This window comes from Phoca vitulina, unplaced genomic scaffold, assembly GCF_004348235.1.
Source record: "Phoca vitulina isolate PV1807 unplaced genomic scaffold, GSC_HSeal_1.0 scaffold2, whole genome shotgun sequence".
In the NCBI taxonomy this organism is placed as follows: domain Eukaryota; kingdom Metazoa; phylum Chordata; class Mammalia; order Carnivora; family Phocidae; genus Phoca; species Phoca vitulina.
The window spans coordinates 3,076,486-3,148,574 of NW_022589705.1; the positions used below are offsets into that span (position 1 = coordinate 3,076,486).

The 72,089-nt window shown below is 40.5% G+C and overlaps 1 pseudogene; it reads right to left on the minus strand.

Moving 5' to 3' along the window:
- Window positions 1–39,070: 39,070 nt before the first annotated feature.
- On the minus strand, window positions 39,071–40,223 carry LOC116639320 (annotated as a pseudogene).
- Between the last annotated feature and the right edge of the window lie 31,866 nt (window positions 40,224–72,089).

The following is a 72,089-nucleotide window of genomic DNA, read 5'->3' on the forward strand; positions in this document are numbered from 1 at the left end:
GGGGAGAGACACATATTGTTTACTCTTTCAGACTGAAAATGGAGAAATTCTGATTCATTGGCCAGACAGACTTTGGAAAGAGAGGACCCGTTGTGGTGGTCAATGCTTCCTGGTGTTCTGTGGTTTAAATTCCTACAATTAGGATTCTCTTTAAACAACACACATACACACTCAAATACACACACAACCTAGTCATGTGTATTTCCACTGACTCCAAAGTCCAGAACCCTCAGAGAATAATTTTCACAAGGTGAGCATTGAGCTTTGAACCTTGCTTTTCTTCCAGGAAAAAAAAAAAAAAAGTTTTCCAGAGGCAGCTTGCTACAGTTGCTTCAAGAGAATAGCTAGCTTAGCCTATGAATGTTTTAATTCTTAAAAGTTTTGACAATGAAGGGACAAGTAAAAGGAAGAGACAGAGAGATAGGGTGATTTTACAAATATATTTTCATAGTGATCAAGATAAGAGATTGCATTGCTTTCATACAATTTAAACAAGTGCAAGTTTCATTTCTATGAAGTTTCATTTCTATTTTTCTTTTGTTTACTTTATCCACCAAACACTATAGGAGGTAAGAGATAATTAGGATACCAGAGATTCTTGTGGAACAGGAAAAAAGATTCCAATATGGAAACTGGAGTGGACTAAAGAGATTTTAAATTCTTTATAAATAATCAAGGAGGAAAGGGAGGATCATCCATCTTGAATGATTTAGACATTCATTTGATTCCATTTTTTTTTTCCACATGTACTCCTAGGCTTTTTTCTGTGATTCCAAGTCTCCTATTGCCTGTTTCCTTGTCTGTTTCTTTCCATGCAGCAAAGCATATACCAACCAGTCTTTGTTCTCATTTTCACGTCAAAACTGTTACTCTACAAAGCTGAATAATCTCATACTTCACATCTACCAAAGTATTCCTCCCTTTATTTATAATGCATAATTTTCTCCCTGAATTTTTCTTTTCTGCATTTTCTGTGAACTTGCCAAGAGAAGAAAAAAGAAGCATTGGCTTTCTCTAAGCTTATTATCCTATAAATTCACCTCAATTTTAAAAAGTGACCATAACTCATTTATTTTTCATTCTTTACATTCACAACCCCCTTGAAAGAAAAGACCTCTGTTAACAGGAAAAAGCCTTAAGCTACTCTAAATAATCAAGAAATGCTGCTGCTGCTGATGGTGAAATTTCTTAAATAGCTTATCAAAATCAGTAAAATCCAAAACCAACATCTCTTCTCTACTAACAGTGTTTAACATCGCTTCCCCAAATCAAAATGTTTACATTAAATGCCCTGTTTTCTGGAGTTAGAACACAAAATGTTTCAATTAATCAGATGTACTAGTTAAAAGAAATCACCTTATCCACCATATGGGCCACTGATTTTCAGGAACTTGCAATATAACAAAATATTCTTAAATACCAAAACTGTACTGAAAAATCTAATTTTTATTATTTCTTATGGCAAAGGTAATTTGGGAACTTGTGCTATCTCAAAGTTGTTGTTATGAATTTTAGTTACCATATCTCTGGCAAATAGATGGAGCACCATTTGTCAATCAGAAGAGAGTTCTAGACCTGTCTTGGCCAACTAGCAATATGACCAGTAAGCCACTCCCCTCTGGGTCTTCACTTCCTGAGATGATTAGACTAGATGATCCCATAGGTCCACTCTAGCTTTAATAGTCTATGCCTATATTATCACATACTAGGGTAGTGATTGTTTAATCTATTTCCAACTAAGGGTATGCCATTTTACCTAAGCTTTAATTTAATCCCAAAGATCATAACACGTGAATCTCTTAAAAAATAGATCATTAACAATGCTAGAAAAACACCTACTTACTTGAAAATCAAAAGGCTTTGAAAATTGCCCTAAATCAATGAATCCAACTTATTTTAACTTTGAAGAACGTATTGTCCAGAGAGATTAAGTGATTTGCCCAGACTTATCAGAGATGACATGAAAAATCTCTCCTACATCAAACCCATCAAATTCTCTGCCCCCCAAATACAGCAAGCAAGGACAATTAAATATAGAGCTAAGATAAAAAATTGAAAATCTGCAGGTGACCAGAAAGGATGATGGAATTTTTTTATTTTCTTAAATCTGAGATATGCTGTGGGGCTCAGAGGGAAATATACAGGGAAACACCCACAGTGGAGGAGAGTCCAGGAGTCTGGTCCAGGGAGGGGTAAGAAGCAAGGAAGTTTAGAATCCGCTTGGAACTGTAAGTAGAAAATACATGAGAACTCGGAAACCCAGCCTTGTATAGTATGTGGTTATGAGGTTCACAGACTCATAGGGCCACTTACCCAAAACTGAGAAATTACCTTGGTAACTGGAGTGAGTCCAGGGAAGTCACAGGACACTTATGGAATAATATATAGGAGTACTTCCACATCCCCATACACACAGAACTCCAACAGAAAGCATTTTGTGTTGAAGATGATGTTAAAGTACAATTACAGATCTCATGATTGATGAACTAGCATTAAGGAGAGACTGAAGACACTATAAGAAGGAAAATCCACATACCAAGGACTAGAGATAACCCAGCAACCTGAATGAAACTCTAAGTGTGTCTAAAATGTTTCCAGATATACAGGAATGAATATAACATAAAGTAGAAACAGGACATTTAAAAAAGAAAAGGTAGATCTGAGAAACAAGTAAGTAGAATTCTAGAAACAGAAAATATAGTCACTGATGTGAAAAGCCAAGTGTATGATTTAAATAACAACTAGATACAGCTGAAAGTAGAATTGGAGAATTAGAAATCAAATCTAATGGAATCACACAGAAAATCATCAAGGAAAGATTGATGGGATGGAAGATATAAAAGAGAAGTAAGAGACAAAAAAGAAAGAATTGAAATTTTATTTTGTTTATTTGTTTATTTATTTGTTATTACAGAAGGAAAAAAGAAAGAGAATAGAGAACTTTGGAAAAGATCATGTATATGATTTTCCAGAATTGAAGAAAGGTGTGATTCTGTAGATTGAAGAATCACACTGAGTTTTGAGCAGGATAAAGATAAATCCAAACCTAGAAATATTCTATAGGGACAATACAGATCATTAAAACCCTCAAAAACTATCAGAGGAAAACAACAGGTTACTTACAAAGGAATGCTCATCAACAACAGTAGATGCAAATTTAAAGTGGAATAAATTATCTTTAAAGAGCTAAGGGAGAGTAAGTCTACTGAGAATTCTATAAGCAACTAAAATATCCTTAAAGACTGCATTTACTACTCCAGATCCCTGCTAAAAGAATTTTAGAAAGATGTACTTTAGCAAGATGAAAATTTAATGTTGAAGGAGAGAAAGATTAGAAAAACTAGATCTGCAAGTAAGCAAAGAAATTAGTAAATCTAAGTATTTGTTGTTGTTGTTGTTTTAAAGAAAAGGTAATGACCAATGGGGATGGGGTTTAGATCAATTTGGAGATAAAATTCTAGGCAATAATAACATAGAAGAGTTAAGCTGTCCTAAAGTCCTTCTATTGTTTAGGAACACATGAAGATACTGGTTAACTTTAATTATGCATGTTAAAAATGTAAAGGCATGAATGTACCAGAATATATGTACCCATTCTACTGTTGCTAGACATTTAGGATGTGTCCAGTTTGGAGCTGTTATGAATAATATTGCTGTGAACATTCTTGCACATCTCTGTGGATGCACATATGATGCTATACGGTGGTGGAAATGAATAATATACAGCAATTCACAGCATAGATTATTCTCACAAGAAAGAATATATACATACTCTCTGATACCATTTTTTAAGAAGTGCTAAAATTAAGAAAACTAGTTTATTGTTTTGTTAAAAGTCACAATAGTGTTTACCTTTGAGGAGGAAGGGTTAGTGATTGGGAAGGGCCCCAGGGGGCTTCTGGGGTACCAGTAATATTCTAGTCATTGACCTGGATGATGGTTACCTGTCATTTGGCTATATTCATTTTATTATAATTCCTATAGCTGTATAATTATGTCATGTGCACTTTTCCGTATACATGTTACACTTCAATAAAAAATAGTTTATTTTTTAATGTAAGGTTATCACCAAAATGATATCAATTGTATAACTTCAAAACCCAGTAGAGGAAGAAAAGTAATTTTAAAAATGTGATTGAACAACACAAGCCAGAGAAGAAGAAATAAAAAGAATAAAAATAAAATAAAATAAAATAAAATAATATGGCAGAAATAGTTCAAGTAGACCATGAATCATAAGAAATATAAATGTATTACACAGCACTAACAGACAATAGTTATGAAATTGATTTTAAGAAATTAGCTAAATGCTGTTTGCAAGAGATATAGTTAAGATGCACAGAATAGTTCAGAATAAAGGATGTTGTGAGATGTATATTTGTTTTCTATTGCTTCTGTAAGAAATTACCACAAACTTAGTGATTTAAAGGAAAACAAGTGTATTATCTAACAGTTCTATGAGAAGTCCAGTGTGGGTTTTACAGAGCTAAAATCAAGGTGTAAACAGGGGCTGCATTCCTTTCTAGAGGCCCCTTGCCTTTTCTAGCTTCTAAGGGCTGCCCACATTTCTTGGGCCATTACCCTTCCTCCCAGTCTTCAAAGACAGCCATGCAGGGTTGAGTCCTTCTCATATCACATCATTCTGACCTTCCTGCTATCATTATATCTCCTTCTCTGACTTTCCCGACCTCCCTCTTCTACTCTTAAGCATCACTGTGATTACAGTACCCAGGATAATCTCCTTTTTTTAAGGTCATCTAATTAGCAACCTCAGTTCCATCTGCTACTTTAATTTCCTTTTGCCTAAAAAACATATTCACAGGTTCCAGGAATTAGGATGTGGACATTTTTGGGAGATCATTATTCTGCCTACCACAGATATATTTGGCAAGTAGTCACCAAAGAAAGCTGATGTAGTGATAGTAACATCTTGCATAATAGTCTTTAAGTAAAAATATATTAGTAGGGAAAAGGGAGAAACTACATACTGATGAAATCTACAAGAAGATATACAGTGAGATTGGTCCAATAAGAATTAAAGCCAGGATTTGGTCTCAAGTTTTAGTCTGCTGGCCTAAGGTTCCTACTAAAAACCTCTAAAGAATACAGACCAATAGAATCTTCTACTTGAAACTCACTATATGAGTGCTGGTACATTTCTTGCCCCAAATGAAAATAATAATTACGACCTAGACCACAGGGCCATTGTAAGAAATACCTCAGGATTGAGGCACACTGCAGCTATCATATAAATGTTAAATAAAAATAATATTTCCTGTATCCTTACTAGGGTTGGGCAAATCCAGATGTATATTGTACTTTTCACATATTTCAAAATATTTTCAAATGTTTTGGTTTGGGTTCAATAAAAACCTCAAGTACATTTTGCCAAGTGCTTTTTCCATTAATTATTCAATCCATTTGTATTTCAAGGGAAATTCAGTCCACATGTTTCTAATTCATTTAACACTAACTCATCAAAATATTGTTTCTCTCAGTGCTATTTTCTATCCAAAAGGCTTCTCAAGCCCTCTCCTCCTTTTTTTATTTCTTAGAAACAAAAAGATATAATTTGCCAAGAGCAAACCCTAGTCAAGTACGAAAACGTTTACTAAACACTGCAGCTAGAGCTCTTTGAGTTTGAAAGTCTTCTGTCAACGTAGCCTGGTCCACGTTACCTCTCTCATCTACTCTCTGGCTTCCTTGACTTCTTTTTCCCTTTGACCAGGTTCTTTGCTCACATTGACCCACTACAGATTTCAGGTTTGCTCTCACCAAAGTCCACAGGCCCGCAGACACTTTTATCCTCTTGCTGAATCCCTCCCCCTTAATAAATACCTTCCAAGGCTAGAGCCAGTAAAATAATGGATTCGTACCACCTTCCAAAATACCCTCATAGGATCTGTGGCCAGCCTTAAAAATAGGTACATCTAAAAAATCTGATCTTTTTAAGTGGGTAGTTTGTATGTGTGTGATATCTAATGTGTGATTAATGTTGTCTTAACTCAAGAGTGCCTAAAGGGTAAGGAACTTGATAGTATGTTCATTGTGAGTGCTCCAAAAACAGCAAGGGCTATGCTTAAGAGTGAGTTCCCACATCACTTATGGAGCCTTCTTGCCAAAAAAGTTTTAACCTGAATCTAATCATAAGGCGATTGTGGAACATTCTACAAGACAGTTTCTCTGGACTCTTCAAAAATGTCAAATAAAAGCTATCAGGGAACTTTTCTAGATTAAAGGAACTTAAAGAGATATGACGACTAAATACAATATGTTAATTGGATTCTGGAGTTTAGAAAAATACCTATAATGCCCATCTGAGACAGTTGGAGAAATTTGAATATGTTACATTTCTTGGGTATGAAAATGATTTGATTATATAGAAGTGTTTGCATTCATATATATACACACACACATTTGTACGTATATATGAGGAGAGAGTAAATATAGCAAAATGTTAACACTTGATAAATCTGCATACACCCACCCCCACACACATACACCCACACCCACAACTCTACATATACGCACCTACCCACACACAGGATATATGTAGGAGACTCCTCTCTGCAAATTTGTACAAATCCATCTCAAACCAGAAGTCAGTTTGCCCTTTTTTTTTTAGTATAAACACTTAGCTCTTTGAGGTTGACGGTTTCACCACAGTGCCAAGTTCAATATGCATAAATGTTCATTATCAGTAATATTATAAATGAGTGTTGTTGCTGTATGTACAAGTAGGCGTTGTGAGAGAGGGATTCTCAGTGGTTAATGGACTGATGGGCTATCAAAAGTCTAAGGACCACCTGAAAATATGTGTACATACATTTCTTCCTGGTAAAGTGTACATAATTTTCATCAGATGTATGAAGGAAACTTTAAGAGATTTTTAAAACTGCTTTAAGAAGTTTCTAATTGGGTATTTCCTTTATTAAGAGAAACCTCAGACAAACCTCTAATTTGTCATTGCTAATAATGCCTGTAGCACTTTATACCAAGAAATTCACAGTAGCTAGTAAAAGTCCTTCAGTAAAATTCAAGTCTTTTCACCAGCTACACACATTAGTTGTCAACATGTGTAGGGACTGCTCCTTGAGAAGCTCAACACATTGGTAAGATATTTAAATAATCACTTTACAAGCCAGAGAAAGGAAAGAAAGATAGTGGAGAGCTAGTTGCCAAGCAGTGGCTGGGCTGGTGCGTTTTAAAATTGCAGCATGCAGCCCCCCAGAGTATGAAAGGAGAACTGACGTGCCTTCTAATTAGCAGGGAATTAACCTCAGCAGTGTGACTTGTGTTCTGGAAGGGAATTTGGAACATCACTGGGTTATGGGACACAATTGTACACCAGGTGGTCCTAGTTAGGTGAGAGATTTTATGTAAAAATAATCCTTCTTTGGCTTTATTCAGCACAATAAAACCACTAAGACGTTTCCCCATATGAAGTATTTCTACAGGCACATTCAAAATGTTAATCCCTATTTTTATATGCATTTTCCATGACTCCTAAGAAGTTTACCAGGTTGGGAAATTTGCAAAAACTGGTCCCTTGACAAAGTCATGGGGTACTTTTTACCACAACAGGTTTGTTTTGTTTTCACATGAGCCCAAAGTACTTTCATAACATCCCTCACTATGGACGTCACAAATAGGATCAAATATCGTTATCCTAACCTTACAGATGAAGGCAAGGGTCTCACAGTGACTTTTAAAGGCTGTCAAATTCTGAGTTAGTATTGCACCTTTATTCTGGGGTGAGCAATCTAGAATTTTATCCATGCTGAACATGCTGTGTAATACAAAGTTCTATTAATGAAACCAGCAACGGGCACTTTGATTCTAGAAATTCAAAATAATATAGTACATCCTATATAGAGAGATATATACATGAATACATCTATAATACAATACTTGATATTTGGAGCAAACATCTGAGGCCCTGAGCATTTCTAAAGTGTCTGTAGGGTGTTCCCTGAAAGAGAAGAGCCCACGTTCAGGGGAGTTTTACTCTTACACAGCCTGGTGTAGTGGAAAGAATTCAGACCTGGATTTGAATTATGAAGTCAATGTTATTATTTATATGACCTTGAGAAAAGTTATCCAGTCCTTTAGAGCTTTATCTGTTTCCTCGTCATGTTTTTATGAGGACCGAGACATCTTTTGAGTGTTCTCATTTGATTAAATTACTTAATTAATCCTTTTTTTTTAAACATGCTTCATGGTAGAGTTCATCGACATATCCTGGCCATTTAAAATATAAATATATACACTCTTCCCTATTTCCAGTGCCAATCATTCTATATGAGTAGATGTGGGTATTTTAGGCACAGCAAAAAGAATGAAACTACGGCTTTTGTCCATATCTTATACCACATTAGTAAAAGTGTCAGGAAACAGTACATATGATTAATGCTGCTGAAATAGGCAGGAAATTATTCAGGTGGATTCAATCAACCCAGCCAAACATATAGGTAGCTTATTAAAATTTAGACAAAAGTCTACAGGCACTTAATACATAATGATGACTCTAGAGCTAAATTAAGAGTGCTCCCCACCCCCATGCAGCCCAGTGCCTACAACTGACTGCCTAAAAGCAGCCACGCTTCTTACAGCTAGAGTTCTTGACCTGCTTTTCAGTTTTTTTTTCCTCTCCGAAAGTCAGACACGTGACCTTTCTAAGCCCCTAACCCAGAGCCCTCGCGGAAACTCCGTGCCATTGAGTTTCCCTTGAGGCTGGCTCTTACCAAAGCAAAGACAATGTGAAATTGACATGCTGCGTATTCTAAACTACACCCTCAGACCTGTGAGCTCTGACGCATGGGCTGGGATTTTGAAGGAAAGGACGCACGCTATGGATTTAACGCAGCTTGAAGACGACAGTTTTCTAGACAAAGGACCGCACCTGGCTCACTGGGGTCCAGCTACACCTCAGGTATTTAAAGCTGTCGTTACGATAAGACAAGGTGAAATACTTCTCAGAGCTCACACATCCTGGTTACTATCACTGCAGCGGGAAGCATGGCCTCGTCCCTTCTTTCTCACTTTTTAGGATCACCTCACCTAGGTTTTCGTGAGGACAGACAGGTCTCCTCTGCGGGCCAAGGCCAGCCTGAAATTCCCTTAATTACCACAAAGGAGTTCACTGCTTTTGAAATCAGCTCAGAAAGAGAGCTTAATGTGGCAGTAAAAGCTTTGTCTCAAGTCCCAGTTCTACTATTTACCAGCCATAGGACCTGAATAATATTAAAATGACTCGTTTATCTAAAGCGCCTCCCAGGCAAAGACTAATAGATATATTGTGGCCTGTAAGTCTTTTGAGAACTCCAGACTAATGATTTCAACTAGAAAATTAAACACAAGAATAACAGTAACAATATTAATTGGCACATCTGTTGTAGGTTCTGTGTAACTGTGAGGGACAGACACAATCTGGTGGCATGGGAAACACAAGAGATTCTCTAGTCAGTTCTGGCGTTCAACAGCCAGGGGCTCTGGGGCAAGGTAGTAGAAGGCCCGAGGTCTCCACTTTTCTCATCTGTAAAATGAGGGTATCAGACGACATCAGCATTTCCCCCAGTGTGTTCCTTGAAGCGTTCTATACTGTTTGCTCCCCTCCCCCGACTCATTTCCACCTCCACAAAAATGAACGAGATCTGGTGAAATCCATTTGAAAGCAGTCTCCGTGGCACAAATTTATCTTGTGAACATCCAAGAGGAGTACTTATTGGTCAGCATTTTCAAAAACTCTTTTCCCTCAAAATTATTTTCTGAACAAAGAAGGAAGAAAGTATTCAACCAGCAGCATACCTATGTGTGCCCTAGGATGAGGCTTTTTAAACTGGGTTTATTGCAGCATTCTTTGGTCGCCAGATGTACTGAAAGCAGAAAATGGGCAGTTTTAGCTGACAGCATTAGTTATTTTCTCCTCAGTTAATAGCAAGTTCTATCCTCTAAGCTGCCATTTGGCTTCAGAGGTCTTCCTGAGTCATTCACCAATTGTCTCCGTTAAAAATAGGACCGTGTCATGTGGGAGAGATCACCACCAACAGCAAGCATGACCTTATTTAACATCACACGCTTGCCCCATAAGCTTCTTTCTCCTAGATGTCTTTGAAAAGCCCACCAAGATCTAGATCTGAGTCATTTTCAAGGAAGGCAGGGAAAGGGGCTTTTCAAAAGAAAACAACAACAAATTTCTCCCAATATAAGGCCTGTAGAAGAAGGTGGGGAGGAAAAACAGGGTTTTCAGGGGAATTTTTGTTGTTGTGAATTTGTTTTCTGTTTTGTCTCCTTGTGTTTTTAAACTCTGGAGGAGTTTGTATAACCAAAATGAAAGGCCATTCTTTCATAAAATAGTATGGTGGTCTCTGTGGGGTGGAGGAAGGGGGGTTACACTCTGCTGGCATACCTAGATTCTTGCCTAAATTTTACTCCTGGCTCATTGGTGACTGTGATCCAATCCCCTACTTTAGTGTGTGTTTGTGAATAGGTGCATGTTTTCATTTTTAAAAGTAGGGAAGTACCACAAACTCAACCTGCAAATGTTAGGAAAAAAGAAAGAACCACTCATAATACCACCCTCTGAACCCTAGAATTATTTTTACATACATCTCTTCAGTCTGTTATAAATATGTTTATAAGTTATGTAGTTGTAATTCTAATGTATAATTTTTTTTTTCATTTAACTTATTTCATTTATACTGTATTATAAGGTTTTCCCCATAAGGGTACCAAGCCTCACATTATTTTTTAATGGCTATCTAAAATTTCACCAATTTATTTACTCCCCTATTCCTCTATTGGAGGACTTGCAGTTGCTTCAAATTTATAAATGACGCTGCGGTAAACATCTTTGTGCAGTTGTCTTTTTTTAATAGTTTGAATAATTTACAAGATACATTCATGGGCATGAAAATCAGTGAGTCAGATGAAATGGACTATTTAGAGGTCTTATTAGAAAATACTAAATTTCTCTCTGAAATGGTTGGGTCATTGCCATCTCACCACAACGTGAAGAACCTTAGTTCTTCACACTTGGGAAATGTTTCTATGAACTCAAAAGGATCTTTGTTTGCATTTCTTTGATTACTAATAAAATCAGGTCCTAACCCTCTTACTGAAAACCATGCAGTTCTCCGATAATGTCTGCTTTGCCCTGAACAATATTTTAATGATTTGCAAGTTGGTAGACCCGATGCTCTGACCCCTCAGGTCAAAGGCAGGCCTCAAGTTACAGGGCAATCAATCAAGGAAAGCTCTGTGCGAGGCTTCCAGCCCTGCCCCCTGCCAGCACAGAAACAGAAATTGTTCTTCGCAAGGATTGCCCTGGGTTCCCAGCTAGGCATTCCACAGCCATTATTTTCCTGAAGTTTGGCGTCTCTCTCTGCACTGGTTATAACACTTTAGTTCTGTGTGCTGAATATTCATGAGACACCTATTTGGAGCTAGATAATGTGACAAGCCCTCATAGCCTCAAAAATGAATCAGATACAGGCTTGCTCAGCAAGTTTAAATCTAGCACCGTGGTTCACCAACCTGGCTGATCATAGGCTCATCTGGGGAACTTTCAAAAAAGAAGCTTCCTGGGTTCACCTCAGACCTGCCAAATCAGAAATTGCAGGCTTCTGTATTTCTCACAAGCTACCTGAGGTAAGCCAGGCTCAGGAACCAGTGGCCTAGAGTTTGCTTCTTGGTGGTGTTCTCTCAGGACGACAAGGGAATAAAGCAGGAATATAAACAGGCAGTTGTCTGTAGGCGGATAAGTGAAGGGAATAAGGGGGAAATCAGCTTCACCGAGAGGAAACGATTGATCGCCTCAGAATAAAGAGCAAATTGCACAAGCCTTTTAACAGTTACCTTCAAAAAAGCCTCTTTCCAACCAAAGGTGATACATCTTATTCTGCTGGGATTAGTAGAAGGAGCCCTGAGCATACCTTCTGCCTGGGTTATTGAAATTACCTGCCTTTAATTTCTTCCCTTCCCCTACAATCCAGTCTCCAGGTCATGAGAGTGCTCCCTAAAACACAGATGGTCTCCGCAGTGCCAACCAAATAAACCTCCACCTTCTTAACATGACAATCGACGTGCTTGGCTCTCCCCAGACTAACCACCTTTCTAGCTTACAATGACGAATCAGCTGGGTGAGTTTTCCTTTTCAAACTGTATACCCTACCTCCCAGCCCCTCAGTCTCAATCTGACTTCCTAAAGGTTCTCGGCACACATCTCGTTCCACTCCACGCCATTGAGAAAGCCATCTTTGCCACCTGGAGTTCCCTCACCCCACATCTAGTCCAGCTCCGCTCACACCTCTCTCCAAAGCCAAAAGCCTCTCTACCATCCCCCTCTAATTGTACCTACCATTGCTAGCCATCACTTATTAAGTACTCTCTGTGATGTGCACTCTGCCAAATGTTTTACACCTGCAGTTTCACAAACAACCGTGAGTTAGGTGTGCCCATTCTTCAGATAAGGCAAATAAAGCTCAGAGGGGTTAAATAGAGCATGTAAGTTTGCCTAGCTACCAAAGACAGAGCATGGCACCCAACCCAAATCTAACAACAAAGCCCAACCTATAATAATATATTCTCTTTACTACCTCAGTCCCCTAAGACCTTCCATTGTTTGTATATTACTTGAGAGTCATCACATTCTGCCTTGTGTTACAGCTGATTCTAAGTGAATTGGGTCTCATTTCCGGGGAGTAGTTTCTCCAGGGCAGCGATCCTAACAGGTAATTAGTGCTTAGCATTCCCTAGAATGCTTAAGTTTTGCATTTCAGTAAGTCCTTAGTGAATGTATAGAAAACCAAGATGAATATAGTTGTGTCTCACTGATGAATTTGTGCTATGAAATACACTCGTTATTATATGTCATGTTTCAATGACAGATATTGCAGATATATTTGCCCTTAAAATATAACAAAGCCAAAAGGCAAAGTCTGACACCAGAGTCAGCTTGCAAGCGCTTGTTAGTCTTATCCCTCAACACCAGCATTATAAAAAGTCCCACTGGATTAGTGCTCAAAATGTCATGCATTTAAAGCACTTCAATAATTTTTTAAAAGAGGCTTTGGCTATGATACCATATACATTATGATTAATAAATAGGAAAATAACTATATAAACAACATGTCAATATTATGTACTATAAAAACTGGAATGAAGTTTAACAAAATAAATTAGATTCTCTCTTCCAAATTAAGGACCCGTATCTCCTCTTCTGCAGATCCGATGTGCCTTTGAAGGTGCAAGATGATAGAATCCCAGGGCATCTGAGGGTTGTCTCATTCTCAACGTGGGCCCTTGCTCTGTTATCCTCCCAAGTACAATGCTTTGAAATGGTTTGAAATTTTGTGTAGTGGTTTCTGAACCTTAAATGTTAAATTGCTTTTGTAGGAAAATGATTAAGCAGGTCTGTTAAAACAAACAAACAAACAAACAGCTAAGTAAGGCAGTGAAAATGACATCAATACAAGGGTTTCTTTCAAAGAAAATACTGTTGGGGAGAAGAATGGGTTAACCCCGAGTCATTCTCCTCCCACCTCTTTTCTCAGCCTCCCAGATACCATACAGCTGTTGAAAAGTATCTGTCAACAAAACTATTACTGTCTTTCCTGGGATCAACACTCTGTCCTGGACCCTCAAGGTCAGCAGAGCCTCCTTCAGAGCAAGTAGAGGCAACAAGCAGAGAGCCCACGAGACCAGTGAAACTCCAAGGGACACTGACAGGTGGAGGAGAGCCTTCCCCAATTGCTGCAAATTCTAGAGGGAAAGATAAGGCCAAGGGTGGAGGCTGCCCAACAAGATAAAGACATATTTCTCTCCTCTGGAACAGCCTAAGCACTTCATCTTGCATTCTCCCTTCTTGCCTCACCTCGTGCTTCCATTCATAGTTAGGAAAAATAGTTATGATAAGGAGTAAACGACTAGGCTTAGTATAGTACAAATATCAGCTAGTGGTTAAAAAAAACAAAAACAGTTACTGTATGTCTGACATGATGTTAGGGCCTCTCTGTAAATCACCTTTATGAACAAAACAAAAAACAAAACACCTGTGAGATAGATTCTGTCATTTTACAGATGAGGAAACCAGTTAGAAGAGCTTAAGCAACTCGCTCAAAGTTGTTGAACTAACAGACGGTGGAGTCAGAATTTGAGTCAAATTCTAATTCCTAAGTCCGTACATTTAATCAGTATGCCTTCTGCCTTTCTTTAATTCTCTTCCACTGTAGGAAGAATGTCCTAGAGAGGCTCTGACATAGACAGCCCCATCTTCTTGGGTTTCCAACATGGCAGATTTCTATTACCAGAAAATTGCGGTTGGGGCGCCTGCGTGGCTCAGTTGGTTAAGCAAGCGCCTGTCTTGGGCTCAGGTCATGATCCCAGGGTCCTGGGATTCAGCCCCGCATCAGGCTCCCTCTCCCTCTCCCCACCCCCGCTCCCCTGCTCATGCTCTCTCTCTCTACCTCTATCTTAAAATCTTAAAAAAAGGAAAGAAAGTTGTGGTCAAGAGAGGGCTTTCAAAGTCATAGCATGACTTCTGGTGGGATTTAAATTATACAGTCTTTCTGGAAGGCAGTCTCTCAATATTCATCAAAATCCTGAAAAATGTGACACACTTTGACTTCACAATTTATCTAAATAAGATAAGTAAGGACATTGACAAAAATTTAAGTAGAGATATTCACTGATTCTGTTTAATAATGTCAAAAATTACCGGGAAACCCCCTTCTGTGAAAAATCAGGGTTTGTTTTAAATTATGAAATACACGGGAATCTTATAAATTCATTAAAAACAAAGTTATGGAAAAAATAGATTGACATGGAAATTCATTCATGATATAATGTGATTAAAATAGTTTTAATGTTACTAATATTACACTGTATGTTAACTAACTGGAATTTAAATATAAACTTGGAAAAAGTTTTAAAATATCATATAAATATTCTATTTAAATGTATATATGTATATTATACATTATATACTACGCTAACAACAAAAATGGGGAGGGGAGTAGAAGTTATAGCTATAGAATCATAAAATCTCGTGGTTGGGAGGGCTTTAGTTCACAAGCGCCAGTCCCAACATCCCTGAGAGATAATACCCAGCATCTTTCTAGGGCTTCTACTGTCATGGAGCTCATTAACACATCCTCTGCCCAGTTTCAATGAATTTTTGTACAGCACATGTAGTTTATAAAACTTCTGTCCACCCAGCACAGACCCACGTCAACTTGCTTTAGTAGAAAAAGGAGGGGGCAAATTTGATCCTTAGAAAAGATTCAGTGCTAAGAAGCCATTTTCTTCCATAACTTTCTCCAGAGGGGAAAAATGTTACATAAATCCAACTAAGTAAAGCTTATAAACTTATAATTTGAACTGCTCCCAATCACCAGCACTAACAGCCCCAACATCTATAACCAGCTTTGGAATCTGTAACTAATGCTGATAACTGCCTCCAAAAGGCTTTGTTTATATTAGTGGTACTTCTGGAAAATTCTACCAAGGAAAAGCAGGCTACCTGCGAGAAGAGGCAGGCAAAAATGAGAAACTTACTATAGTGTGTGGAAAACCAGGAACTGAACTAGTTCCTTGGGGTATGTTTGAATGTTCTTGAATTTTCTGACTTGTGATCTTGCCTTCCAATCTATGCATCACTGAGCTCTGTAGCAGAATGCTAGCCCAAGTCAAGAGGTTTTTCTGAAACTGGACATCCATGAGATGAGACAGTTGTTTAATTTGGAATAGTGAGTCTGCCATAGTGTGTGTGTGTGTGTGTGAGTGTGTGTGTGTGTGTGTGTGTGTAAAGGCCTGAGGATGGAAAGATACATCTGGGAGAAAAGAGATGGATGTGAGTGTTCAGAAAGAGTTGAAAGAATATATGTAAAAGATCAACAACCTGAAGTAACAGCTGAACGGCCAGAAGTTCAATCTTGCTGCAGAGAGAAGCTAGCCAGCTAAACAAAGATCAGATCAGGAAAATTCTTTTAGGCCAAGCTCAATGTCTGGATTTTATGCTCAAGCAAGGAGAATTACTTGGCCAAACCGTATAGCAGAGTGGTTAAGAGCCCTGATTTTAAAATCAGTTCCTGGATTTGAAAACTATCTGTCATTACTTGAGCCATGGGAAATTACCAATACTCAATTGCTTTTGACCTTCACAAATGGCAATTTCATGTGGTTCAACCTAATACAAAATAGAAGAATTGGCTCTTAGCTCTGAAGTATTCCATGGAAGCCTGCTGAGGTCCCATTCATTACACCAGGGAATAGGACAGAGCCCATTAGGAGTCTGGCCAAGGACGGTACGTGTTTGCTGACTCCCGTCAGAAGATGATACCTGCCTTAGCTGGCTGCACAGGACAGGCCATGCCCAGGGAAGGCACTGATCTTCAGCTTCCACTCGGTGTCCTCAAGCCCACCTCCCCTGTTGTGCCTGGTCTGCTTCTTCTTTTCCCGGTTTTGGTCAGAAAACGTCTAACTCCCAGGGCCTGCTGCTGATGTCGTCATCCCTCAGTTATCTGACCCAGCTAGAGGAATTTCTGGCAAACAAGGCCCAGTGCACATGCAGGCCTCTCTTTTCCTTTCTCTTGCTCATTCGCTCCCTTTCTTTGGCTCAAGAATCTGCCTCCTCTGGTAAGGCAGGGATGAGTTTCTGAATTGTGTTTATTTGTTGGCGCTTTGGTGTGAAAGCACTCCCCGTCAACTGCATATTAATCTTGTCAGCAGTCTGTATCTGTTTTCCTCTGCCTCCCTCCCCTGGCCTAATTTATGGCTTTCCTTCCCCTTGCTTCCCATTGTCACAGTGACCTGGGCGGGCTCTCTTGTGGGGACTCAGGCCTCAGGCTGGAGCGAGACCTGTCCTTCTAAAATGAGCTGAAAAGTGATGCAAAAATCCTGCAATTTGTGTGGCGAGGATAAATTTAGACCAGGCCTTCCCTCATGTATTGATGTCCCAACACATGCTACGTGCTATGCTCGGTGCTATCAGCAAATAAAAGAACCAGGGAGCTGGTCCCTGTCTTCTGGCGGGAAAGCACATGGCACAACAGGCAGACGATGTGCCCAGCATGTGTACTTTAGTTGCTGAGCCAGACTCAAATTCAGATGAAAAGGGTTTAAATCCCAGTTCAGACACTTTGCAATTTTGTGACTATTTGTCCATTTGTTATGAACATATTCATTATCCTCTAAACCCCATTTTTCTCACCTCCAAAATCAGTGAACTCGTATCTACTGCACAGAGGAGTTATGTGAATTAGGTAATAGAATGTACCTTAGCTCTTGTCATAACGTGTGGCCAATACTAAGCGTTCGACTTAGGAGTGCATCTTTATGTATTATTATTAAAAAGGAGAAGGTAGAGAGAGAAGGAGGAAGGAAGGAAATTCATGAAATGGTGCACTTGCATACTCGGAAAGAGTTCTTAATAACATTGTTTTTGAAGCTCTGCCAATTAACCTTGAGTCTTATGCTAATATTGGGTTTCTTTATAATTAGATCCATAGCAACAGGCTGTGTGTTTGAAATCTTGAGAAAACCTGAAGTTGGGCCACCTCATCCTGACACTGGCCCAGGAATTAGACTAAGTAGGCTCAAACATTTAGTGTGTCTAAATCTCAGGTGCTGTCTTTGAAGACTGTTTATCCTGAACTGGAATTTCTTGATAATGTTAAGTAGCTAAAATGAGCTGTCATAAGCTAAATCTGATTCCATGCCCGAATCTTTGCTGCTCCTATCACCAAGGTCAAGCCGGGACTATTTTTCTAGTCCTCTCCCATGACAGAGGTCATAGTCACAGCCCTGAATTAGACTCAGCCTAACATGCTCTGAGTGGTTTTACTGCAGCAAAAAAAGTAGCTTAATGTGTTACAGAATAAAATCTCACCATGCAGTCTCTCAGTGGGCCCTAAGCCCCTTCCAGAAAACTGGTGTTCCATTCCCCCCCAAGTAGCCTTCCAGCAGAGATTTATGATTCCTCTGTGGAATTTCTCTTTATTTCAGTGTTTATGTGAAATTCTTAGAGGCCATAGGAATTCTGGTATTCCTTCAATTCTGTTACTTCTTAATTTAAAAAGTTAAAAACAAACCCAGTAGATCCTTTGCTGCACTCATATATGAGTTGGACAGATGGAATGAGACCGACAGCTGAGCTTTGCATAGCATGCCTCCCTCTCAGGCCTTTTATGGACCGTCCCTCTTGCTTTTCACACTCTCCACTCCCACCTGGCTAATGTTACCTCATCCATCAAGTCTCAGCTTTGATATATTTTGGTTGGGGAAGACTTCACTGTACCCTTGAGCACCCCTGCTTTCCCGCATCAGAGCACCAATCACACTATGTCTTAGTTCCTGTTTGTCTCCTTCCCCCAGGGATAGCAGACACCATGCTTGTCATATTCATTATTTACTGCTGCTCCCTAGGATGGTGCCTGGCTTTCAATGTATATTTACTGGAAAAAGGAAGAGAGAGGAAGAAGGATGCAGTCTTACTGGATACACAGTGACCTGGCCTAGATAAAAACAAAGTCAACGACTTCTTCAGGGCCTGGTATGCTGATACCAAGTGCTGGCCTATGTGTCAGAGAGGCACATGAACCAAAGTGTCTGAGCATGGCCTCCACTAGACATGAAGTGAGGAATGTTTGAAGTTTGTTTGTTGTATCTTTAGCATTAATCTGAGGTTGCTCCTAACTTACATAGGAGCTTTTCTGTCATCCTGAGACTAGAAGTCTCATTTTAAATTCTAGCCAAAATTTTAGCCTCAAAAAATTATCATTATTTTTTCAATTAAATTTCCACTTGTGGTTAAGACTAACTTTTGACAAAGACAAGAACTAAGAGATAATATATTTGGATGTTGTTGGAGAGAGATATTTGAGAAATAAACCAGTGCCAGGAAATAGGTGCAATTAAGAAACACTCAAACTCACTCTCTCTCTCTCACATGTGTGCACATGCACGCACACACACACAGTGGCAAATGAGAAGTTGAAAGGTATCAATCACAGGCAGGACAGAGGAGGACATCTAGTTTCAAGCTTACTAATTTTATGCCTCTTGGCCAGTGATTGGATTGCACTGTGTCTCAATTCCATCATCTATAAAATTGGGATAATAATGCCTATCTGATAGGATTGTTGAGAAGATTAAAAATAATATCCATAAAGCACCTCACACGTAGTAGGCACTCAATAAAAGACAAGACGGTGATGATATCTCTGATACTCACAAGGGAGGAGCAGAGAGAACACCACGTGCCCTGGCAAAGCAAACCCCTTGCAGCCTAGAGGGAAATCCTGGGCTGGACACGAAGTCAATGAAAGCCCCAGATTCCTGGGACAGTATCGTGCAAGCACCATGGAGACATCTGATTACTTGACTTAGCATTGATTTACGGAACTTGTGGGCTGTCCAGAACCCCAGGGCTATCTCCAGTCCAGGCATACCTGGCTGAGAGCGTTGGTGAAGTTTCTCTGTACAGTGACATTTCAGAAAGCAAATCAGCTCTGCATGCTCCTTATTGAGTAGTAATTCAAACATTCCCAGTTCCAACCAGATACTTTGTTCTGCTCCATTTTGTCAACCTGTGTGTTTAAAACTGGTAGCTTCTCTTATCACACCTAGCCAAGGACACAGCAACAGATCCTCGACTCTAAGCATTGTTGGTCCACCCAAGTCCTTGAGCCATGAACACAGTCTCTGCCTGTTCTCCTGTCTGCTGAGGTCTCTAGAGTCTGTGCATAGGTACACCCTGTTTCTGAGATCTGCCCTCCCAATTTCTGATTCCCTCCAAAAGGGATGTGCCAGGCTCAGTTGCTTTTCATCTATCCTGCTGCGTATCTGTTTATATAAATATTCACAAAGCTGAAATCACAGTGCATGTATAAATTTGAGTCCTACTTTTTTTTTTATTTAATGTAGGAAGTATCTGGCATCTTTAACATTTTTTGGCATTTTTTTTATTTTTATGGCAGTATAATATTGCATCCCATGAAGGATCAAAATCTCCATGTTTCTCACTGCTGAATATCTAAGTTGCTTTCCTTTCTTTTTTTTTCTCTAATATATTTAACAAAATGATAACTTTAAGCCAGGAAAGGGTAAAAGAGGAAAGCACATGAGGACCTCCGTGTAGTCTTTGAGGGGCTTATCTCTGGCCAAAGCTTTGGCTTTCACTTGTTCCCAGCTTTCACAGACCATCCCCTAAAACAATGTGTTCCCTGGATGTCTGTTCATAGAAAACAGATATAAGGACTGGAAAGAAGACTGTCATTGTGCAGCATTCCTTTCTGCTTGGAGAGTCTGTTGAGAAAAGCAAAGGAAGCCTCTCTCATCTCAATTTTCCAAGTGAAAGCACTAAGACCTTTCACCAATGACTGCAATACTCACCCCAAATTCTAATCAGGTCAGGCTCTTTATATATGTTGAACATACCATTCCTATTCCTACCTCTCTGTACCTTAGCTTATGCTCTTCTTCTCTGTCTGGAATACCTCTCCCTCTACTCCCTACCTTTCCATTCTTTAGGTTCCAATTTGCTTTCTATGTAACTCCGTGAATATGTTTCTACCACTAGTCCTCACCAAAATCTTGACTCTTTGAACTCTTATTAAAAGCAGAAAATCCAAATTTTGTATTCAGTTGTCCTCTGTAATCTTCATATAGGATCGTCTTACCTCTCTAGCTGGGTCAAAGCACCTTAAGATAAAGAAGCTTACCTTAACATTTTTATAAACCCCACAGCTACTGTGGTATGATACAACTGGGAATTTGATACGTTGTGAAGACAAGATAACGGTGGGTCTGATGATGTGTGAGACCAAGGATCTGTTAATCCAGGGACATACAAATGGGAGACCATTTCTCCGGAAGTAAGGAGACCAGAAGGAAGAAGAGAGACAGGAGCTCTGTAAGGCTCTGCAAGTAGGGGAGACATGGGAGGGGTCAGTAAGTGAACAGACAGGAGCTGTTAGAGAGATTTGATAGGAGGTAGCAGGAAACTGAGGAAAATACACCAAGTATTTCCATGGCCATGGCCAATAGCCTCCTATCAGGATGTTAGACCCTGGACACCTGGAAGATAAGAGCAGCATATGGCCAGGCTAAGACTGAATTGAGAAACTGTCCAAGAAGTGCCCTGGCTTACTTGGGGGTAGTCACTCAACAGAAGCTTTTACACTAGATGTTAGGGACACCTTTTCCTTATTTAATGATAAAAGAGAAAATTGCTAAAGCAAGTTCTAGTACCCCCTTCATTCCCAGCCAGAATTTAACCCAAGTATGGAGCAAGATCTCATCTACAGATAAATCTAAGTAGGAAAACTTACATTTAGAGAATTTTCATGGAAGGGAGGCAGGCAAGCCCATTATTGCTATTCATGAGCTGGGTACTCAATAAACGCATGGAGCACTGGGTGTTATACGCAAACAATGAATCATGGAACACTACATCAAAAACTAATGATGTAATGTATGGTGATTAACATAATAATAAAAAAATAAATGAAAATAACAAAAAAATAAATAAAATAAATAATTCCTTCCTAATTAGCAAATAAAAAGAAATTTTGGTGTTTTTTTGTTATTCCTTTTTATTTTTTTTGTTACAGTTGTAGTTGTTTACATTATGATGAGAACTATTTCCCTAGAGCCTTGAAATCATAACAGGGACAGTTAAGAAAGGAGGCAAGAATGGAGTAGTGGAAAGGATGATAAAAGAAAAATTCTTAAGTAGACCTAAAACCAATGCTCTAGTTATCTTCTTGCTGGGACCCTACACAACCACAGCAAATAAGGAGTTGCATATGGACAGGAATATGGCAGGCTAGTTTTTGAGATCTGCCAAGAGATTCTCACCTTCTGAATAAGGACCCTAAAATAATGTTGGTGTTAACTTGCTAGATCTGAGATAGTAATGTCAAGCTCTTGTCCCCCAGCCCAGTGTTTCTAAGCTGACCACAGAGTCTCTGTAGAGAACAAGAGAACTGTGAAATGAACACAGATGTGTAAGCACCAAACAGGAAAAGATTTCTCAAAGAAGAAAACTGATTGGACAAAAACTCAGATCAAGTCTCCAATGTCCTAAATTTACCTCCCTGTTACAAGAACCGAGAGTCATTTGATGAAATGAAGAGATCCAAACAATTAAAATAATTAAATAAATAAGTGAAGCAAGCTTGAGTCAGCTGGTGTGATTTGCTGCCACTGGGGAAGTCCAAGTCAAACACTGTACTAGAGTTTGAAAACAACGGGGTCATTTAAAGACCATTCCTTGCATTCCTCTCAGGTCAGAAGAGGATAAAGATCAGAGTATTCGGGGCTGAAGTTTCAGAACATGATGTGATTACGATGGTGTTCACCCTGTCATGTACAGCCTTCCCAGCTGGCATTGGGCATTATGAAATTCCCTGCCCCAGGCATGTGGAACCTTTGCCACATGGGAGATTGGTGGGGACACCCCCACAGCTTGACCTATTACTCTGTGTTCTCATAAAATCAGGATGGGGTTCAATAGGCCCCTTCCCATAAGCAGAAGGAAAGCCCCACCCAGCTGCCACAGAAGCTGCAAGGTACTGAATGAGGCGAAACACAAGGTCTGATGTATGGTTTAGAATAGCCTCCTAGCAAATTCTTTAAACAAATTAGGAGTGTTTCTGGTCTCAATCTCTCTCTCTCTGTTGGGAGCAGTAGAGGGAGACAATAAAAAAAAAAAAATTAAGCCTGCTAATCCTACCCAGAACTACCCAAGCCTACTTTGGTCTGGGGACACACATGCTCAGCCTTCAGAGATGCATATGGGTGCATTTTGTTAATCCCCATCACTACGTGTCAGGGATAACTGATCTATGACTAAAAATAGTGTGAGGACAGCAATACCAGCTATGTGGGGCCCAACTGAGGACACAGTGGAAAACTTGACAGCGGCACAGGAGAACCTTCCTGGCCCAAGGCCACCGGCTCAAGGGCAAGAGCCCTGGGTTCATCTGCTGGGGCAGCTTGATTGACAGGCTCACCTCCAAAGAGTGAGTTTCAATGGCTGCAATCCTCTCATATTATTGAGTGCCCTCTGAGCATAAAACAAAGTGTTAGGAGCAGGGGATACAATGATATAAGGCATGGTTCTTCTCTGGAAAAAGCTTACAACCGCATGCTATTTAAGAAGAATATGTAAAGTAAAACAAAACCAATTCTGCTTCACTTCACTGACTTCAGCTTGAAACTGTCTCTGGCACCCACACTAACAGAGAAAGAAACTGAACTGTAAGAGAAGTTCAAGGCCTAGTGAGATCCTCTGGGTGGGAGGAAGAAGGAGAGAAACAGAAAGAGGCCTTAAGGTCACATTTACCAATTTATTCAAATTGGTTACATGTAGTTAGTACCGAATATTATTAGTAATGCTTTCTGTATCCTAAGGAAGTGTCTGCCACTAAACATTAATTTGAATCTCAGTATTTTTTCCTTATGTAATTATCACATGCCTACAAAAAGCTAGATGCTGTGCAAAGGATCTTTTTAAAGATTGCTGTGAAGATTTGTTATAATGGTCTTGCCCAGAGTGCGTTTGATAGAAGAACAGTTCTGAGGAAAATTGCTAGGTGTTCTTAAGAAGGTCACATGCTATATGAGCTGAGTGGCAGTTGCCATCCATAACACCAGATCTCATCGAGATGCTCTTTATCCATTCTAGACATGACTGGGCATGACCAAGGCGTTCATTTCATTTCCTTAGCATATACGGTGTGGGGTTCTCGAATAAGATGTTCAATAGAACTTTTGATTCATTTGTTGGCTTCAGGCCACAGGCCTCATACAGTACAATAATGGCTTACTTAAACAAATTCAAATTCAATTAAATGAAAAATGGCACATTTCAGTCACCAAACATCAGGGGTGAATTAAAGAGTGTGCCTCTATTTTGTAATGTTTGACTGCTGACAGCTTTCAAGTCTTACCCCCAACCTCTCCTGTGTCTCACATCTGGGCAAGTGGATCACAAAGCATGGGGGGGTTCCTCCTTCGGCAGCAGTGGGCAGGAGGTTCAAGCCAGGCAAACCCATGCCCAAATGAAGGAAACGTCATCTGGGCCCCATCCCACAACCGTCTATTTTACCTATGAGAGCTTACCTATAAAAAGCACTTAGAACAGCTCCTGCCACATGGTAAATGCTATGACCTGTTAGTCATCACTACTATTGTGATTGCTATCATTGTTGTTGATAGTATTGTCACTAGAGAAAAGGACTAAGATACCCACCAACACACACACAGAATTGTGGCTTTCACTTCAACCCTGTGCCATTCCTGGAAAGGAGTTGAAGTAATTTACCTTCCCAACTTCCAGTTCTCCCTAAAGATTTCCCTTATATTAAATATTTATGGTTACTCATTCTTCTTGACTATCTTTCCCTAAAGATTTCCCTTATATTAAATATGTCTGGTTACTCATTCTTCTTGTGGACAACAAACTCCTAAACCTCTTGGAAACAAGGGCCTACTCCGTGTCAACTCCTCTATGAGGCTATCCTAATCTGCTCATGCAGAGTTCATCACAAGCACTTCTTCCAATGTGGTCCTATGGCCCTACCCCATCAGAGCATTTCCCACAGACTGGAGTCTTTATGTAATGTCTGTTGTCCTCACCAACCCGTGAGATTCTTGTGGGCAAGATTTGTGCTGACTGATCTCTGTATGTCCTTCCTTTTTTTCACTGTGGAAGAAAGCAAAGGAAACAAATAGAAAAATTTTATTTTTATGCATGTTGAAATTGAAAGCTTTAAGAGATATGAGATATATATGTACCCACACTGATGAGAATATATCCTGATATCTATATCCATATTATCTATACCTATCTACCATCCATCTATCCTGATGAGAATACTCATCAGGCAATTGTTAAACCAGTTGGAATTTAGAGAAGGTCAGGACTAGAGATAAACATTTAAGGGTCATTTGTACATGCTGATATTTGAAATGATAAGGATGGATAAGTTAAGTGAAGGTGAGATTTTAGAGAGAGAAGAAGGGCAAGGAAGAAACCTGGGGAATTTGGACTTTCCAAATCCCGCCCTTCATCTCTATAGATAGAGCCAATTGCTCCCTTCCTCCTATGTCAGATAGGTTCAGGCCTTCTCTAAGCTCTCAGGCCACTTTTGGCCGTAGGGAAATTTAGGGAGCTCTGGATCCTCTCTTAGTTTTCATTCATCTCTGCAGTTAATCCAAGATATAAACCAGGACTGGGAAGTGGGTCTCTGCCTTGTTCTTCAGGGCCTCATCCTGTATGGTATTCTTCCTACAATCTCAGTTCTAACCTGTCTTGGCCATGAGGTACACATCAGTTACAGTAGTGTGCAGAGTTGAGATAGGAGTGACTACATGAAACCAGGGTTAGACTAGTGATCCCAAACAAAAGTAAAATCTGAATGTGATGCCAAACCTTAATACATGAATCAAAAAACAAAGTCTTGGGTATGGAAAGCAATGGTTAATGTCAGTTCCTGACCCATTGTAGCAGAAGGAACAAAGCACAAATGTAAGCGTACATGGGAGCTCCCAAAATCAAGAGTCAGCAGAATTTGCCAGTATTAATAAAAACCTGAGAAACTAGGTACTCTTATACCCTACTAGAGGAAGTATAGCTTAGTATCAACCATCTTGGAGGGTAACTGGGCAGTATATTTCAAAAGCATTAAAAATGTATATACTCCTTGATCCTGTTATTCCATATCCAACCATTGAAATAAAGGATCTTCAGCATGGAGATTGAATTTATAGGAATGATGACAGAAGATAAATTGGAGAAGAAAATGCAGTCTCCCCACTAATAAGCTTCCAGAATTATATGCACATGTAAATTATGACTCTGACACTGAAGGTTTGTTAAAATCTTGGTAAAGAACTGTTGGAGTTCTGTAGAAGAAATTTCATCAGTCTGTGTGGAGAAATAACCCTTGTGTACGGAATGTGTAGTTAGTCGACCATTATTCAGTCTTTTCTTTTGTGCATCCTATTTGGTGTGGAGGCATGGAAAGCTTTGGAGTGACTATTGAAAGCTTTGATAGAAGCAGAAGCCCATAAGGTTCAGTTGCTCTTGAATGCCTGGAAAACTAATAGATCGACATTTAAAAAAGATCAAACCACGCCCTGGCTGACCCGTGCAATTTGAGCATCAGGTGAATGAGATAACCAGACCTTAAACTATGTGTTAGCCATCTTACCAGTAAACTTGGATCAGCCATCCAACCATTTATTGCTCTGTGATTGCCCATCACAGAGGATTTGTAAAATGATGTTATTTACTCATCTGGGGTCATTGGCACACCATAGGTGTAATGATAGGTTATATTTCCAGTTAAGCAACATCGATGATACATACTAAGAATTCAGTTTACCTGCTGTACTTTTAAAAGGCACAGAGGAGCCAAGATGATCAGTTTGATGTGCATATTGCCTGACAAAAGAGGAATTTTATAGCTCTGAATAATGTCAAATTGTATTTGCCTGTCATCGGAATTGGTCCCAGAGAAAGGCATACCAGAATGTGTCAGTACCCCATGCAAGAGGACTGTCAGCCGCCCAGAATGAAGAGAGAGGATGAAAATTTCTCTAAGAATAGTGCTTTACACCTTCTTTGGCATTTCCACCTGGAAAATCTCAAAACATTTGACTAATTTAATTATATATCTGTAATTATGTTTTGCACTATGTTTCATGGAGAGAAGGAAATGAATATTTATTGAGCGCTTACCTCATGCCACACATTGTGGTAGCTGTTTGACAAGTGTAACAGGATGCTAAAATAGAATTTGATGCTGAGGTACCAAGAAATAGCCAATTCCATTGACAAAGGAGATGTTCAGAAACTCTCACAGGACTCACTCACTTACCTACATCAAGGATATAGAAGGTCAATGGGTATATATTTGAAGAGATCTTCTTTGGAGAAAGCAGTACTGTGTGTCTCCCACCCTGCCCCTCCAAGGGAGAGAGGAGTAAGAGTACCATCTCCTAAACCTGAATCCACAGGGGAAGATTTTGAAGAGACCAATATGAGCTCTTAATATAAGTCCTATGAACTTTGGAGGACATAATGGTTTGGTGTTTGAGCCACAGCTGAGGAATGTAAACAGACAGAGGCTGGGTGAAACAGAGTAGAGGGCTGGCATAGCTTTGGGCATTTCCTGTGGACCATATGGTTGGAGAGAACTTCCGGGGGGGGTGGGGGCAAGAGGATGGCGGCAGCTGAGAAGTTGGAGGTGGACCTCCGGTGGATGCTAAGAAACTATGAAAGAAGTTGAATGTCAATGCCTGGGACATGAGCTTTAGGTAAGAGCACCCTATGATGGCTGAGAGTGGGTTCACCAAAGAATTCCCAGAAGAACCCTGGAAAAGAAGAATCATTTAAATATCTGTCAGGTCCACAGACTGCTGACTTTAGAACACCTCAGATTTCCCATTCCCCTTACCTCTGCCTCCTCCCCTCTGCTCTAACCCTGGGGAAATCAGAAGCACTAGTTAGAAAAGGAGAAGTCTACTGAGGAAAGACAAAAGTAGCCAATTGTACCTTCTTTCCAGGACTGACTGCACATTTCCTGCTCAAAGAGGCACTAGATGCAGAAGGGTAGAAGCACTAAGTTTAAATAAATTTTGGCTTTGCTTGTTACATGGAGCTGTACGGTTTTTAATTCCTGAATTGAAACTAAACTTGTTACTTTAAAGGATATACATATATGGGACATGATAGGGATATGATATAGTGAGTAATAGCCTCCCAACACCCACTCCTAAAAAATGATGACATCCTAATCCCTGGAACCTATAGATATGTTACCTTAAATGACAAAAGGGACTTTATAGGTGTGTTTAAGTTAAGAATCTTGAAATGGGGAGATTATCTTGGAGTTTCCAGATTGGTCCAATGTAATCACAAGGGTCCTTATAAGAGGGAGGTAGGAGGGTCACAGACCCAGAAAACAATGTGACTATGGAAGTAGAGGGACAGACAGATATTGGAAGATGCTACAATGCTGGCTTTGAAGATAGAAGATAGGGCCATGGGCCAAGGAGTTCAAGGGGCTTCTAGAAGCTAGAAAAAGTGAGGAAAGAGATTTTCCCTTAGAGCTTCCAGAAGGAACTCAGCCCTGCTAGCTCATTTTAGAACTTCTGACCTGCAGAGCTATAATACATGTGTAGTGTTTTAAGCCACAAAGTTGGAGGTAATTTATTATAGCAGCAATCTATTAGCAGACTAATACATAGGATTTATTAAAGGTTTCATGAAAGGGGCAGGAGGAAAACTTGCCTCACTGACTAAAATTAAAGGGACAAGAGGAAAAAAGGGGGGTGGTGGAATAGGTTGCTTTCTGATTTTGTATTCCACAAGGCAAGATTTGTTCATGGTTATACTTGGTTATCTTGTTAATATTCACAATAACTTTATGATTCGCTATTATAATCTGCATTATAAAGTGAAGAAACTGAACATGAGAGGTTAAGAAACTTGCCTAAGGTAACACAGTAGGCAAGTGTGGCCAAAACAAGGAAAGAGCCTGAACTACTGGTGACGGCCAGCTGGTTGGTGCAAGCCCTCTTGTCCACCTGGCTTCAAAGCCTGTGCCTTTTTCATTGTGCTACACCACCTTCTGTGTGCATCATTCTCATTTTCAGATGGGTCACAAGGTATGAAACACCTTCCATAAATTTTATGCCCCCTAAATGTATGAGCTCTCCCCAAGACTCAATGACTAGTCCATCCCAATTAATCTCCTTGACACTCTTGAGTTGATGGTGTCCCAAGTCAGACTCTAGTCTGACCTCTCATGATGACTGTATTTGCCAGGCTACTTCCCTGATTCAGCCTTTCTGAAAAGAATCTTATCCTTTAGGAGTTAGGTCATCATCTGTACCTGCTTCTCTTCACTTCTAATTTCTTTTTCTTTTTAAGTTTCTATTTATTTATTTCAGGGAGAGAGAAAGAGAGAGACAGAGAACACAAGCATGAGTGGGGGGTAGAGAGAGAAGGAGAAGCAGGCTCCCCGCTGAGCAGGGAGCCTGATACAGGGCTGGATCCCGGGACGCTGGGGTCATGACCTGAGCCAGAGGCAGACACTTAAACTGACTGAGCCAGCCAGGCACCCTGACTTCTAATTTCTTTTAACACTACCACCATTTTCTCATTCTTCTAGACTGAAAAGTTAGGAATTATCTTAGGCTCATCTACGTATCTCATTCTTTAACCCTGTGATTGCCACAGGTGATATATTCTGCTCATTCTATCCAGAATGAAACCCAGAATGAAAAAAGATTAAACAAATGAATAGAATATCAGTGATCTGTAGGACAAATGGCTTCTTCAAATGGCTTCATATAGATAGAGAAAGATAACATTGGAAACTGTGGGAGTGATGGCTGTGTTCATGCTCTTGATTGCAGTGATGTTTTCAGGGGTGTATATATATACCAAAATGTTAAAAAATGAACATTTTAAATATGTGCATCTTATTATATCAGTTGTACCTCAATAAAGCTGAAAAATGGGTGGGGGGAGAATATATTTAAAGGTACTTTCAACACTAATTCCTCTATCATCTTCTTTCCCTACCCTATAATCTCTCCCTCAGGTATCCTTTTCTGTAGGATTGCCAGTCCAGTCTGAGCTGTGTGCAAGTTCTCTTCCCAGCCTTTTTCATGGCAAAGGACTCCTTAATATACCCTAGCTCCCTCCAGCTACAGCATCAGGGACAGGGACAGGAACAAATTGAACAGTCCTCAGCAAGCTGCTTTAAATGCAAAATAAAAATCAATCAAAACATCGTCACAGAAATTTTCAAAAGCTGTCATGAATTACTATACACATTATAAATAGTTTTTTTTAAAGACAAGTAAATCTAGTTAATTAGCAAGTTTGTGAATTGGTCATTTGGCAAATCGGTTTTCAGGGAATTGTCTTTTGGTAGATCGACAAAGAGCTGCCTGCCTGACATCAATGTCCTTACCTTATCAAGGGAAACAGATTACTAAAAAAGAGTATTGTTTTTACATAATGTACAGTAAGAATCTGTGTGTCCCTTATAGAAGACAAACTATGAATTTGCAAAAGGAGAAGAGAATATATCATTTTTTTGGCAATATTCTCTTGCTTAGAAATTACGCTTTCCTGATTTTTAAGGTTTCTGTCTTTAATGTTGTGACTGGAGAGCCAAACAAAGTACAAGACCTCATGATTCAATGGAATGATATTAGAGTTTAGGCCAGAGCTAAATGTAAATGTCTTAGGAATTATGACCAAAACTGGTTGAAAAGATGAAAAGAATGCAGAATTCAAGTATACTTAAAAGAAGTAAATTAATTGGAAACAGTCCGGGTGGGGTTTTTTAGAATTCTATTTACCTAAATCAGGTAATAAACTTTGAATACAGTTGCAAAGGAATTACAGAGAAGAATAAATTGAACCTAGGGATACAAGATGTGAAATCTAGCCCATCTAAGGGTATGGACTTGGAGTCTCTGTTGACTTAGGGGCCATAAAAAAGGCCCAACAGCCTATCAGAGCCTGTCATCTTACATGAAGTAGTATAGAGATCCTATGTCCTAGTCTCATTTCTGCCTAAAATGTAACTATCACTTGGTCTCATATCTTTTCATGCAGTCACTTCCAGTCTCCCAAAATGGTAAAACAGTGTTCTGTAGTCTCTTCTTGATCATGTGTGGCAGTAGTAGAATCATAGATATTTACAGTCCCGGGTCCTATATTCTTGTCGTGGATCTTTCCCAGATATGAAGCCTCAGCTTGCTTAAGACAGAAAAACTGTTCCTCATCATAGTGAGGAACATCATAGTTCCTCATCATCAACACATACTATAGTATTTTAAATTATGTTTATGGATAATATGATATATGTTTGTTATTTAATATGTCACTAATGTTCAGGAAAATCTGACATATTAGTCAAACAAAAATCTAATTACATGATAAAGTAGTAGCACTTTTAATAGTAACTGTCCACACTGCTATAGACAGTTTGCAAAAGCAAACACAGGTCTTGTTTAACTTTTGACAGAATGGTAGATTAAAGATGAACTAAGCCATGCTATTGCTTTATTCTTCTGCCAAGAAATTTCTGGGTCTCATACAGCTAACAACATAGTGAATCTAATTGAAGAAATAGTTATAGATTGGGAAAATATCATACAATTATCATTGACAATGGAACAATTGAGTGAAACAATTTAGCAGTCATAAGCATAAGATGTTTTATTCTTACCCTTCAACAAGGTGTTCAGAAAGAAATTACAACATAGCACAGCATAACAGAATCACAGACTGACCCAGAAAGACAGTGGGCCACTGTTACCAGTCACTTGATTTGATAAGTACCTTGTAATATTAAAAAAAAAAAAAGTTGAAATAAAATGAAATCTCAGCTAGCATTAAGTTAAAAGTTTTTTCCAACAACAACAACAAAAGCCTGAGCTTTGTAATTTGTAAATGATAATATTTACACAGCAGAACTTAGCAAGCACAACAGTTGCTTAAACAAAGTAGTTTGCTGGAGCCTGTTGCAAAGTGGTCAACTGAAGTGCCTTGAAGGTTCAGTATTTCATGAATCATGTGGTACAGAGCTTCCTATCACTCAACTATTGCTCTGGTTTTGACACTTGTGTGCATGCAAAGAAAGCAGGTATAGATGAAAAGGCAGAAACAATTTATTTATCTTGAAATCCAATTACACAGCTCCACTGCTTTATTAATAGACCAAAAGAAAAAAATCTCAAGCAATTGGGAAAAATAGTGATTGCAAAAGTATTAGAAATAAATTTGTAAATGAGAAGAACAAATTAAGTCTACTTCTGAAAATATTCAGAACGTGTCTTCAGGCAGTACACAAAACTTCTGTTGGGGATTGCTTCAAAAGAACATCTAAAAAACTTGCAAACAGGGAAGGAAACCATCAACAAAACAAAAGGTATCCTACTGAATGGAAGAAGATATTTGCAATCATATATCCAATAAGGAGTTAATATCCAAAATATATAAAGAACTCATAAAACTCAACAGCAAATAATAATAATAATAATAATCCTATTAAAAATGGGCAGAGGACCTGAAGAGACATTTTCCCAAAGAAGACATGCAGATGGCCAACAGACACATGATAAGAAGCTCAACATCACTAGTCATCAGGGAAATGCAAATCAAAACCACAATGAGATAATCACCTCACCCCAGTCAGAATAGGTAGTATCAACAAGACAAGAAATAATAAGTGTTGGTAAGGCTTGGAGGAGAGGGAACCCTCATGCACTGTTAAGAATGTGAATGTAAATTGGGCAGACACTATGGAAAACAATATGGAGGGTTCTCAAAAAATTAAAAATTAAAAATAGAAATACCATATGATCCAGTAATTCCATTGCTGGGTATTTACCCAAAGAAAACAAAAACATTAATTTGAAAAGATATATGCCTCTCTAAATTCACTGCAGCATTATTTACAATACCAAGATATGGATGCAACCTAAGTGTCCATTGATAGATGAATGGATAAAGAAGATGTGGTATATATATGGAATGGAATATTACTCAGCCATAAAGAAGATTGAAATCTTGCCTTTTGTGACAACATGGATGGCCCTAGAGGGTATCACACTAAGTGAAATAAATCAGACAGAGAAAGACAAATACCACTTGTGATTTTACTTATATGTGAAATCTAAAAAACAAAACACACACAAATAAAAAACCATAAACAAACAAAAACAGAAATAGACTCATAAATACAGAGAACAAACTGCTGGTTGTCCTACGGGAGGGGGGCAGGTGGATGGGCAAAATAGGTGAAGGGCATTAAGAGGCACAAACTTCCATTTATAAAATAAATAAGTCACTGGGATGAAAAGTAGAGCATGGGGAATGTAGCCAGTAATATTGTAATAATGTATGGTGACAGATGGGAACTACACTTATTATGGTGAGCATCACGTAATGTACAGAATTGCTGACAAACTATGCTGTACACCTGAGACTAATATAACATTGTATGTCAACTATACATTAATGTAAAAAAAAAAACTATGTCATAATCATTGACCAAATCTCCAAGTTCAAAAGATAATGAAAAAAGTAAATTTTTATCTTAGTTACTATTAAAAAGATAGAAAATCTTTCTAACATGAGCTTGCCAAAAAAATTTTTGTTTTTCCACTGACCTTAGTTAATAGCATGTATCTATATAGTATCACAAATGGGAGTCCTCTAATAGTTAACACATCCAAGAATGGATTGTTCTTATATTATAATGTCAGACTTTTAAATTTAACTACTAACATTTTTTCTTACCATTTAGAATGTTTATTTATACTTATTAAAATCAATTTTAGAGAAATTTAGATAAAGTTTTATCACAATCACACTTATGTATATAAAAAGGAACATATAAGCAAAATAAATTGCCACCCATGACTTTGAGTCAGATTCCTCTAAATCACTTTTTTGCCCACATTTTTCCAGACAGTGTCATCTCCTGTGCCATCAAGAGTATATATAAAAGAATGCTTGATGATGCTCTTCAGTTTAGTCAGCAAGAAGTATCTGACAATTTGGTGTTTGATGCCTTAGTGACAGCCCTGATCCATGCATGAGATAGTTATACCATCCATCATCTTGTTGCTTTGAATTTTCTGTCATCTACTCCAAGAATTTGGAGACTTCTCCTGCTTCCATTCCACTACTTGGAGAGTGAGAGGCAATCCTTCTGCACTTATCTTTCTAACAAATATAATGCTCCCTTCATCTTGTGGGTATGAACCAACAATGTTATAAATAAAAATTTTTTATAATAAAAATTTTTTAGTTTTTTCAATTTATCCTTATCCCAAAAGTCAGTTTTATAATGGCAACAATTGACTTAAGCCTTGATTTTAGCTGGATATTCAATTTTAACTCCTGACCATTTGGCATTCTGTCAGAATGTGTAATGGGTACAGCTCTGCCTTTTATGCCTCATTTGCCATCTCCACATTCATTTTCCTCACTCTCTTCTCTTTATTCCTAAAAAACATATCCCTAAGTTGAAGCCTTTCCCTTCTTCCATGCTGTTCATAAGACTCAGAAGAGGCAGTTCCTACCCTCAGCTTCAAGGATGTAGCTGATCGGTCTTAGAGAAATCCCATCCCTCTTGCCAGTGATGGATTCAAAAATTAACATATTACCTAATTCTAGCCAATAAGATGTGAGAGGGGATTTACTGAAGGTTTGGTAAAATTTTTTTTTCTTCTGTTTTAAAAGAAAGCCAATGGAGGTCTTTCTCTCTGCCATTAGATGCAAAAAAGAAAGTAGACCCAACTGCTACCAGCTGCCATACCATTGGCATGAAAGAAACTTGACTTAAGATGAAATTGACATGGCCGATAAATGGTTCAGCAGAAGAGAACGCCCAGAATTCTGAAGGACACATTGAGCCATTGGGTGAACCACCTCAGAAATCTGCCCTATCATTGTTCTTTCATTTGTGTGAGCTAATGTACTTCCTTAAACAATACACAGATATTAAGATACTTGTGGCTGAACACATTCTGTTTGATATAAACCCATTATTTTTGCTGGTCAGAATGAAATTTTGGACTGAGTCCCATCATTCATTCCTATACATTAAAACATTTGAAATTATCAGCAAAACAAATCAAAAATGTATCTGATGCTTTCTCTGGTTTTAGCAAGATGGGATCTAGCAGACATCTGGATTGCCAGAATCTGCCATCAGTATTTAATCTTGGTCTCGCCAATTAGATGATCTGATTCAATAGAGCAAATTAGTCACTCAGGGTGATAGGCTTGGCCTAAAGGTGCTTTGAGTTTCAGAAGTTTACTTTACCTTAACCTTGGTGAAACCGTTGTTTGCACTATGGTGCAAGTCGTTGTGGCTCTGATTCCAGTGATGTCTTTGTGTAGTTTAAATAGTTGTATGAGGTGATGCTGACTTATCTACTTTCAGATCCAAAAACATTATGTCTTTTCTTATAATACATGCAAAATCAGCTTTTATTTTCTGATTAAATTTGAAGCAAACATACTTTTTTATGATTGAAAGAATTTTTGGTTCTTTTGTTTCTTTTCCTATGTTTTTTTTCCCTCTCTCTCTAGTTTATTTCATAAAGCAAATAGTTACTGATTTTCTGCTGTGTCAGACATTCAGTGAGTGAAGGAAATTCAACATGAATATGACCCATAACCTAATTCTAGCCATAGAATTAGACCCATAATCATGCCTAGAGGAAAGTCAGACATGCCATGTGAAAGCACAGTGAAGGGGTATAAGCCACACGCCGCAGAGGAGAGAGCAAGTAATTCTTCCTGACCTCATGCGATACAGTTTCCATAAGTCCCTTCATTCCTGCTTTAATATCTCTTTTTATTTTGACTTAGGTTTTATTTAAATACTGTCCATCTTCCCACACCATATCCATTAAACTGAGCTTGGTTTCTTTTAGACAATACCAAAAGTAGGAACGCCTGGGTGGCTAAGTCGGTTTAGCGTCCAACTCTTGATTTCAGCTCAGGTCATGATCTGAGGGTCGTGAGATTTAGCCCACGTGGGATCCAAGCTGGGCATGAGCCTGCTTAAGATTCTCTCTCCCTCTCCCTCTGAACTTCCCTCCCCTCCAGCGCTCTCTCTCTCTCCAAAAAAAAAAAAAAAAAAAAATAGACTCCTGCAAAAATGACATGAACACTTAAAAAGGATTGCAATTGTATCTTGAAAAAGAAGACCTTCCTTGCTCCCTTTGGCCTTCTTCCAGAGGTTGGGAGTTGTGGGGGTTTGTAGGAGAGTAGAAAGGGGTCTGAGAACTGTGAAACTATGAATCCTTTGTGTTTCCTGAACTAGTGTCATAGAAATGTCCCTCTCTGCTTTATGGACATGCTCATGTTCTGTCCCTTTTTCTTTCTTGAAGATGAAAACTGTGAGAAGCCAGTCCATCCTCTCTCTTAACCAATTTTTTTTTTTTTTTTAAAGATTTTATTTATTTGAGAGAGAGAGAACGAGAGACAGAGAGCATGAGAGGGAGGAGGGTCAGAGGGAGAAGCAGACTCCCCGCCGAGCAGGGAGCCTGATGTGGGACTCGATCCCGGAACTCCAGGACCATGACCTGAGCCGAAGGCAGTCGCTTAACCAACTGAGCCACCCAGGCGCCCCATCCTCTCTCTTAATATAGGTAAAACCAGTGTCTGATTTTCTTCTGCCCTATTTTCAAAGATTCAGCCACTGAAATAATAAAGATACAACATCCCACTTTCTGCTTTATATAAAAATGTATGAAAGTAAGTTACTTTTCCTGGTAAAATCTTATTCCGATAGTCTTAATGGAGTGATGAGTCTTATTTTAAAAAGGACCATATATCTTGTCCTAGTCAATGGGGCCTAGCCTCCAGAGTCCTTTGAGCTTTAACATTAACTCATTCTTACTAGCTCTTTTAAAATGAGTTCTGTGCTTTGGGATGTTGCTTCACTTTCTATTATGTGTACCTGTCCTTAATTGCAGTAACATTTTTCTAGCTGCCTTAGCCAGGAATGACCAGTCTCCCCAGTACATGATCTTTGCTAGCCAGTAGTGTTGGTGCCCACCTCACACAACGGGACCCTTTCCCTACTCTGGAAAGGTGTGATAGTCTGGTGATCAGGCATAAGCAAGCATATACCAAGCAGGAAGGAGTGACCATGGGTTGCAAATTGCTCTGGTGGATACAGAAGACCAGATCTGGGGATCTGGATGCTGGAGAGAGTATCATAGCTTCTGACCTCCCGGGACTAAGATGACCCTCTGGACTGATAAACAAATCATGCATTCCCCTAACTGCACAGAGGAAGAGAGGGAAAAAAAAGAACACAATTAACATTAATGAATCCTGCACTTTGTGACAAGCACAGTGTTAGCCATTTTCATGTATTTATTAATCTTCAAGAGGTCCAAGGGCACTAAAATGCCTCCTAGCTAGTGACTGGCAGAGCTGGGAACTGACCCAGAACCATCTGACACCAACCTTACCTATAAGTTGGCTTTCATAAAGCACTCCTCTCTCTGTTTATCCTTTTCTTGAACCTCAGGCAGCCATGTTTATCCAGACCCTCCAAGTGTAAAATTGATGACATAATCATGTGATGGTGTCTATGGGACTATTACAGGAGGATTAGGCTATTATCAACAAATCGAGGACTGGTATTGTTTTATCAGCATGAGAGTGTTTTCAATTAATTTGTAATTAAATAAAGGAAGCAATTTACTGGGTCTTGGAGAAGTCAGAGCTGGGGAAGGCTTATCTCATCAGTCTCAGCTGTGCATTCCTCCTGCACCGCCTCATTGTTTAGATCACAGTGGTGATACATGATCTGACCTATAGGAGTAATTCAATAAAACATCAATATTTTCCTTCCTCCTTAACCCATGGTGCTGCAGCGACTGGAGAAATCTGCCTAGAATGGCCTCCACCATGAGCCCATCAAGAACTATACCTTTGTCCTTACTGTTCTCTCAGCTATTCCTGCCAACAGCCTGACCTTGTCAAAAATGACCACACTAGTTTTGTCTAGGTGGGAGACAAGTGGACTTCATGGGTTCAGAAGTACTTTAAATGTCTTTGCATCTACATTTCCTGGGCACTATGTTGACCTCTTTACAACTATGGTCTGATGTAATCCCCTCCTAATCATCTTGCAAAGTGGGTACCGTTATCTCTGTTTTATTGGATGAGTAGATTTAGCTTAGTATGTGGCTGAGCCAGAAACAGAACCTAGTTCCGCAGCATTCGCAGGGCCCAGAGCTTTTCCATTCACACTGCTCAGCCCAGGCTTATACAAACTGTGAAAGGTGAAAATGTGGCTGGTCCTTCCACATAGCCAGAGGATATTGTAGTCATTTCTTTATAGGTTTTTCTTTTATTCGTGGTATTTTTTTTTAAGTTTTTTATTTAAATTCCTGTTAGTTAACTTAGAGTATAATATTAGATTCAGGTGTACAATATAGTAGTTCAGCACTTCCATACAATATCCCGTGCTCATCACAAGTGTACTCCTTAATCCTCATCACCTATTTGACCCATCCCCCTATTCACCTCCTCTCTGGTAACCATCAGTTTGTTCTCTGTAGTTAAGAGTATGTTTCTTGGTTTGCCTCTCTCTCTTTTCTTCCCCTTTGTTCATTTGTTTTGTTTCTTAAATTCCACATATAAGTGAAATCATATGGTATTTGTCTTTCTCTGACTGACTTACTTCACTTAGCATAATACTCTCCAGTTCCATCCATGTTGTTGCAAATGGCAAGATTTCATTCTTTTTTATGGCTGGGTAATATTCCATTGTATATATACATATACATATACATATACAAGCACATCTTCCTTATCCATTCATCAGTAGATGGACACTTGGGCTATTTTCATAATTTGGCTATTATAGATAATGTTGCTATAAACATCAGGGTGCATGTTTTGAATTAGCATTTTTGTATTCTTTGGGTAAATACCTAGTAGGGCAATAGCTGGATCATAGGGTAGTTCTTTTTTTAGCTTCTTGAGGAACCTCCATACTATTTTCCAGAGTGGCTGCAAGAGGGTTTCCCTTTCTCCACATGCTTGCCAACACTTGTTTCTTGTGTTGATTTTAGCCATTCTGACAGGTGTGAGGTGATATCTTATTGTAGTTTTGATTTGCATTTCCTGATGTTGAGCATCTTTTCATGTGCCAGTTGGCCATTTATGTCTTCTTTGGAAAAATGTCTATTTATGTCTTCTGCCCATTTTTTTTCCCATTTCATGGAAATTTTTACTCTGAAAATTTTAACAATGCAGACATTACATTCAAATGACTTATCTAGTTTTCATCAATTAACATTAGCAATTATGAAATTACTTTGAATACTTTTTTTTTCATCTTATCCATCTTATCCAAAAATTCATGGAGGGCAAGTTCACATATGCCTTTCCCTATTAAAGTAATATTTTTCTTTTATTAGTACTAAAGTAACAGAAAAAAAGTAGTTAAATTTCCTCTTTGACAAAAAATTGGTACAGAACTTATTTTTAATATCTGCTATGGCCTGCTCTTTCAGATAGGTTTCCCCCACGACCTCCTCCGGAAGCCCCACAACTTGAGCTACCATATGATTCACGAGAAGGGTACGCCCTATCCATAGAGGGTGGAAACCCTCGTTCTTGTCTGCCACCACGCTCATGACTTATGTAGAGATCACTCCGGCTGTTTGAGTAACTTTCCCGACCTCCACCATATCCATCCCATGTGCTGCTATAATCATCATAACGACTGCTTCCACCATAACTCAGAGGGGGCCCACGTGCTGGCTGTGCACCATGGGAGCTACCATAACTCATATGATTCTCTGTAAGAGCCTCCACTTGAATGTTCAGAATAATCTCTATCACGACCACCACCGTAGCCATCACAATCACTATACCCTCTAGAGTAATGTTCATCCCGAGAACTCGAATGGCCATAGTAACAGTATGCATAGTCTCTAGATGGCAGAGCATAATCCTTGGTGTCTTGGGAACTTGGATAATCTCTGCTCGAATAACTATCTTTGGTATTGTAACCATCATCTCTTGCTGAAATATAGTCATCTCTCCGGGAAGACACGCTCTTTGCGTGAAGGACCTCTATAATTTTCTCTCCCACCTGATGGTGGCCCTCTTCTTCCAATCCCTCTATTGCTACGCCCGGGAGCAGAAGGAGCAGATCTTTTAGGAGGAGGACTTCCATTTCTTGAAGATGGGCCTCTTTTAACTGGAAAGGGCCCCCTGGAAGAACTCATGTTGAGGTGAAGAGTATATTCTCCATCATCCAAGTGTCCTCCACATGAGGAACACCCCCTTGCTCCTCCACTTCCTCCTCTTCCACATCTCACACTTCTTGGATGGCCTCTGTTTCTTGGATGAGGTGGTGGCTTCCGTCTTCCACCACTTTCAAAAGAGGGTTTGTTGGCTTGCTCCACTTGAATTGCTTTTCCATCCAAAGACTTCCCATTCATATCTTTGGCAGCATCTTTAGCATCAGCAGGGCTCTCAAATGTAATAAAAGCAAAGCCTCTGGACTTGTTTGTTTCCTGATCCTTCATCAAAAGGATCAGGAAACCATATTTCCCAAATACTGCTTCAAGAGTCTTTTCATATTGAGGCCTCCTATAAACAGCTTCCCAGGTCTATCTGCTTCCACCATTTTGCTGTTAACTGCTTTTTTATCTCCGGCTTTCCTAACGTCTCGCCTCAAGCCTCTGCTAAGCGACCACCAGCTCATCTTCTTCTGCCCATTTTTTAATTGGATTATTAATTTTTGAGGTGAGTTTTAGAAGTTCTTTATATATTTTAGATACTATCCCTTTATCAGATATGTCATTCGCAAATACCTTCCCCCATTCTGAAGGTTGCCTTTTAGTTTTGTTCATTGTTTCCTTCACTGTGCAGAACCTTTTTATTTTGATGTAGTCCCAATAGTTTATTTTTGCTTGTTTCCCTTCCCTCTGGAGACATATCTAGAAAGATGTTGCTACAGCTGATGTCAAAGAAATTACTGCCTGTGTTCTCTTCTAGGAGTTTTATGGTTTCAGGACTCACATTTAGGTCTTTAATCAATTTTGAATTTATTTTTTGTGTGTGGTGTAAGAAAGTGGTTGAGTTTCATTCTTCTGCATGTTACTGTCCAGGTTTCCCAACACCATTTGTTGAAGAGACTGTCTTTTGCCCATTGGATAGTCTTTCTTGCAGATGAAATGATACTCTATATAGAAAACCCAAAAGACTCTACCAAAAAAAAAAAAAATCTGCTAGGACTGATAAAAGAATTCAGTAAAGTTGTAGTATACAAAATCAACATACAGAAATCTGTTGCATCTCTATACACCAATTATGAAGCAGCAGAAAGAGAAATTAAGGCAACAGTCCCATTTACAATTGCACCAAAAACAGTAAGATTCCTAGGAATAAACCTAACCAAAGAGGTGAAAGATCTGTACTCTAAAAACCATAAAAAACTGATGAAAGAAATTGAAGATGACACAAAGAAATAGAAAGACATTCCATGCTCATGGGTTGGAAGAACAAATATTGTTGAAATGTCTATACTACACAAAGCAATCTACATTTAATGCAATCCCATCAAAATACCACCAGCATTTTTCACAGAGCTAGAGCAAACAATCCTAAAATTTGTATGGAACCACAAAAGACTCCAAATAACCAAAGCAACCTTAAAAATGAAAAGCAAAGCTGGAGACATCACAACTCCGTACTTCAAGTTATATTACAAAGCTGTAGTAAACAGAATAGCATGGTACTAGCACAAAAATAGACACATAGATCAATGGAACAGAACAGAAAACCCAAAAATGAACCCACAACTATATGGTCAACTAATCTTCAACAAAGCAGGAAATAATATCCAATGGGAAAAGACTGTCTCTTCATGGAATCTTAGTCATCATCCTAAAATCTGTTGGCACAAAAATTTGTAGGACTTGGCACAGATAGTTCAGTAAACATATGTTAAATAACAATAATAATTGTAACAATAGCAACTAGAAGAACAAATACAAACCTGACTGCTTACCAGGTTCCAGGGACTCTTCTCAATGCTTACCTCATTAAAACCTCATAAAAATGCTAATAAGATAGATGCCTATTATTATTCCTGTGTTACAGGTGAAGAAACATAGTGAATTACTTATTACTTATCACTAAATATTTATCCTTTTATTATTAAATAATTGTTATTTATCTTTTAAATTCTCACTAATAGTTAAGATTTTTTTTTTTATATTGGCACTTAGAGTTCTGGTACTCTTTTTGGTGTGTGAGAGTTTTTCCCTACACCAGCCAATTTTCCAACACCAGCAGGATATCCTACAATTCAACTCAACTGTCACACTGTCTGCCTGGAGGTAGCATCAGATTCCACAGGTTAAGGGATCAGTTCTACAAGACTGCTTCTGTCTTGTAGACTTATCATTTGTGCTTCTGACCCACCAGTTACAAAGTGGAGGTTCCAAGGACCCCTCCTTATGTTTGATTAATCTACTAGAGCGACTCACAGAACTCAGAGACACATTTTACTCACAAGATTCTTGGTTTATTATAAAAGGGATATAACTCAGGAAGATGGAAAAGATACATAGAACAAGATATGAGGGAAGGGGCATGGGCTTCCATGCTCTCTCTCTGGGCACCACTCTCCCAGTACCTCCACATATTCACCAGTCCTGAAGCTCTTCCAAACCCTGTCCTTTGCAGTTTTTATGGAGGTTTCATTACAGAAGCATGATTGATTAAATCCATTGGCTCTCGGTGGTTGAACTCCATCTCTAGCTCCTCTCCACTCCCCCAGAGGTCAGAGGGACTGAAAGTTCCAACCCTCTAATCACATAGTTGGCTCTAGGGGCAACCTGCTCCCATCCTTAGGTGCTTTCCAAAGGTCACTCATTAACATAACAAAAGACACTTTTATTGCTCTCTTCACAGGGAATTCCAAGGGTTTTAGGAGCTACATGCCTGGAGAAGAGACAAAGATCAAATACGTATTTCTTATTATAAATCACAATATCACAGCACCCTTGCTCGATCTAAATGTCTGGGAGACAATATTTACTATGCAAGAAACGCCAAGGATGAGAGACTCTTAACTACAGGAAACAAACTGAGGGTTGCTGGAGGGGAGGTGGGTGGGGGGATGTGGTAATTGGGTGACAGGCATTAAGGAGGGCACATGATGTGATGGGCACTGGGTGTTATATGCAACTGATGAATTATTGAATTCTACATCTGAAACTAATGATGTACTATATGTTGGCTAATTAAATTTAAATAAAAAATTTTTTAAAAAAGAAAAGAAACGCTAAGCAAAGAGTGGAAATCCTACACATAAAACTAGAGTGGGAGTGACTGCATTATTCTCACCTGCTCTGTTGGCTGACTGTACTTTGCTTGGGTCTGACTTAGTTGCAAGTGCAGATTATAATGTCTATATTGATCTCACTTAGCTCTCTCCCAGAGTGCTGTATAATTTCACTTGTAAATCAATGTTAAATTGTCATCTTTGGGTACAGTCTTAAAATAACAACAGACTTCCAAGGTAGATGCTGGTGCTTCTTAAGCAGATTTGTGTTTTCTGGTTTTCATGGGTTGCCATCCCCTATGGTAAATGTTTACAAACTGTTTTGCAAGTATTTTATCATCAATTTTCTTGAGAAACAAATTCAGTTTTAATATTTTATTAAACTTGCACTTCCATTTTTTAACTTAACTGCTACTGATGGATTTAGTACAAAATAAGAAAGTATTGCCAAACAATAAAAATAGTTGTAGACTACTGCCATACTGTAAATAACAAAACCACTATAACAAGAGAACTCAGACTGCTCTCTCTACTCCATGACAAGACTGTAAGGCCTATATTTCTTGCACATATTTCAGGTTCACCTACTTAATAATTTCCCATGTTTCTACTGACCTCACTCAAGATGACTTTCTGTCATTTTCTAGTAGTCTTGAGCATCTCTTAAGTCATGGCAAAGGGCACTGGGGTCTATCAACAAACACCTTGTATGCTGTCCTAGGAAAAGGGAGTGTTAGTTACATTGTACCAAGGAGGCTCAGGAAAAGAGAGATAGGTCATCACTAGTGTCTTTTAGATTTTAATATGTATTAAGGTCAGAACTCTGTTTTTTAACTATGTTTCTCACATATTACTAAATGAGAAAAATCTAGGAATAAGAAGTGAAAGTCTACCAAACTCATCCTAGCTTACTTTAATAAAATAACTAAGTGTCATTGAAAAAAAATCTGGAATAAATACTAACCCAGACAGGATGCCGGAACAACAGGTGTCAACTGGGATTATTCTGTGCAACCCAGGTGAATAGTCAGATTCCCTTTAAAGCCCCTTACAATCCCAAGTGACTCCAACATGATGCTAAATGAGTGAGACAACTGCTCATCTCCCTGTAATTTCAAGACCTGATGTCTAGAGTGGTTGAGTCCTGAAGACTGGAGTCTTCCTCATTAATAGTCAACTTCCATTTGTTCTTTCAATATTTATTAAGCACCTGATAAATAAGAGATTACTGAACTAATTCCTTGCCTTCAAGGAACTCACAGTACAGCAGGAGAATCAGGAAAAAAAGCCAACAATTAGAGTACTGCTCACTGTTCTGCCCTGTCACCACTTATTAGTAGGTTGTTCTCCCCATATATTTACACTGGCAGAGTCTTTCTCTCTCATTACTTCTGATATATGCAGGATCCAGCCTAGTACCTGGTGTCAATTTAAGAATTGAATGAAGTGCTACATTAGAGGTAAACCTGGGTGACTTGGTATCACAGAGGATAGGCACAAATGAGATAGGAGATCAAAGATGGCTACTCAAGTAAGGAACAAATGAGCTGAACTCGAAGGGCAAGGAGGACTCAGCAAGTTGGGAAGGGCAGGAAGGTGCCTTCCACACAGGAAGAATGATGTGTGTGAATGCACAGACACAAGAAACAGCAGATGCTTGGGGAAGTTATTCTGAATAACGTGGCAACAAGGTGGAGGCATGGCAGGAAATGAGGCTGTGGGTGGGGCTGGCTAAAGCTCGGGAATCTGGATCAACCGTAGTCATGAGGTAATCACAGTTGTTGTGGGATGCCACTCAGATTTAAATTGCTTTTCTGAGGATCTGAAGCTCCAGTTATACCCAAGAGTCCCTGGTCCTAAAGAACAGTGATGTGATCAAGAGAGGAATCCAGAATCAACTTGGCTATTAACTCTTGGAAAGAAAGGGATCAGCCCCTTCTCAAGTCCAATGGTAGCAGACCTTTTACAGGAGTCCAAAGGCTCATTCATCTCAGCGCTGCTGTTACATTTGGGTCAGCAATGGTGGAGAGCCTGCTTTCAAGCACTCAACCTCTCCCTGTAAAGAAGTAAATAATTGAAGTAATTAACTACTTAAATCAAAAAGTAATAAAAATGGGTCTGAACTCTTTAGATTTGCTTTTCCAACATATTCCCTGCAAATTGCCTTGACTTTCCAGTTTACTTTGGGCATTTCCATCCCTCCCAAGGAATAACGTTTGGCAGGCTGGGAACAACTAGCTTCACTGGTGATTGCAAGCAGTGGGAATTTCTTATGACTTTGTGTGAAAGATTATATTGGTGTGGAAGAGATGGGGAGGAGGTAGCATAACACAGAGACTGAGAACGTCTGTCTTTTTGACAGTGACTTACTTTGTCCACACTACTTCTGAAATATCTAGCATTTTTTTCCTGGTGTCATCTCTTGCTGAGAATATTCTGGCAGTTCCCTTGTTAGAATTTCCATCTCTGGTGTCTAGCCATTGTTAGGGGATCAATTCCCATAAATTATAATCTCACTATTTTTTTTAAAAGATTTTATTTATTTACTTGAGAGAGAGTGAGAACAAGAGAGATCACAGAGGGAAAGGGAGAAGCAGACTCGCTGCTGAGCAGGGAGCCCGATGTGGGGCTCGATCCCAGGACCCTGGGATCATGACCTGAGCAGAAGGCAGACGCTTGACTGAATGAGCAACCCAGGTGCCCCTACAATCTCACTATTAATGCCACTTCAGCCTCATGTCCCACTACCTCTTACCTTCACTCAACTTCCCCCCAGTCAGACTGACCTAATTATTGTTCTCCAAACATATCCTGCACTGAACCACTTCTATATCTTTGCTCTTATAGTTCTCTCTGCCTGCAGTGCTCACTTCTGGATACAGTTCAAACTCTTTGAAAGTCTCTCTGATCTTTTAGCTAAAAGGAACTCTTCCTCTTCTCAACTCCCATATCAGTTTACCTATGCTTCTTCTTGGTGCTTAACACTTTTCACCTTATATTAGGGCTATTTATATACCAGGCTTATTTTGTAGACCTTTCCTTGAAGTCTGTGCCTCGCCCATGTTTGTATTCCTTATACTTCTATCACAATGCCTGACTCATGGTGGGAAGCCAATGAATGAATGAATGAACTCACGGTGTGTGGGGACCTTCCTCTGGCAAAGAGGTGTGTAAAGCTGATGGCATTTCTGAGCAGAGAGAGTCAAACTACAGTGCCTCTCTCTCCGCAGCTGCTGGCTTATGGGGTACTCAAGTCCCCAGCTGCAGACAGCTGTACCAGTTGGGACCAGCTGAGCTTCTAGCTGCATCCACAGGATGAAAACACTCATACAGGGGTGAGACTTGTCTTACCGATGACTAAGTTTGTCTTAAGTAGTTGTGTCCCTGGGAAATCTATCTGCATTTCTCAGGCTTCTTTCAGGGTGGGCTTCTGGGCATTAGTACCACTTGTTAGCTACAGTCTGCATAAGTGCTTTGGTCTTATTTCTTTGTTCCCTCAGTAAGGGAAGTCCTGCATTTCTAGGCCCTTGGATTTTTTTTGGATTCTCTGCAGATAGTGGCTGGTGTTGTGATGAGCCTAGTGGGAACACCTGTTATGGCAAAGGATTATTATTTACTTTAACTCTGCCCTTTTCTCAAAGAACTTTAGGAAGATTACCAAAAAAAAAAAAAAAAGAGAGAGAGAGAGAGAGACACACACATAGCACAAAGGTGTTTTTTAAAGTGAAAAAAAAGTAATGTAAAGGAAGAATAGACCTTGAACATTAAGATGATTAATGATTAACATAGAAAATGATTGATATAGAACATGAAGGCCATAAGACCCTGTATATATATTACAGGTTTACTGCAAATCAGACTCTAAGCTTCCTAGAAACCAGAAAAAAAAAAAAGAGGGAAAGATACTTGATTACAGGAATGACAGTGTCTGTAAGACAAGAACAAACCAACTGTTCAAGTGGGGCATCTCTCTTCCTCTGCCCTAAGAAATGTTACTCTGTACATTGTATGGAAAAGTGTCCTTCATGATACAGTGATGCAGACAACAATGTCTTTAAGAACATTGAAACACAGCAGCAGAGTCTGGGCCTGACATATATCTGATGATAGGCCAAATATCCCCATGAGAAAAAACTGCTGTAGAGACCAGTGATTTTCTCCTGCTCCTTATATCTTCAATCCAACAAATATTTCTATTTGAAATTAAATAGCTGCTACTCAGTGTCATCTAGGAGTAAAGGTTTCAAGGGCCAGACTACAGCAGAATACACTGAAACCTAGCAAGGCTATGGTCGTTGTTCATCTGATACCAAAAGAGGGGGGAAGCTTAGTCAAAACTTGGTTAATATCATTGGAACCAGAAAGTCAGTGAAATCCAAATGCACAACTTGAACAGGTGAGGGGGTAAGTCTTAATAATAGCTGATTCTTAAACTCCTACAGTTAGGGCAGACATACTCTGGTTAGTGCTGAGTCCCTTAAAGTTATCCTGGGAACCCATAACTACCACCTCAACAAAGTACTCTGGCCTTTTCACCAGACAGAGGGACATTCTTGTCACCTAGAGGAAAAGGGGTACCATGTTGGTGTAGTGGAAATAAACTGGTGATGGCTGTTATCCTTTGAGCCACATTCAGTAGTCTCCAAATGGTAGGATCCAGAATTAGAAAAGGCTCTTATTAAAAGGAAATTATTTTATTAATTACCTTCCCACAGAGAAATGATAGTTTTATTTAATGATTATGAGAGTGGAGACCACCATGTGGGGAAAAAATATCATTATTTGAGTATTTAGTATGTGCTAACACCTATGCAAAGGGTCTGTTACATAATCAAAGAAATGTATAATTTTAGACAGTAGGACTAGAACCCTGAGTGGCAGGAAGTAGATCTGAGTTAGTATAAGGGGTATCTTAAAAACTAATTCAAGCTGCCAAAGGGCTGCTTTAGAAGGAGGGGAGGTCTGAGCAGAGGCTGGTCAACCATTTGCCAGGAAATTATGCATCAGTAAAAAAAATAAACCTGGATACCATTTTAAGGATGCTATTCAATGATTCTATGAAAAGTGGGATGCTGCTACCCACTTATCAAAAGGAAACTTGTTTCCATCTGTATTTCCTATTTTAGTTGGAATGGGCTTGTGCTAATCCAGTTCACACTCCCTTTCTCTGACTTCTGGAGCCTGATGGGCCCTAAGGCATGAAAACAAAAGCTGGAGTCCAAAGGACAGGACAAAAACAATTGGTCCATGTGTAGACAGATTCTATATCTATCAAGGGTAGACAGACAAAGGCAGTCTCTTTATATAGCAATAAAATCATTACTTCTTCAACAAACATTTAGTGAGCTCTTATGTTGTGCATAAGCTGAGAAGAGGAGGATAATGGTGGACAAAAGATTGGGGTGAGGGTAACAGTGCTAGAAAGCTCACAGTCCAGGAAGGGCAGTGAAGAAACTCAGCCAGAGCCATCAGGGCAACTGTGTCTGGGGTGAGGCTTTGACTTGACATGGCTTTCTCAGACACTCACCTGATGCTCCACACCCAAGAATTTCATTCTTGTTGGCAAAGCCCACCCCCATGTTCATGGAGAAAGAAGGAACAGAAAACATAGCAGTCTTGACATGGTCTTTGTGGCTGGGACAGAGTGAAGGAGAAAGAGTGGTAAGAAATGAGGTCAGAGAGATGACTGGGGTCAGATCTCAGGGGCGTTGGGAGTAATTATAAAGACTTTCCCTGTGAGCAAGATGGAAAGCCATTGGAGAGTTTTGAGCAGAGGAGAAGTTCTGGATTTTATTACTAAAGGATGCCTCTGTGGCATCTGAGGCTACTATTTTCAGTATTCATTGTAGGGAGTTGAAGGAGTAGGGAGGGTGGTTGAGTGATTTGGGAAAATTCAGGTAAGACTCAGAGAGAGATTTGGGTGGCTAGGGCAGGGCATAGTGATAAGGAATGGCACACAGGGCATGGAAATGATTGGAACAGGGCTTCAAGAAAATTGATCTGGCAGTAGGGATGAGAGGAAGGAGTGTATTGATAGTAGGAAGAAATTGGAGTCCTGGGACAGTATTCTCAAAGGTGAGCCATAGACCACTTACATTTGAGTCATAGGCAGAGTCTGTTAAAATACAGATTCCTGGGCCCCTGACCAAATCTATAGAATTAGAATCGTGCAGGAGCCATTGTGAGGCCCTCACTAGGTTATTTTGAACACCAAAGTTTGGGAACCACAAAGGATTGAAGTCCTTAAAATTGAAAATCAACAGTGTCTATTGATGGAAATTTCAAGTTTAAAGAGAACAGATATATGAATATCAGAGCTTTTTTTTTGCCCTTTAAAATAACATTATTTGGGCGCCTGGGTGGCTCAGTCGGTTAGGCAGCTGCCTTCGGCTCAGGTCATGATCCCGGGGTCCTGGGATTGAGTCCTGCATCGGGCTCCCTGCTCTGCGGGGAGCCTGCTTCTCCCTCTCCCACTCCCCCTGCTTGTGTTCCTTCTCTCGCTGTGTCTCTCTCTGTCAAATAAATAAATAAAATCTTTAAAAAAAATAAATAAATAACATTATTTAATGGGAGTGTGCTAGAAGCTACAGTTTTTTGTACAGTTTTATGTGCTAGACACAGTCTTAAATAATTTACCTGTGTGTCAGGGAAAAATGGTTTATGACTAGGAAAATGTTTTGCTAGTGATAAACCCACCAACCCCCCACCGCCCCGGCCATCTAAGACAAGGGGACCCTAGAAGAGTCTTTATCCTGTTGAGTGGAGCCATGCGTGTGGAGTTGCTGATCAGAAGCTGAGAAGTTGTGATAAGGACAAGGCTCTGTATAAGAAATGGATGGAGAGGGGCACCTGGGTGGCTCAGTCGGTTAAACATCTGACTTTTGGTTTTGGCTCAGGTCATGATCTCAGGGTCACAAGATGGAGCCAGCATGGAGCGCTGAGTCAAGTGTCAAATTGGGCCCGCACTCAGCATGGAGTCTGCTTGAGATTCTCTCCCTCCCCTCTCAAATAAATAAAATCTTAAAAAAAAAAAAAAAAAGGTTGGAGAGGAGCCTGGGATGGTGCTGGGGCGGGGGTTGGTCATTACCCGGAGGAAAGGAAGATGGAAAGGCTGGCCTTGAGCAGGAGAACCGGAGAGACAAGAAAGATGAAGTGGCAAAGGCCCATAAAGGGACTCTTGGGCATAGGCAGAGATGTTGCAATAGGATTTTATGAAGTTTTGTCAGGTAGTCTGTGATGTTTACCCTCTTCCCTGCCACCTCCCCTATCAATTTTTTACCTATACAACCTATGGGATCTGTTTTGGGGATTGCAGTGATGTACTGGACTGTGCAGTGAGGGGGCACAGAGACTGACCAGTCCCCTCTGGTTTGTACTGCCATCAACTCATTCAGGCTAACAGCAACTTCACAGGGCCTGCCAACTTTGCCACTCAAGACCATCCTGCTTGCCTCCGCTCTCTCTCCTGTGTGAACCCCTGTGGCTTTTACAGAATCTGTGTAGTAATTTTATTTATTGCCTCAGTGTTTTCTAGGCAGAGAATCTGGAATTAGAGTGACCTTTCGCCCACAGCAGCTGCTGATTTATCACAGAATCAGAGTCTTGTCCAGATGTTCCTGACACGAAGTTATTTAATTTGAAATTGGCTCAGCTGGAAAATTAGGTTAAGGGTTTTTATAGTCACAATACAAGGCAGAAATTTTACCCTTCTTTTATAAACCCAAGGTGCTAGCGGTACAAGCCACATTTCAAAGGAGTTAAAATTCTGGACCAGGCAATGTTACGTCGTATCTGGGAGAAAGACAAAAGGTGGGAGGAAAATTCAGTTGTTCTTCCCAGGGGACTCACCTCTGGGGCCTCAAGGATGGCTGCCCAAAGTTGTAAAGAGACTACAGATGTGTGGGAGCTTCAGCAGAGCCCAGGTGAGAAAAGAGGGCAATCCCTTGGCCCAAAGAGGGGGCATGTTCTTTTGCTCCTCACCTCTGCCCTAAGCACCAGAATCACTGCTGTTGATTAACTAACTGCCTGCTAGGTCAAACTTTCCATCATTAGGTGGTCCAGGGTACCTGTCAGAGTCCCTGCCCTCTTTAGCGCTGTGTAAAAGTTTCAGAGCCCTCACCTCGTCCTGGAGCTCTGCCAGGAGAAGCTGGGTGGTAGCTGCTCCTGCCGGGAGAAGCAGTTTGCTGTGTTAGAAGGAGGCATTATTCAAGTTTCTATTCATTGTCAGAAAATCAGGCCTCTGAGGTGAGGATGACTCAGGGGTAAAGCAGAGCCTACGGTAGAAGTCATCTCAATTTGGCCTACCCCAGGTAGAATCAGAGGCTAGCAGGGGGCGGGGGGGAGCCTCCAGGAAGCACGGCCCTCCTTGAGTCTAGTACTTTAAGAGAAACAAACTGGAACACATCTGGGGAAGAACCTCAGACCTTATGACAGGAAGGAAGAAGTGGCTAGAGAAGAGAAGTCTTGGCTGAAATTTCAGGACAAGTGGGATGGGACAAATTATTTCAAATACCAAAGACAGCCTGACTTGTTCTGTGGGGCCAAGGAGGAAGTCAGGGTTTGGCAAATGGAAACCACAGAGAGGCAGATTCTTAGGTAAATGTAAAAAAGAATAAGGTCATTCCCTGTCTCCAGAACTGCTTGGATAACCACTCAACAAATGTGCTAAATGGGGATCAGGATGAGGATTTTCCTTAAAAGACCTTTCAAGTCCCTCAAATCTATAATTCTAGACTCAGGTCTACTCTTAAAATGTTTTCTACCTTTTATGTGAAACTGCCTACCTCACTTTAGTTATTTGATAAATTAAGATAATAAAAACTCTTTTCACTGGAATACTGAGAGAACATAAAAGGCACCATGTGTGTAGTACTTCAAATCTTTCAGAATGACACTTAGCGTCTACATGCAAAATATGTGTTTTTCATTTAATTATATTAAGGGGCGAGTTAAGCAAATTATGCAAACTGAATGAATTGGATAGTGTGGATATTTTGAAATATTTACCACAATTCTGCAGCCAAGGAAGATTCAAGTTCCTGATTCTTATTCCCTTGAACTTTTTGCATCTGGATTTATTTATGCTGAGAATGATACCCACTTCCTAACCCACAATTCTTCATGGTAACAAACCCATCACATCCACCCAGGACAAATGACTGCACCCCAACCTTGGTCAGCCTAGTGAGTCAAAGGTTCTTTTCACACAGGGGTTGAATCTACCAGAAACTACCATTCTTTATAGAGTGCATATAGTTGAGCTGTGTCTTTATTAATTAAAGCAGTAAGATGAAAATGTTGACTGTAGGGGGAATCATTCATTATCCAGAAGTATTGTCCATACTTGCCAAACATCTGGATTTGGTGGAGAAACATCTGAGTGGTTCAACTGAATTTTTCTTTTTCATTTGGATGTTTTGGTGTCATGTAGGCCCAGCCTCAGTCAAGACTTGGAGGAAAAACTTGGCAGAAAAAAACCAGAATGACTTAATACTAGCATAACAGTCTAAAAAGAATAAAGATTTTTTGTTTATAGTTGTTATGATGCGAGAAGACATTGGGAAAAAATTCTTCTAAATAAGTCAGTGAATAATGACCAGGCAACAGAAAATAATGAACTAAGCTTTTAGACCTCTTACACAACTCAGGTGAATGATTGGTAAATTAGGAAGCCATGAAAATGGTACAATGTACGATGAACTGTGAATCATTTTAGCAGATATACTTGGAAATCCTGAATGCACCAAGATTAACAGAAAACAATAAACTATGTTGTGGAGCATGAAAAAGTGTATGGAAGAAACCACTTATCTTTTTGAAGGCTGATGAAGACTGGAGGAGAATCCCAGGAATCTAGCTAATAATAAATACCATAAGACCAAGTGGGGAAAGGAGGAAAAGGATTTTGAACAGTATTTTTCATTAGAGCATGGCTCCTTAGCTATTGAGGATAGATGAGCCCCACCTCCTTGCAGGCCTCTTAGGGGCTCATGAAAAGGGAAAGGGTATAGGATGTGTGTGGTGAATGCATCTCAGGGCAAAGGAGACTCTTAGGGCTTGACAATTTAATTGGTACCACAGTTGTGAAGCTCTGCTCAGAGCAAGGAAATCTATAACATTATCCCTTCTTCATTTCTCCCCTCTCCTGGTCTTTCCTACACCACCTCCAAGTTAGTGAGGTTCTTATGTACCCTCTCCACTCCTGGTCTGGAAGATGGGAAGCTTAAGTGTTGGTTTCTTCCATACCCCACCCTGCCAATTGTACACTTAACTTCTCTGGGCCTGTTTCTTCTTCTGTAAAATGGGCGTATTAGGTAATATTACCTTCATGACAATATCCAACTGCAGGATGTTAAAATCCATAAGAACTAAGCAATTAGTAGATAAAGCAGCAGCACTTGGAATGTTTAAATGCATTCACAAAGTGATATTTCTTACCAAGCACTAGGATCTGAGTGCCATCCTTAAGACCAGGCATTGGGCTGTGAGGTAATAGGCAAAGAGACATGGGGAGAAGTACTAGACGCGGTGTTCTTTAAAAAAGATTAATGGAGCATGCAAATGGTACCAGGCTAGAAGAAGCAGACCCCAGTGTGGGCAAGCATTGAACACATGAATGATATTAAGAGATTATAGAAGTATGGGTGGAAAAGAATGAAACAGGATTCAACTTGGAAAAATGCAAAGTAATGCATTTGGGAGCAAGTAACCAAAAACATATGAGCTTGCAATGTTTTGTGGCAACAGAATTAGCTGGAGACATAATCATCATGCCAGTGAATAGAAGATGAATGATCTCTGCACCCCTAGGGGAGGCCACACTTGGAAGTCTGAGTTCAAATCTCTCCCTTGGAAAGTAAGGGATGAGAAAGAAAAATGAAGAGGTCGGGAAAGTGCAAAACCAATAATTAGGTAGTTAAAGGCAGTTAATTTGAGGTGAAGTTTTTACAGTTTCACAGAATGGGCTGGCTGGTATCAGACTATGGTAGGAACATAGAGCATCGAGAATCCCAGTTTATCTGTCATGGGATCAGAGACTATTAAGAGAAGGAGGTGGTCTTAGAAACTGACTCCATCCCTCCTCCATTTTGCAAATGAAAAGACTCAAATAGTTCAAAAAAGGGAATAGTTGATTAAAGTGTTGTCTCAAGCAATAGAAGCAAATATGAAATGTCAGGGCCTCTTGGTTATTAAGCCCTTAACTGGGTAATCTCTAAATGGGACATCACTTTTGTGTCTTCTTGTCTTTGAGGAAAAATTCAATCTGTCTGTTCTGGCACCTTTCTCTCAGGTCGCTCTCCCTGGTCTACCTTTCTCTAATGAGTACCTCCTCCCCATTTATCTTTCCACCTGTAAATAAGTATGCCTTCTTCATCCCACAGGGCAGATCAGAGATGAACCCACCTTCTCCTTCATAAACCTCTCTACTTCAGTCAGAATTATTAGTTTTCCCACCTGCCTATTCTCTCGGGCCTTTGATTTTTCAACTTCCACGAGGACAGTGATCACAATGCATTTCAAGCCTGTGCTCAGCTCATGCTTTCATAGCTCTACCTCTGAGCAGGGGGACAGGGTCTCCCTTGTCTTGTGTCTCCATTGTTTATCCCAAGGCCTGACATAAACAAATATCTTTCCTGTGAATGTTAAGTGAATGAAATGTTCTGTGTTCTCTCCATCGCTTCCTTCCTACACTTTTGTTTCAAGGCAGAGAGATCGGGGAAGTAATGCACTTACTGTTGGTGTTTAAGAGCAGCATCACTGGCTCCCCTCACATACTTTCCCCTATATCGGTGGAAGTCCTTTCCAGAAATCAAATCTTAGCAACCCCCCGCCCCCAAATGTAACCGCTCTCCAGCCAGCACAACTGATTGGCCAGTTTTACCACTTGGCTCTTACTCAGGTACATTTTGTATGACACTATATTTAGCAATATATTTCTCCACTAAAGGAGGATTCCATGGTGGGAGAAATGGGAAATATTTGGTCAAACAAAAGTAACTTGCATTCTTTTACTGTTCTGTGTATCATGCATCTCATGGCTGGGGATCAACCGATTTGATATCAGAACGCTTTTCTCATGTGGCATCTTCAGGAAGGCATTTTTTATGGAAAATACTTCAAGATACATTGAGCTTCCTAGCAGGTGATCATGCCACATCTTCTTGTAATATGAATAGCCAGTGCTTACTGTGTGTAAGACACTGTTGCAACACTTTATATGTATTAACTCATTTAATTCTTACAACCTCATAAAGTACAATTATTATCCCCCATTTACAGATGAGAAAACTGAGGTATAGAGAGGTTAAGAAATTTGCCCATCATCAGACAGCTAATAAGTGGCAGAAGCAGAATTCAGCCCCAGACGTTCTGACTCCAGTTCCCACATATCAAGCTAACCCCCCCCCCCGTAATTGTCATCCCACGTGGACCTCTGCATGCTACGAAATGAGTCCAACCTCTTACAGCATGTGAACCCTTTATTTGAAAGCAGCTAACATTCTTTCCAAAGCCTCTCTTCTCTGAATCTTCCAATTCTTCAACTGCTCTTCAAATGACAAGGTCTAAAATTCTTTTACCTTCTTGATGGTTGGCCTCTGAATCACTTTGGGGTTTCTATGTTCTCATTGAGTTTAGGTCTTGGGAGCAATCTAGCTGGCCTGATGTGGTTCAACCCACACTAAAAACAGCAAACTGTCACCTCTCTAGAGACACACTGGATTTGGGGAGCTTCATTTGTGTGTTTGTTTGGGGTATCCATACTGTGCCATTGGCCCATGTTTAGCTGAATAATAACTAAATCTCTACAAAGTATGGGTTTGAAGAATATTTCATGAGATCTTTTTATAAGTGACAGAAACAATAAGCAAAGACTGCCCTCAACTACAAATGTCCCCACTTAGGCAAATCTGCAAGTGTTGCAGAGGCCACTTCTTACCTCCCGTCTTCACAGTTGTGACCCTTCATCAGTCAGCTGGCAGCTGTAGCCAGCCTTCTCAGGAGGTAATCATGAGGAGGTACCAGGGACGGCCCAGGAAGTAGCTTTAGCAAGAGGAACTTCTTTTAATGATGTTCCCATTGACTTAATATTAGCAGCAGGGTGGAAGAGAAGATAAGGGAAAGGAAGAAGTGATTCTTTAAATTATGAATTAGATTATACAGATACAGAGGGACATGTGTTCAGCCAAATAGACACTTGAAAACAAAACTCTCACATTCCATTAGAACCACTTAGTGCAGAAGAGGACACCACAAGTGCTCTATCACCTGGATAGAGCAGTCAGGCCTCCTCTTGAATGGGAATTTCCTCACTTGACAGATGGGGATTGAGTGTCTGTTAGCTAACATTTTTCCTCTAATTACTAATTACACCAGAGAAAGGGGATTTATGGCCAGAGTCCTGGAAATGTGAAATGGGATCAGTAGAGATTTGCAGTAAAGATGGAGGATTGATGTGTGACGTCAGACAGCTGGCTAGGAGGCCCTTGGGCCAGGAGGCCAGCAGCTGCTCACGGAGGATTTGAGAGGGTGGGGGGAGGATCCGGGGAAGGGAGGGGTCAGAAAAGGATCTGGGAGAGGAGAGATAAGGAGAACCATGTTAGCAATCTCAGTTCCCCTTCCTCCTCTCTGTGTCATTTCAGATAAGGACATAATAACCCTCTGAATTTGAGGCTATAGCCAACAGGTGGCAAGGCCCATCCCCACACAGAAGGCAGTGGCTGGAAGTGAGAAAGGGTGCCAGGAAGAGGGAGCTTCAGGTGGGAATCTGCACAGAGCAATTAACCTTCACCCTGAAACACACCCCGCTCCACTCCCACCACTCACAAAGGAGACCACAGCCCTGAGGGTCACACACTTAGAGCATTCCCTACAGCAGTGGTGCTAGATGGATCGTCCAGGGGCCAGCTGCAGTGGAATCTGCTGACCTTCTGGTTAACAACAGAGATTCCTGGACCCCACCCCGGGCCTCCAGAGTCTGAAGCTAGGGTAGTTCAGCTCCCCAGTCTCTCTCTCTCTCTCTCAGTCAAAATCCCATTGATTTTCTCCTTTGCACATAAACCTGTTATCTGAAAATATTACATCCGTTTAGTTATTTCCTGTCCTCCCCATGCTACTATACGTTCCAAAGGAATAGGGACTACCTGCTCAGAACAGTACCTAGCACACAGGAGGTGCTTAATAAATATCTGTTGGATGAATAGGTGAATTGAAGGGAGATAGGGAAGGAAAAAGGAGGTTCAGAATGCCTGTCCTGGTGAATAACTGAGCCAAGCTGAGCCCAGTTCCTATGTTTTAGGATCCTAAGGCAGCATGAGTTGGGGTGGCAAACAAGAAAGTGGGGAGGTTGTTCTCCATTTGGGTTGAAAACAATAGTGGAAGACTGCGGATCTTACACAGGCACTAAGCCCTGAATGCACTCACACAGGTCTCATGTAGGAAAACATGTCATCACAGCCAAACATGTAGACCCCACCAGCCCTTCGGCTTCGAGCATGGACCACCTTTTTGCACGTCTTACCTCAGGGAAGTCTTTAATGCACACCTGTCATTATTCTTAAATTGTCTCTATGACATCAATATGACACAAGCATTGCTACCCCTAATTTGAGAGACATAGAAATTAAGGTCCTAAAAATCATGTCAACATGCTGTAGGTCACAAAACAAAAAGGGGGAGAAAAAGGCTAACACCTGGCCATCCTGCCTCATAAACCAACTATATCTCCCAACCCAGCTGCTTCCTGTATTTTTTTTCCTTTGATGTTTATTCTTGAAGCTCCTGTGGTTTTTGTAATGGGCAAGAAGGAGGACTACACCATTTTGAATAATGCACATTGTACTTAACCTGCCTCTGACTCTTTTTTCTGTTTTTATACAATAAAGTTGTTAATATCGATGCTACTATCTATGAAGATGACTAGAGTATTCACAAATGCAGCTTAGTAAATGTAACAACTATCTTACTATATAATGCTTTCTTAGAAACGCATACTATTAAATCACCCTTTAAAATCCCCACTCCCATATAATAAATGTAGTCTCCCAGTTTGAGTGAGGGTCTTACATACATTTGAAGTCAGAGGATCCAGGCTCAGAGATCTAGCTGTGAAGAACCATGGAATCTAAATTCTGCCCTCTGGATAACTGAGCACCAGCTGGTATTAGCTGATATTTGTCCCATTGACTCATTAGACACAAAATCCCTCTAACTCTGAGGCTTTGGGCTGCCTTAGACATGTCAGCATGTTCTTTTGCCCTCAATCCTCAGGGCAGCCCTACCTATATAGAGGCAATGAATGTGTTGGTGGCTATAAGCTCACGGGGACTAGAAGGAGACTCTTACTTGTAAGACTGGTCCGAGCTAACTGAGCAGCTGAGCTCATGTCTCCTAGACAGCTGAGTAGGAAAGGCCTCCCACGGAAATGATGGGACAAGGAGGACCGCAGGCTTGCTCCAGGGAGGGGGCTGTTCACTCCTTGGACACTGCACTGGTCTCTCCCACAGCAGCTCCGAGAGCCATCATTTTGCCACAAGCTGTGCAGTCCGGGCATCAGCGTGAGCCAGGCTGGGATAAAGAGGCCAACTGTGAGCGGGTCTTCTCATTTGCCAAGGGAAAAAAGATTAACAAGCATTCCCTGGCATGGGGTGGAGAAGCCATCAGAAGTTCTAAGACTAATGTGGCATCATTTTTCTGGTGGGGCTTGAGTGCTTTGGCATTCACAGAGGAGGACTTGGACTCCCAAGTCTACCATGTTTTATGTATCTGTTCTCAATATATTTCTGAGAGGTAAATAGAATGAAAGACTATACCTTGTTAAGTATTGAACAACTAGGTGTGTCTTTTCTCCTCCACCCAGGAATTCTTCATTCCCCAAAATTCAGCTCATGGCTACCTACCTCTAGGATGCCTTGTCAAATTCCCTACCTAGTCTCCCAGAAGCAATGAGTCTCCTTCCTGTGTGCTCCCACAGCACCCTACACACCCCTCCGTGACAGTCCTGCCTGGTGGTGTTCTAATCATTGGCTTTAACAGTCTATTTCCTCAGTAGACTGTGCTCTTCTCAGAGCAGGGGGCAGGTTTTCTTTATCTCTGTCAACCCTTCCCCTCCCCATCCACATACTCTCTACCCCATTCTAAATCCAGTTTCAAAGACCGACCCATCAAAGATACTGGAAGAACACAAAAGAAAAAATGAAAGGAGGAAACTTAAGTGGCTCACCCGAAGTCACACAATTCAGCATCAGAATTCCGACATTTAGTGAACCACTCAATTCTAAACTAGGCTGTCATCATGCTTATTTGAGTGTCCACAAAGAGTGACATATTTTTAAGAATGATTTTACTACTAAAGAAAGGAAGAACATACAGCCCAGGCCAGATAATTCTTAAGTATGATTAGACGATGGCTTATGGACTCCATCTATGCTTTAAATCAGGATCATTTTCAGGTATAATGGAAATTACATGGTGGCTTTGGCTTCACAGGGAAGGAACTTCAAGCTAATCAGCCTTGGGAATGCCACCATCTGAGATGCCAAAGCAAAAACAAAGGAATGCAATCGATTAAGTCTCTCTTCAAGAACCTTCCAAGACTGCAAGGCTGCTGAGATGAGATGGGAGAGGAATCCTACCCACAGGCTTAATTGCTTTGCAAGAGGCCACAGCTGTTGTTGCAGGAAAGAGCAGGGTAAAATCCTGTTTTCTTACTTTCAACTTTCTGCTGACCTTGTTTGAGATTGTTTCTGATCTGCCTGGTGTCCATGCCTATCTCAAGAGGTTCTTTATTTAGTGCCTTCTGTCTTATCTTTGCTTTTCATTATATCCCTAGCACTTAACATAGTGCCTGGTACTTGCTCGGTAAATATCTGTTTGATAAATTAGTTAAGCCCCCAAAAGTAGAGCTTTAATAGAAAATGGTCATTCTCTGGCACACAAGACAGATGCCCCTTCACTCTTTCTTTCTTTTCTTTTTTTTTTTTTAAGATTTTATTTATTTATTTGACACAGAAAGAGAGATAGCGAGAGCAGGAACACAAGCAGAGGGAGTGGGAGAGGGAGAAGCAGGCTTCCCGCTGAGCAGGGAGCCCGATGTGGGGCTCGATCCCAGGATCCTGGGATCATGACCTGAGCCAAAGGCAGACGCTTAATGACTGAGCCACCCAGGCACCCCCCCTTCACTCTTTCAACCAACATTTCCCTTGGCCCTTTTGCCAGAATACAGGAACACGAGGAAAGAAGTAGTGTGAAAAACATTTTTTGTCTAGCGTATATCTACATCTATCCAAATTCTCCCATGCACATTCCTTGACCAAATCAACTTTTGGGGGGGGTCTGTTTTGTTTTGGGTTTTTTGCTTCTATAATGACAACCAATTCCTGAATAATTAATGACTTGTCACACATTTACAACCTCTTCTGGCCTTTGAAATAGCTAAAGTGACCTATGGACTAGCAGAAGAGAGGCATGATTGGACTTTGCCAGAAGTTGGGCCCATGGGGTAAGATCTAGAGAGTTATTGGCTTAAGTGGTGTTAAGCAGCGCCTGTGATTGGAAAATAAAAGGAAATAGAATCCCCCCAGAGAATCAAGAATAGCTAGGCCTCATCCTAAAATAAATAGGCCAAAGAAACATGGGTGGAAACAGCTTAATCCTCAAACCTGTTCTCCCCCTTTTATTTCACTTAAGTTTCCAAACATTTGCCTCTGCCTTCTTTCTGTAGCCTCAGACCCAAACATGTTTTAAGACTTTATGCAATGTAGGTTTGTCACCTTCCTTTATCTTTCGAGAAGAAATGTGCATTCTGTATGTACTTTATCAATATTAGTGATGAAAAAGCCCAGGGAGTTAATCCCATGACTAACGGCCATCAGTCCTTCCTGTTACCGTCCACCAAATTAAAATCCCTTCCAGTGACCACTTATTTTCCAAAGTCAAAACCTTAGGGTTACGTGTGCTTTTTTTGTTAACACTCTATTTACAGCCAAGGGGTTGCTTTGTTCTAGAAATATTTTACGTCCTTTCCATGTTCTGCATATTGTTTTCCCTTCCATTTGTGAACCTTGGATCATTTGAAAGGTTCAGTGTCTCAGACTCATTTACACTTACCTCATAAGTCACTCAGTAAGTACAAGTTGATGTCCACCGAGCCATTTTATATATCTCATTAAGAGTAATGGGCCCTTTTGCTGAGGATATGCAAACCAGAATACCAGGTTTGATATTCAAAACACGTAACATCTGAATGGGTTCCAAACTCTGCAAAATTTCTCTCCTGCTCCTCTTACTCTTCCCCTCCCCCACACTTGCAGCAATAACTTAGAATTATGAGGCTGTTTATTTTGTGCCACCTACCCCCGAGTTACAATATGGGTGTGATATTTGAGCCCTAAAACTGCCATTCAGAACCTAGAGCAAAGCCACCACTGTCAGTGGGTATCTACCAGGTGTTCTGGAAAATGCATCTGCTCCTTGCCTCGGGCCAGTTCTTTCACTGTGAGAAGAAAAGTGTTGGTTCCACAAAACAGCCCCGGGAAGTGAAGCTGAAATTGATTGAAGGAAATTACTCTGAAAACCTTGCTTCTCCACTCCTTTGAAGATAGGAGTCAATTTGCTTTCCTGCATCCAGGTGGTCCTCAGATGTCCTAAGTCAAAACACAGTGAGAATGGGATTTTCCCAAGTCTACCCTGACCAGTCTTCCAGGGTCTCCAATCCCATACTGTGTACGTGCCACCATCCACCCAGTGACAACGACAGGGGCACACGGGCAGTGTGGGAACTCAGTTCCTTTCCCCTGGTTGGAAATAGGCCAAAACTGTGAATGTTAATCACCCAATTCCTGTAAAAGGTACCACGGGGCCTTTAATAAGCACAAATGGCCGGAGTCTCGGTTTTACACTTCATCTGTGAGACTTTGTCAGGGAGAGGTGGCAGTTCTAGACGAATATTTATGCAATCCCTCAAACCAGAAGTAGAAAGAGCCTTGCAGTTGTTGATCTCAGAGACTAGAAACTTGGTGAAAGACGGGCTTTGAGCAATGGTTTTCCACTGCTTTTGAGGTCAGAGCTAAAACTCAAACATTTCAGGAGCAAATACCTGTCTTTAAATGTCTTCTCTGCCCAACTCCATAGGCTCTCACGCATGCTGCTGCCACCCCAGGATTTGGAGTTCCCGTCTGGGCTGCTGGTCTCAGGAATACAGGCTTTCTTCTCCTTCCACTTCCTGCTTACCGTGAAAACAGTGATGGCAGCACATGTTTAGGTCTTCTATCTCCTTAAATTACTTCATTATAGGTGGGGAAATTAAAGGGGTACAAACTCTACAGATAAACAGAATAAGTATGGACTTTACTTTGTCCTGCTTAGTTGTGTGTCTCTAACAAGTAGCTTCAGCTTGCTGAACTTAAATATTGTCATCTATAAAGTGTATCTAAGCCATACATTACATAATTATTAGCAGGATTAATTGACAAAAAGTTAATGATGGGCTTTGTAAATTATGAAGTTATATAATTCATAACTTAATATAATAAATATAATATATAATAAATATATAACATATGTAAATAAATAATAATTTATTATTTATATATTATATTATTATAGCTATTTATGATTATTATTTGTTATGCAGAAGACTTCTAAGAGAGTATTTTTTTAAGGAATATATTTCTTTTTTCCAAGTTTCTAGTATTATTACTACATCCAAGAAATAGTTAGGGACTACTACAGTTCCCGCAGTGCTCAGAGGAACCAGGTAAAACCAATCATTTTCTTTGATCCGGTAAAGCATTTAGAGGAAGAGAGAGAAAATATTTTTGTATTGTTGGTGAAGTGATAGAGAAAACATTATTTATGCATTATAATAAAAATTTGAAAGCTTGTTATTCACAAGGAAAAGATGACTTCAAATTCCAAATTTTTAAAGTGGCAGAGACCTTTTAACAACAAAGAACAGGCAACCCCAGGTTTTTTCATGTTAAATATAGCCTCATTGAAGTAGAATTAATATACAAAAAACTATACATATTTAATGTATACAATTTGATGTGCTTGGACATGTATGTACAACTTTAGGAAATAAATGCTCATAGATGAGAGTTCAATGTGGTTTTGCAATAAAAAGACAGTAACAATGACTGATGGTGGTTAACTCCCTGGGCTTTTTTTTTAGGATTTATTTATTTATTCGAGAGGGAGAGTGCAAGTGGGGGGGGGGAGCAGAGGGGAAGGGGGAGGGAGAATCCTCAAGCAGACTTCCTGCTGAGCACAGAGCCCCATGTGGGGCTTGATCCCAGGACCCTGAGACTATGACCTGAGTTGAAACCAAGAGTTGGTAACTTCCAACTGAGCCACCCAGACACCCCTCCCTGGGGTTTTCATCACCAATATTTATGAAATACATACAGAATGCACATTTCATTTTTAAAGTTAACAAATCTATATTGATTATTTCCATTAACAGTAGTTTTTGAGAGATGTCTCTTAGAAAATGATGTCTGATTTCTTCAACAAGTATTTTGCTTCCTTACTTAATAATTTCTTCATCTTGTTATCAACTCTCTAATTTAAAATGTTCTTGGGGCACCCTGGGTTGCTCAATCGGTTAAGCAACCGACTCTTGGTTTCATCTCAGGTCATGATCTCATGGGTCATGGGATTGAGCCCCATGGGATTGAGCCCCAGGTCATGGGATTGAGCCCCACTCATCGGGGAGTCTGCTTGAAAATTCTCTCCCTCTGCCCTTCCCCCCCACGTATGCACACGCACACGCACACACACACCCACTCTTTCTCTCAAATAAATAAATATTTAAAAAAATAAAATAAATAGAATAAAATGTTCTTGCAAGTTTGCTTTGCAGAGAGTTTTCACCATGCCTGCAAAAATGATGTTCACACCACAAATTTTGTTTTGGCCTTGCTTACATTCCTCATTACTACTACCAATTTCTACTTCTGTTTCCACTTTTTTTAAAATTGAGAATCTAATAAAAGCAAGCATCCACCTACAAAACATTCCCTATAATCATAAAGTCATAGTAAAATAAATCCACAAATAACTAGAAAGTAGCATAGAAAACTTTAAGCAGCAGGATAAGGTCTAGAAGACATTAACTGATATAGTCCCTTTTCACTATAGTCTAAACAAAAGTCTAAATATTTTCAGTTGTTCCTGAATGTCATTAGGCTTAGCCTGATTTCTGTAAGAACATAAGCCTTTTTGGGGGCCTGGGTGGCTCAGTCGTTAAGCGTCTGCCTTCGGCTCAGGTCATGATCCCAGGGTCCTGGGATCGAGCCCCGCATCAGGCTCCCTGCTCCGCGGGAAGCCTGCTTCTCCTTCTCCCACTCCCCTGCTTGTGTTCCCTCTCTTGCTGTGTCTCTCTCTGTCAAATAAATAAAATCTTAAAAAAAAAAAAAGAACATAAGCCTTTTTGATTTGGATTCCTTGTCACTGAAGATGGTGTTAAGTATGTAGGAGTTTTCCTCATAAAGAAGGTGCTGTGTCCCCTTTATATTTCAAAATAATGTTTTTACCAAAGTTGGGGACTATATCAAAGGCCATTTTTCTAAGCAACAAAATTCTCAGCCATCATTCAGAGAAATGAAATTGCAAGAATATTTTCTGTTTTTTTAATAAAATCATCTGAAACATACCAAAATTCTTTATGCACATACCTATGTTTTTCTTGTCATCCATTGAACAAATACAAATATAAAAAGAGGATGATGGGCCCTGTGAAGACAGAGCAGAGTTGGGGGGGCAGGGCAGGAGAGAAGGTGGAGAGGAGAGAGGAGCAATTAGAGACAAAGAGTACTGGGAAGATCTCTTCTAAGGAGACAGCTGAGGAAAAAAGACCTGAAAAACATGAGAGAAAGAACAATGAAGATAATCCCTGAAAGAGCATGAGAGAGAGGAAGTGGCACATCCAAAGGCCCTGCGGCAAGAGGGTGTATGGCATGTTGTAGGAACCAAGAGAGGCCTGGGCAAAGGGGACAGATTAAGCAAGGGGGGCATGGGAGACAGGGAGGTCAGAGAGGTGTCAGGAGGTCGGATCACATCACCTTTTTGGGTTGTGGTAAAGAGTTGGGATTTTCTCTGAGTGAGATGGGATGCTAGTTAAGGATTTGTGGATGTCAGGGAAGACATGGATTGACAAGTTTGAAAAGTATCATTTTGGCTGCAGAATTGATATTCAGGGCAAGGATAGAAGAAGCAAGCTGCTAGAAGGCTATTGCACTAGTCCAAGGGACAAAGGATGATGGCTTGGACCAGAGGGGATGCCATGGAGGTGCTGAGGTGCGATTGTTGGAGGGCAGTTAAAAAATCAAGAGCTGGGTTTTGAGCAAGTCAAGCTCAAAATCTTTATCGACATGCAAATAGAGAACCCTATAGTTCAGGGGATAATCAGAATTAAAGCTACTAATTTGGGAGTCATCAGTTTAGAGATGGTTTTCGAGGCCAAGACACTAAAATGAGATTACCTAAGAGTGAGTGTAGTCAGAGAAGAAGTCTAAGGACTGAGTCCTGGAAACTCTACCATTAAAAGAGTTAGCAAAAATTGGGAGAAATAGGCAAAAAAACAGAAAAGGAGTGGCTAGACAGAGATCAGAGTAACCAAACCAGAAAGAGGAAGCCCAGAAGACAAGAGAAGTCCTTCAAAAGAAACCATATCAGATATACTGAGTAAGATGAGCATTGAGAAAAGCCCACTTTTGTGAGGTCACTGCTGAATTTAGAAAAAGTTGTTTTGATGGAGTGGTAGCACTGAAGGCCCCACTAGAGTTGATTCAGAGGAGTCTGAGAGGAGAATAAATGGAGACAGGGACTAGAGACCACTCCTTTGAGGAGGAGTTTTCCTGTAAAGGGAGCAGAGCTGGAAGGCAGTGTGAGGCCAAGGCAGAGTTTTGTTTTAACAGTGGAATACAGTAGGTAAATAGCTTGTTTGTACACTGATATCAAGTTCAGTTGAAAGGAAAGATTTGATGATATCGGAGAAATATGAAAGATTTGAGGAAAGAAGCTATATTAGTTTTCTGGGGCTGCTATAACGAAGTGCCACAGACTGGGTGGCTGAAACAACAGAAATTTATTGTGTGTTCTGGAGGCTAGAAGGCAGCCTCCAGTTAGTCGGATCAAGGTGTCACCAGTGTTGTTCTTGCTGAGGGCCTTTCTTCTTGGCTTGTAGATGGCTGTCTTCTGTCTTCATGTGACCTTCCCCGTATGCCTGTGTCCTAATCTTCTCCTCTTATAAGGACGCCAGTCATACTGGATTACAGCCCTCCCATAGGACATCATTTAATCTTAATTGCGTCTTTATTTTTTTTTTATTATATTATGTTAGTCACCATACAGTACTTCATTAGTTTTTGATGTAGTGCTCCATGATTCATTGTTTGTGTATAACACCCAGTGCTCATTGCAATACGTGCCCTCCTTAATACGCATCACTATTGCATCTTTAAAGACCTTATTTCCAAATACAGTCACATTCTGAGGTACTGGGGGTTAGGACTTCAACATATGAACTTTGGAGGGGCACAGTTCATCCCATAAGAGATGCCCTGGGGTATAAGAGAGGGGATGAGCTCAAGTGCATAAGTAGATGGTTTTAAGACATCCATAATAATAGGACAGAAGAAGGAAAATATGGAAACAGATATACATATTTTCCTAGGTTTCATGTCTTCTTCATGAAATGAGAAGCCAGGTAATGGCCAAGACGGAAGTTGGAGGAGATCCTGGAGGTTTCAGAAAGAATGGTGAAGAGGTGACGCAGTTATGGGGGAGAGGAGTGGAGTGAATGGTAAAGGGAAATGGACTACAGACTTGCTGGGCAGCACTGGGGCCCACCTGCAGCCTGTGCTCATGCCTTAAATGTGACATCAGCCCATACGGTTGCATGTTTTTCTCCCAGCTATGTTCAGCTTTTGGGGAATGATATGGAGTAGACAGTTTTGAATTAGAGTTGTGGTTTTCCTAGACGAGTATCATAGAGGGAGAGAGGAACCAGTGAGTTGAATGTGTGTATAAGGCCGGGATTGTAATGATGAACCACAGAATCCAAGGCAGTAGAAAAAGTAGAGATAAGAAAAGATAACTGACAGTGAAAATGGAATAGCTTCCTGTGGAGTTGGGGACTGTTGGAGACAGGAGACTAGCTGGAATGATTTAAATAGATGGGAAGAGCCCGTCACCAGGAGGAGTACTTGAAGTGAGATCTGGAGGAGCTGCAGTTACTGGTAGTGACTAAGCTGGGGTAGAACTATAACAATGAGTGGTTGGGGCGCCTGGGGGGCTCAGCTGGTTAAGCATCTGCCTTCAGCTCAGGTCATGATCCTGGAGTTCCGGGATCGGGCCCCCACTCCCTGCTCAGCAGGGAGTCTGCTTCTCCCTCTGCCCCTCACCCCACTTGTACTCTCTCTCTCTCTCTCAAATAAATAAATAAAATCTTAAAAAAAGAAAAAAGAAAAAAGAATGAGTGGTTTAGTAAGAGTAAGAGGAGTCAAAGAACAGATTGTTCAGGGCATGAATTGCCCTGAAGGATTTGAAAATGTCGTGAATTATTACAGGAGTAGTTTTAAAGAGTGGGGCATCAGCAAGGTGCTAAAATATTTAGGGGATAAAGGGAGTGACCTAAAGTGACCAAGTGACCTGACTACACAGGAAACAGTAGTAGACGTCAGAGCCTGAGAGCATGAACTTCCAATGAGCTGGGTGGGGGAGGGGGGGAGGAGAATGCTCCAGAAGAACCCGTGAAGAGTTATGCATGAAGAGCGAGGAAGCCAACTCAGGCACCCTGGGTGTAGGAAAAGAAACGCACACTGCCTGAGAGAGCTATGGAAAAGTGTCCTCAGAGAAGAGCCAGGTTTGGGTTAAGATAAGAGAGTGAGGGGGTTGAAGATCAGGGGAATTTTGCTGTAGACAGACAGTGAGTTTCAGAGAGCATGGTGACCGTGTCAGGGATTGAAGTGACCTGTGCCTCCAGGCCAGTTTAGGGGAGGAGAATCTGGTGGCAAGGAATAAGCTGGGAGACTTCCTGACCGCCTGAGATACAGTGGTGTGGGGAGAGAAGGGATAAATCTTGACACTCTCTAATGCCCAGGTTGGGGTGGCCATGTTTGAGGTGGGAGACAGGAGCCTTTCATGGGGACAGGCTGTTCAGGTAGGCTAAGGGTGATGTGGCAATTGCCACCTGGCTGCTTTCCTAATAACAGTGCCAACTTGGGAGAAGGGGTGGGGGTGGCAGAGTCAGGTGCTGGAGATACAAAGAAAGTCCTGCCATTAAGGGCCAGAGAACCTATGGCAGACGAAGTGGGAGGAGACAGGGAATGTTCTTTTTTTTTTTTTTTTTAATTTTTTTGTTGTTATGTTAATCCCCATACATTACATCATTAGTTTTAGATATAGTGTTCCATGATTCATTGTTTGTGCATAACACCCAGTGCTCCATGCAGAACGTGCCCTCCTCAATACCCATCATCAGGCTAACCCATCCTCCCACCCCCCTCCCCTCTAGAACCCTCAGTTTGTTTTTCAGAGTCCATCGTCTCTCATGGTTCGTCTCCCCCTCCGATTTCCCCCCTTCATTCTTCCCCTCCTGCTACATTCTTCTTCTTTTATTTTTTCTTTCTTAACATATATTGCATTATTTGTTTCAGAGGTACAGATCTGAGATTCAACAGTCTTGCACAATAGGGAATGTTCTATCTTAATCCTCATGGAACCACTGTATTCAGTACACAAACAGGAAACTGCAATCCTCCTGAGCATAGATACTGGCTCCAAAGTGTCAGCTGAGTGTGTGTAGAGGTGTGACAATACAGTGGTGAGGATAATTTTTAATGTGCCTTGTTTGATCAATCATATTTTATGGGCATCCTTTGTCTGATGTTTAAGTACACATTATGAAAGCCTACCAGGAAATCATACCCAAGACAGAAGAATGGGCATTTAGGATGATGCTGGAGAAGAAACATGAGATTTATTGTGAAAAGTACCTGTGCTCAAGGTCAGGTTTTGTCCCTGTCCCCCTTTCAGGCATAGGGCAAGCTATCTAAATACTCTGAGCTCCAGTTTACTATTCTGGAAAATAGAGTTAGTAGTATCATCACAATAGGGTGGTTGTGAAGGTTAATTCATATAATGGGTATCAAAATGCTAAATATTAAGTATTGTTACTAAAATGATGTTACGAAGCAAGATCATAGATGCATAAGCCTTTTGCTTAGAAATGGACATAAGGGGCGCCTGGGTGGCTCAGTCGTTAAGCGTCTGCCTTCGGCTCAGGTCATGATCCCAGGGTCCTGGGATCGAGCCCTGCATCGGGCTCCCTGCTCCGCGGGAAGCCTGCTTCTCCCTCTCCCACTCCCCCTGCTTGTGTTCCTTCTCTCGCTGTGTCTCTCTCTGTCAAATAAATAAATAAAATTAAAAAAAAAAAAAAAAAAAGGAATGGACATAAAAGGGGCCCCTGGGAGGCTCAGTCGGTTAAGCAGCCGACTCTTGATTTCAGCTCAGGTCAAGATCTCAGGGTCCTGAGATAGAGCCCTGTGTCGGGCTCCATGCTTAGCAGGGAGTCTGTTCCTCTTAAGGATTCTCTCTGTCCCTCTTCTGCCTCCTACCACTTTCATTCTCTCCCTCTCTCTCACATAAATAAACCTTTTTAAAAAATGAAATGGACATAATAATTGAGATTTTAAGCCTCACTTTGCTCAGCCTGGGAACCCATTTCTAAGTCCCCTGGCTGGGGAGACCTCCAAGACTAGTTGGATCAGCTTCCATCTGGGAAGGGGCAGTCATGAGGTGTACGTGTTAAGTACCTTGGAATTTATTAAGATGAGAATTTCAGTTGCTCTTCTGCAGCATCTTCCAAGAGAGGCTCCACTAAGAACTGACTTGTCTCTAGACTTCTTGCTATGTGCAATAATGACATCTTAATTGTTTTTTTAAAAAGGTAACATCAACCAGGTGCTTCCCTGCAGTTGAATTCCTTGAGTGGAACCACCTTAGCAATTTGTTGTGCATGTGTGTGTGCGTGTATGTGTTTGAGTGTGTCCATGTGAAACATACATACACACGACTTAGGCTCAAGCAGCCCTGCCAGGCCTGGGAACTCATAAACGAGAGCATACCTCTAAGAAGTACAGCTCAGGGAAATGGTGGCAAATGATGATAATTTAACCTTTGCCTCACCTTAAACCATCAGCCCAGCACAGTGTTACTTCCATAGAGAGCAGGTTTTGTAGTGATTACTATCCACCTTTTTGATATTCCACTTGGTATTTTTCTCCTATAACTGGGAACTGGGGAAAACTTCCAATTTTTCTCCAACATTAGAACAGGTCTCTTTTAGTGTAGCTCTATTGTGAAAGCCTCCTAGGCATCCAACACTTCTCCCCCAAAAGGGGGAGTGATTCAGTGATCCTTATTTTGCGTTCTTGGATATCCTGCTAAAATATAAATTCATTGAAAGCAAAAGAGACTCAATGTTGTTCAAACTCCCATAGGGAATGCTTAACAAATATTTCTGCCATTTAATTCACTTTAAAATGTGATCTATCAATAGAGAATCATTTCTGATCTTGTCTCCCTAAAGAAAGGAGTGCAAATCTATAGAGCTAAAAGTGGACCAAACCAAGGGTTAAGTCCTCACAAACCTCTGGCTCCTATAGATTCTAGAATCTGCTCTTGAAAAACTATGGCTGTTAAGCATGAATATACCATGAATATGCATGCTTTTTATGCCCTCAAACCCTGGGAAACAGAGTCCTATGGCAAGCTCACTTGCTGGTGGTCACTTTGTAGACACAAGCTCCTGCATGTCCCTAGAACTCACTGAAAATCTCTAAAAATGTCAGAACTGAGACTCACAACTATGCGCCTTGGTTATTTAGCCACCAATAAAGATGACTGTTGAATCACAGACCTGTACCTCTGAAACAAATAATACATTATATGTTAAAAAAAAAAAAGAAGAAGAAGAAGATAGCAGGAGGGGAAGAATGAAGGGGGGAAATCAGAGGGGGAGACGAACCATGAGAGGCTATGGTCTCTGAAAAACAAACTGAGGGTGTTAGAGGGGAGGGGGTGGGAGGATGGGTTAGCCTGGTGATGGGTATTGAGGAGGGCACGTTCTGCATGGAGCACTGGGTGTTATGCACAAACAATGAATCATGGAACACTACATCAAAAACTAATGATGTAAAACAAAACAAAACAAAACAAAAACTAATGATGTAATGTATGGTGATTAACATACCATAATAATAATAATAACAAAAGATGGCTCATCTCTGCCGCACCCCCTCCCTGTCCTGAAGGGTGCTGTGCACGTGTCTTCGTCAGCAACTCGTTGTTCGGTGCCGCCGTCTGCCTGAGCAAGGGATAGAAATCCTATCCTCTTCCTCCCAACAATCCGACCCTGTCCCTCATAACAGCTGGTATAGGGCTGCCCCCTGGAGGTCTAAGAAAGCCTGTTTCCTTAAAGGCAGGCCAGAGGACCTAACCAGAGGCAGTGCAGATACCGAATCTGGAACAGGTCATCTGACCATCTAGTCCAGACCCCTCACAAAGGAGAATAGTGAGTCCTCAACATTGCAACGGAATCAACCTGCACAGACGCAGTCATTTTCAGAGAGTCTGCCCAGCAATGCCAGACAGTGGGATCCATAGGGAATTCCTCACCGGGGAACTTACTGCAGCTGAGACTGGGAAAAAAATGGCTTTATGTTTATCAACATGCAGATGGTTCAGGCAGATCACGTCTTGATGGCAACAACTGCACACCTCCTGTGGATAAGACAATGAGCTTAGCATTATCCATTAGGCATTTGCTAACCCATTAATACCAATATGCCTACATTCTGGAAATAAATGATCTGAAGTAGCTTCTCAGCTTTCTGGCGGTAGGACAATGATTGTGTTTGAAAGTAACAGTGCTCTGACCTCTCTTTAAGCAGGCAAATGCTGGTGTCACCAAGTGACAGGCTCTTCTCTCTGTGTCTCCACATAATCAATTTCAATCACTTAGCACTGGCTTGCTTCCCCAGACTCTACACTCCGGGGTCAAACCAGGTGTGATCCTCACTGGGCTGGGCACTTGCTGAATATGTAGGAATGAGTGTACGAGGCTGAAAGAGTAAATGTTGATGAGCGTGGACCACCCTGAATTATCTCACTGCACTTGAAACTCTGTGCAGTTTG